This window comes from Thamnophis elegans, chromosome 1 (assembly GCF_009769535.1).
Source record: "Thamnophis elegans isolate rThaEle1 chromosome 1, rThaEle1.pri, whole genome shotgun sequence".
Lineage (NCBI taxonomy): Eukaryota > Metazoa > Chordata > Lepidosauria > Squamata > Colubridae > Thamnophis > Thamnophis elegans.
Window position 1 is genome coordinate 49,908,391 of NC_045541.1, and position 72,089 is coordinate 49,980,479.

At 36.6% G+C, this 72,089-nt stretch overlaps 2 protein-coding genes across 2 annotated transcripts in view; one reads left to right on the forward strand and one right to left on the reverse strand.

Moving 5' to 3' along the window:
* DDX18 (DEAD-box helicase 18) overlaps positions 1–7,315 on the forward strand; it is a 17,486-nt gene extending 10,171 nt beyond the window's left edge. Inside the window, exons 10-14 of the mRNA XM_032220485.1 lie at positions 2,173–2,325; positions 3,200–3,313; positions 4,406–4,462; positions 5,400–5,577; positions 6,488–7,315. Of these exons, the coding sequence (XP_032076376.1) occupies positions 2,173–2,325; positions 3,200–3,313; positions 4,406–4,462; positions 5,400–5,577; positions 6,488–6,633 (648 nt within the window). The 3' untranslated portion in view covers positions 6,634–7,315. The remainder of the gene's footprint in view (positions 1–2,172; positions 2,326–3,199; positions 3,314–4,405; positions 4,463–5,399; positions 5,578–6,487) is intronic.
* Positions 7,316–14,192: 6,877 nt separating this feature from the next.
* Positions 14,193–59,326, reverse strand: CCDC93 (coiled-coil domain containing 93). Its single transcript, XM_032220487.1, is given in 24 exon segments — positions 14,193–15,384; positions 16,038–16,150; positions 17,019–17,103; positions 21,115–21,152; positions 22,331–22,347; positions 22,350–22,412; positions 26,326–26,434; positions 26,721–26,792; positions 29,070–29,141; positions 30,713–30,794; positions 32,186–32,259; positions 39,620–39,682; positions 39,804–39,920; positions 40,546–40,632; positions 42,129–42,179; positions 42,273–42,365; positions 42,752–42,788; positions 46,325–46,425; positions 52,932–52,988; positions 54,345–54,443; positions 54,610–54,721; positions 55,617–55,711; positions 56,059–56,172; positions 59,169–59,326. Coding segments are annotated over 24 exon segments (1,830 nt in total). The 5' UTR covers positions 59,211–59,326; the 3' UTR covers positions 14,193–15,347.
* Between the last annotated feature and the right edge of the window lie 12,763 nt (positions 59,327–72,089).

The window sequence follows — 72,089 nt, forward strand, 5'->3', positions numbered from 1 at the left end:
TGTGTATGTTATACTAGTGTAATTCATTGGAAGTTTGCTAATAAGACCAACTTTCAATCGCATCGTTCCAGTCAAAATGCCAGAGATTACAGAATTTGACAGACATAAAATCATACTTTTACATCAGCAAGGTCACTCTCAGAGGGAAATCAACAAACAACTGGATATTCAAGATATGTGATATTCAAGATCGAAAAATAATTACAGATGTGGTCAGTAAAACTTTGCTACAACAACAAATCTAATGGTGTTTTAAGACTTTTGCATGCTATACTGTATATTAGAGTAATTCAGCATCTGGATTATAATCCAGAGCTTCTCATTTCTAAAATGCTTCTCTTACATTGGATTGGATTCAGAGTTTTCCACCCCACCAGGATACCTTTTATTTGCTAATTTCGTATATGATGCTTGGTGCTGTGTTTTCCCCATTTTCCAGAACAGATTTTCAGGCTACTGCATAGCTGAGGAGGGTAACTGAAATAAATATCTTCCATTGAATCAAAAGCCCCGTCTTCTGATGGAAGGGACTCTGTAGATATTCTCAGTCAGCCAGGTCATGGTTGTCTCAAAAGTGCTTTTTCAGGGGGCAACTGGGAGGGGGGGGGGTGTCTTTTTTTTTATCTTTTGAAGACGTTTCACTTCTCATCCAAGAAGCTTCTTCAGCTCTGGCAGGTCAGTGGGGAATGGAACGATTTGTATTCCAGTGTCCTGTCAGAGCTGAAGAAGCTTCTTGGATGAAAAGCAAAACTTCTTCAAAACAAAAACAAAATACAACAAAGTCCAGTTGCCTCCCGAAAAAGTTTCTTTGGGATGGAAGGGATTGTTTCAGTGGTGGGATTCAGCCAGTTCGCACGTATTTGGGAGAACCAGTTGGTAACTTTCTAAGAAGTTCAGAGAACCGATTGTTGGAAGAAATCTCCTTTTGTTTTTTTCCACTTTACAGGGGCTAATCCTGTAAGTAAGGTAGGAAGGAAACATTCTGGTGTTGTTTCTAGCCTAATCTTTATTGACCTGCTTACAGAAACTGCCTCTCCGGTTAACCCTTATTACATTGTAACAGCTAAGGCGAAGTGTCCATCGACCTGAGTGATCTTGAGTTGGCCACGCCCACCCAGTCACATGACCACCAAGCCCCACCTACCCAGATGGTCATTAGGGCAGAGAACCGGTTATTAAATTATTTGAATCCCACCACTGGACTGTTTCTTCTCCAGAAAACCTTTGTGACCTCCAGCCCTTTCGTTGTAGTAACTTTATAAGCACTTGAACCATCTGACGGTCAACTAATTTGCCAATTTTATTTCTGACCAGCTAAGTGTCAATGTTGACTGATTTGTGTTCTTAGATTTATGAGAGTTTTAGGGCATTATAAATCCAGAGGCTTTTCTTCTGCTCCTGTGTTGCAGTGAAGATCCACTTTTGTGCCTTAGTTGGGTGTCTCAAACTGTCTTTCAAGCTTGAATAATGCAGGCTGCTTTGAGGTTATTGCAAATAGCAAGTGGCCTTTATGAAGGTTGGGGTGCATAACAACAGTGTCAGATTCTCAGCAAGATTTCAGCAGCGGAGTCATAAATTAACCTTTAAATGCCATTTAGAGCATCTTTCTCTTAAAGCTGTCTTTAAAGTGCTTATCTGAAAAACAGGGTTCTGTCAGCAAGGTTGAAGTTGTTTGTTAGAATAGTGTTTGCTGTCAGCAAACTAGTTTAAGTGGCTCCAGTTGGTATATGACATTTGCTTCTACTGCACCATGTGTAGAAGAATGGAAACATCCATTGATTCCATACGTATTAGCATAAAAAGAAAAAAATTATTTTTGTTTGCACTTTTTTAGTTTCATAAATGAACTCTAAGCCATTTTTATTACCTCTGTGGAAGGAATTACAAATATGGTAAAAGAAAGACTGCTAATATACCTTAGAGGTGTGTAAAATGTGGTTTTGCCCTTTTCTCAGACAAGAGCTTGGACATTTTGGGTTGATTCCCCTCCCACTTTAAAACAAACCAAAGCACAAAATTACCACAACAGAACAATGGGAGTTTGTTGTCTTACTCAACCAGTAAATCTCATTAGCAACCTTTTCCTGTTGCCATTGGTTGGTATGGCAGTTTTAGGGTTTTTTTTTTTCAGTTGCTTACCACTTCCTTATCTTGCATGTCTTTTTTTCCTAGGGCAAACAGAAACAGACTAAACGCACAACCACATTTTTCCAGTTCTGCAATGCGGATTCTGGAATACTCTTATGCACAGATGTCGCTGCTCGCGGGCTGGACATTCCAGAGGTTGACTGGATAGTTCAATATGACCCACCAGATGACCCAAAGGTATTGCATATTCTCAAAAGCCATATACTTTAAATATGCATTAATGCAACTTTTACGTGTGATATTAAAATTGGAAATTAGAGTAGTCTGGGATAGTTTATTTTTAATTAATTCCAGCAAAGCTGAATTTAACATGTTCCTATTTTTATTTATTTTATTTATTACTTGCGTATCCCATTTGTATCTTGGACACACTGTTTTAGCTTTGTAAATGGCTTCAGTGTTGGTCCAAGGCAGTGGTGGGTTCTGAATCCCGTTGCAACCAGTACGCTGCAACGGGGCCAGGTGTCCACCACGTGCACATGCGTACCCACCACCCGCGACGCTCCAGCTGCTCGGTGGAGCGTCGCACAGGCTCCGTGTGCGAATGCCCCAATTGGCTCAAATAGAGGTAAGCAGAGCGGATGGGCCCTCTGGCGCATCATATCGGAACGGTACCTGGTGCTCCCAGCAGGCACCGGTACGCCCGTACTGGGGTGTACCGGTCATATCCCACCACTGCTCCAAGGATTGAGCCATTGCAGTTGGGTGCCTGGATAGTCAGCTATGTGGGTAAGTGGCACTGTCTTTAAGGAAAACAAGATAATGAACTCATATTAGTGATAGGTTCTAGGATGCTAGAGTGCCTTAGCCAACTCCTGAATTTAGCTATTGTTGAAACAAATGCTGCCAATCAAAAATAATACCATCAAAATGAGTCTGCTGATTTAAAACCTCCAGGCTGTTTGCTTTATTAGTATGCAATTTATAAAGTATATTAAATACAAATAGGGGACTTGATAAATTGGCATGATCTTCCGTGCTATGCTTTCATGATTATCAACATGAAACCAAAATGTTAGTTTATACTCTTATTACTTCCCACTAATAAAAGGAATATATTCATCGTGTTGGGAGAACAGCCCGTGGAATCAATGGAAGGGGACATGCCCTGCTCATTTTAAGGCCAGAAGAACTGGGATTCCTGCGTTACCTCAAGCAAGCCAGGGTAAGTTTCTATGGAGTACTGTAGCATTGTACTGGTAGCTGCAGGGATTAGTCTCCCCCCCCCCCTCCCCTACTAATATGAGTCTCTTCATGTTTAATATTTAATAATATAACTTCACTAGAAGTTCAAGGCAGCTGGAATAGCAGAACTGTGTAATATGGAATATAAAAGAATGGAGCAGTTTTAATCCAAATTACCTTAGAATAAGAAGTCGTACTAATTGGATGCTGTGGTTGTGAATTCAGGTTTCATATGGTTGCTAGTACCTAGGACAAAGAGGACTTGCTATCTATAACACCAAATGGCCATCTTCTGTCTTTTTTAAAACAGAACCCTCCCTCTATTCAGTACCCTAAATGGGACAATAGTACTGGGGAGGGAAATTAGTGCTTCACTTGTTGAGAATGAGCTGCAGACATTCATGTAAGCGTGTTTTCTCATTCTAAGACAGTTTGCAGGGACATTAAAATATGGGAATGGCACAGTGGTCCTGGAAGAATTGCCATAATTGTCCAGTGATGGATTGGATGTACAATCAAAAATGGCCACGGTTGCTAAAATAGCTGTCCTTAGTGGATGTTTAAAACTGAGTTTTTTTCTGAAACATTTTCTGGTAGAACTTGGTCGACCGTATAAAACATTTGCTATATAACTTCTTTATGGTACTCTAAATTGGCTAGAATAGGAGAATGAGAATTGCAGGGGGAGTGATCTTTGTACAAGCACAATATTGATCCAGTTTGGTTGTGCACTTTGTATTAAAACATGAAGTTTTTTGCAAATGTCTAATGCTTTACATATGAACCTATAAATCAGAGTGATTGGGTTCACACATAGAACATACCACATCACATTTATTTATTTTAAAATTGTTGTTGTTGTTGTTGTTAAATTTCCTGCCCGAAGGAAGCCATTAGATTTTCAATAGATTAGGAGTTTAAAAAATCTAGTTTAGCGACATGTATACATCCAGCCAATGTTTAGATGATCTAAGTTTAGATGTGGTAAAATGTATTATATTCTTAATATCTTGTGTAGATATTACATTCACTATATAGAATTTTTGTTGAGAACTTATCTTTATATTTTTAGGTGCCATTAAGTGAATTTGAATTTTCTTGGTCTAAAATTTCTGACATTCAATCTCAGGTAAATATAGACTATACTATGAATATTTTAAAAACATGCTTTTTTTCATTTGTATAGCTAATAAAATATTCAGAAGCAGTTCAATGATGCCAAAAACAACAAAATATTTGTAGTGGTTTTATTTTGCTATTCTTGTGAAATGTAATAGTACAGATCCAAACATCTGATTAAATCGGGCAGTATGAAATTTCTTGTTAAGAATGAATAAGAATTGACTTATTTTCTAAAATTGCCATCTGTGCAGCTTTGACACAAGATACCCAAATTATGTCCTCTGGTTGTAAGAACTGAGCCTTAAACATGAATGTATGTATAAGCATTTGGATTTGTGATTTTTTTTTTTTTTTTAGAACAATTCTCGGGGATGCAGATTGGTATAGGAGGGATAGATGGGAAAAAAATGAGAGCAAGGCCAATTCTAATTATATTTTTAAAAAGTCCACTTCTAAGATGTTGCATGTACTCATGGAGAAGAATCAAGTTGTGGCAATAAATTGTGATTGTTTTAGTAAGTGTGAAAGATTGAGATGAGAATGTTTAAATTCAAGGAACTAAAGTAAGTTGCTTTATAGTAAGATGGTTGCAATTATCTGTGATGGCTTAAGAGTGTTCTGCAGAATTTTAGGCAAGAATTTCTCCAGCCTCATTTTAGGCAAGAATTTCTCCAGCCTCATCTATCTGGAAGTTGCTCGCATGCAAATCAAGTACTTAATGGTTGAGGAGTGGTCTTTTCCTAACTATGATCTTGGTATAACAAAAATATTATTCTATATCCATAAAAACACAAGATATGTTTCGGTACCATGAATTTTAGAGTGGAGTGCAATGCAAACATGCATGTTTTTCTGTTTGGGTAAATGTTACCTTCGTATAAATTGTTCATGACTATGAAGTAAAAAATACAGTTCTTTATGCCTCTTTATTTATAAATTTTCAGCTGGAAAAATTGATTGAGAAGAACTACTTCCTCCACAAATCAGCCCAAGAAGCATACAAAGCCTATATAAGAGCTTATGATTCCCACTCTTTGAAGCAGATCTACAATGTCCATAACTTGGATTTGATCAAGGTTGCTTTGTCCTTTGGCTTTAAGGTCCCGCCATTTGTAGATCTCAGTATCCTTTCACTACAAGTTAAATTACTTTTCCTCCCTCGTTCTCTCTGTTTCCATTTTTTCCCCTCACTCAATAATGTGCTTGCTTGAGCGGGTTGGTAGCAATTGTTGATGTTAATAAATCATTTAAAAGTTAGTGAGGTACTAGTAAACTATAAGATTTTTTCCCTATCCCGGTTAGATGTGAGGAAAAACAAGCTTTAGATGCACACTTACTCATTTGTGTCATAAAGATAATATCATTTGTTGTGATGCTTCACTGCTGTTATTGTAGAGATCTTACATGTTAACTACTGTATTTTTGTACCTGTTGTGGGCAGGGGCTGCTTAGACATCTAATAACCTTTGATATAAGCTGACAGTCAATGATGGGAGCAAAAATCCAATGTATCTGGAAAGTTCCATAGTTAAGGAAAGCTGGTCTTGAATCAACTACTTCTTTGTCCTCTTTTGAACCACTAATGTGTTGCCAGCAAACTAATGTTGTGCTTAAGTGAAAGACTTGTGACTTGTGTTTGACAGGCCTGTCAAACTGGCGGCCTGTGGGCCAGATGCGTCACATGCAGGCCACACCCACCCTGGCTCCACAAAGGCAAAAAACACCAATGCATCATGATATGTCATGTGACACAATCAAGTTTGACACCCACGCTCTAGAAGTTCATTTCGACATTTAATGATGGTACCAAAATTAACTGAGCTGTCTGTAGGAAAACCAGTGGGAAAACTAAGACCAATACTAAGCAGCCAAGTCTATCTATAGGTAGGAATGAATTGCAAATTTATTGTAGAAATTAAGAGCACCTTCCACTTCTGGTGACATGTTTTTTAAACTCTTAGCTTTTATCCAGTGCACTTTTTTTTTTTTTTTTTTTTTTTTTGGAGCCTATGTTCCTTAACATACTCTTCAGATGTAAACAGTAGCCATGGAAAGAGACTGCAAAAAAGAGGCGGAGGAGGCGGCTTTGGCTACCAGAAGGCAAAGAATGTTCAGAAATCCAAAATCTTCAAGCATATTAACAAGAAAAAATCCGACAGCAGACAATTTTCCCGCTGAATTGCTTTATTCCGTGTTTACAGAAATGGCCGTATTATTTTTCAACCAATGTACAATCTTATTCATTTGGGGACAGAATTATATTTACAGATTGTATATACAGATTTCAAATTAAAGCTCAATATTTCAACATGATCTGGTCCATTCTAATCATCATCTTAATGTGGAAGAATCCTGTATGTTGTTTCCCCAGCTGTTCCATGAATAGTTGTACAATGGGATCTAATCCTGTACTCCAGATGATATAAGCTAATTCATAGCTTCTTTGCAGTGCAGGTACCAGTGTAATCAAAGCTTTCTGGTTGCCTAGAAATCTCCCAAAAGCAGATCTCATGATCACAGTGTATAGTATATTATTTGGTTCTTTTTACTTTTCTTCTATAAACTGTTTGAAATATTGGGCATATTCTGGAATTTGACTATAAACTATGTAGTGGTTTTTAAAAAATGATTTTTCTACTGTAAAGATTTTTATTGGGATGATCTTACTTCTAAGTCAAAGTTTGGCTACTAGGATTATACTTACACCTGAAACGTTTTGTCTTCTTAGATCTAGTGATGCCTTCAGAATGACGTTTTGTAAATAGTAAAGGAAGTTTGAAGCAGAAAGGACTATTATTTTGCAATTATATAAAAATCATACTTTGAAAGTCATAAAATAAATACATTGGGAAAGCTTGTACTTTGTGTGAGTTAAATGGTTACAATCAGAAAGATAGCAAATGTTGATTTAGCATCTGGGCTACGCATTCAAAGTTACCAGTTCTGATTTGTAAGTGCTTTCTTAAATCTCTCATACATGCTTCCACCTCTGTTGAAAATGCATTTATATCTTGCTTACATACCTGGCTTATTTGGAAGAATTTGCCTTTTGAAATTGCTGCCATAGCACAACACTGGAAAGCTGGCAGTCATGCTTAAAGGAAGAGCTGTTTATATGAGTTGCTGGGAATTTGGCACAATAGCAATTTAATATTATATTATTTAATAATATATTATTATGAGTAATATATAGTTAGATTCATAGACTAAGATTGTGTGACTAAAATGATTCAAAGATCTAAGAATTATTAAAATGGTGTTTTAAGAACAGAGGTAGTTTCAATCCAGGTTTTTGTCTTAATATTTCATTTTTTTTCCTATTTCCAATCCTCAATCCTAGCATCACCCAGAATAGCAAGGTCAATGAACCAGATTTTCTTCTTTCCAGTGACTGCTCTACAATTATGCCTATGTGTTTGGATCTTAAAAGTCCCATAAGATCTTAACCCACTCATTTTCCAAAATCTTCTCACCTTGATGGCCCAAGTAATTTTTACTACATTCAAATCCAAACCTCTGGCAATTTCCAATGAATAATTTTAGCCAAGCAGTCATATTACTGCTTATTGTCAGTTTGTGAAATTTTTATTACTCTTTAAGAACTATAGCAATAGCAGTTAGACTTATATACTGCTTCATAGAGCTTTCAGTCCTCTCTAAGCGGTTTACAGAGTCAGCATATTGCCCCCAACAATCCAGGTCCTCATTTACCCACCTCGGAAGGATGGAAGGCTGAGTCAACCTTGAGCCGGTGAGATTTGAACAGCAGAACTGCAGTCAGCTGAAGTAGCCTGCAGTGCTGCATTTAACCACTGCCCCACCTCGGCTCTATAAGAACTGCATGTAAAGCTTCACTATTTTCTATTTTAATAACGTGACTTCTCCTAGATCAGGGGTGTCAAACTTGTGGGCCTAATGCGTCACATGCTAACCATGCCCATTCCCGGTTTAGTGAAGGGAAAAAGTTGTGATGCTTCACGTGACAATAATGTGTCATTGCATGTTTTACACCCCTGTCCTAGATGCAACGTCCTGTTGACTCTTTTTTTCTCCCGCATCTGATTGTGTAGATGTAGTATGAAGGTGTGGGCAGGTGGTGAGTGTTTTCTTTCTTCCAAGAAAAAAAAAAATCTGGATTAATAATATGGATCTGCATCTTGAAAATGTGTAGACTTCGTATCTTCAATCCAGGGAATTCTGGGAGTTGAAGTCCACACTTCTTCAAATTGCCAAGGTTGAGAAATACTGATCTAATGTATACAAATGTGTACAAATAGAAGACTTGTCTTTTGTGCATTACTTTTGTCTTTATAGGAACCTATAAACAATGATAAACATTAACTGGAAAACTAAAGTTTCCTGGGCACTTTTCCTGTTATCAATCTTAAGGTTACTTAATAGACTATACTATTCCCACACTCAAGGCTTGTCTCATAAAGATGAAAGATGCTTTGAGCACTAACCCTGTGTTTCTTGAGGAATTGTCTCCATTCAGAGAACCTTGACAACAAAATTGGACTTTGTAAGCCAGTTAAAGCAGGTGATCAAAATAGGATCACGTGGAAATTTTTTAAAATAAGAATTGCCTTGCTGTGGTTTCCTAATAGTGATAAATCTGGTACAATCCAAGCCTATTCACTTGAAATGTCACATGCAGTCATTAAAAGCTGTTGCAATCAAGATGAAATGGTACAGATAGATGATATATCGACTGCATGGTGTGACGATTTCATAAATTAGATAACTCTAGTTTCATAATAGCAGCTGGACAAAACAACCACCAACTAGAGTTGTTCCACTATATAAGCTACCTTGCTTTTCAAATAAGTAAATTGCACAAGGAAAGAATTATGAAGATCAATTCTGAAATCTAAAATATATTTGGGGGGGGAGGGAAAGATAATTTTGGCACTCACCTACAAAAAGGGTCCGTTATTCGTTGTATTTAAGTACAATGACAATAAAGATTATACGTATATTTATTGTGTGGGAGATATCTTTCTCTATGTATGTGAATAAATCAGCCACATAAGTTACTTATAATGTGAAAAGCTGCTTTCTGAAGTGTTTCATATTTCAGCTTTTATTAAGTAGGGCATCTGAATGATCTGAATGTTTTCATCAAAGGCTGTAACAATAGCAAATTGTTTTGCTCATGAAACTTCTGCAGCCTGCTTTATTCCCAAGCTTCAGCTGTCAGTATTAACCAATACACTGGGAGAAAGAAAACTTCATTTTTTTTACACTTTTCCACAAGATAATGCTTCTACATTTGTAACAAGATGGTTTTAAATATTGCTCACCCATATCATTAAAGAGCTGAAAAACTACTATAAGATTGCTTTTACATAGAAGAATGCAAGCCTTTCCCTTGTAATTATTTTAGACATCGTCTTTCTATAATCTTATTTTCTACCACTAACCTCTGATACAGGCTTTACGCTCGCTCACTTGCTCGCTCACAAACACACATTTTGATGATAAACTCACACATTTTTTGTAGGAAAATTCTCATTTTTAACATTTCTGTACAGAGATGCTATCTCTATGCTTTCTGCCTTTATCTTAGCAAACATGGTTTCCAACGAAGCAGTGTTTGCTTTGTACTCTTCCACATTCAGATTATTCTAACTCAGAAACAAAAGAAATGATAAAAGGTTAAAGAGTTGATTGTACTGGTTGTCAAAGCACTCCGTTTCTTGGGACAAGATAGGAAATGTTTCTATCATAACTGCAGTCATCATGAAGAAAAAATGAACGTTTTAAAAAAAATCAATGCATAGTAATAGTTGCAAACTTAAATGTGAATTAGATTAGCCTCCATGTTTTTTACAATTTTGCTAAGTAAGAAGAAAATCCACATCTCTGAATTTTTGTTACAAGTTAAAGGGAAAGGTTCCCCTTGCAAATATGTGCTAGTCGTTCCCAACTCTAGGGGGCGGTGCTCATCTTTGTTTCAAAGCCAGCGCTGTCCAAAGATATGTCTGTGGTCATGTGGCCAGCATGACTCAATGCCAAAGGCGCACAGAATGCTGATACTTTCCACAAAGGTGGTTCCTATTTTTCTACTTGCATTTTATATGCTTTCAACTGCTAGTGTGGCAGAAGCTGGACAAGTAACGGGAGCTCACTCCATTACGTGGAGGTAAGGATTCCAAACCACAGAACTGCCAACATTTCTGATCAACAAGCTCAGCATCTCAGCCACTGAGCCACCGCACCCTCCCCCTTTTTTTGCATACTCCCATTTAAAGGGAAAATGCTTTCCTTTTTATATATATTATGTAAAATATAGAAATAATTTAGCTTAATCTAGCCTGTCTTCTTTTACTCCAAATTATAGCTTGCCCTTGAGAGAAGGGAAGGTTATTATTGCAGCATGATTAAATAAAAACAGTTTCCCTCACCCTCCCAAAAAAACATTGGAATAGTGTTTGACAAATTAAAAAAATGGATCTTAAGGTGTGAAGGAACTCCCTTACTCCTTAGGGAAAACCATCAATGGAGGAGGAAAGTTGACTTCCTCCACGATAGCAATTATTTCTGTCCCACTGTGCACCCTCTAAAGCTACTATACAAAACAGTTTGGTGGTAATGCCATCGTTCTGCATCTTACAGGCTCCACTAATTGTCTCACAGATATTAAAGACCATCTTATCAAACCATTGTTTTTCAAACAGCCAATTTGATGATTACTTCTAAATAAGTTGGTGTCCAAAGGGAAGGCTCACTAATGCAGTGTTGAACCTAGAGAGCCCACATATGTATTTTCAATAGGATACAGACAAACTCTTTAAAAAAAACCCAAGAACCACGAAGTGCTGAATATGGGCTTGAGGAGCACTCAGTCATCCTGAAGCTACAAAAGGAATTTTGGACTCATAATTGAATGCATTTGACAAGTATTAAGTTATTGGAAGTTGGCGAAACTTTTATTGAGGAGAGCATTCCAAAGGATATCCAATATTTTTCAGAGCTTTATCTTTGTTATTAAGAAGCTAAGCTATATTTCAATTAAAAAAAAAATTCATCTAAGCCTATTTGTTCACCAATAAAGTTAGGTTTGTTCATTCCATGTTATCCAAAAAGTAACAGAATTGTGAAAGCTTTGTCCTGAAAAAAAAAAAAACCAGTTCTGGATATCCTAGTCTGGTCATAATGACTAATCACATTGTCATTATGTACATTATGTATATGGGTGTGAAGATTATTTCCTAAAATATAATTATATAATTATTAATATATATAAATATATATATAAATATATAAAAATATAATTAACTAATAGAGCAGCAATTACCTATCCTGATCTTCAGTCTTTGCTTCAGGTATCCTGAATGGAATCTATTAGAATGGTATACAGGTGGTCCTCAAGTTATGAACACAATTGAACCCAAAATTTATGTCGCTAAGTGAAACATTGTTAAGTGAGTTTTACAACCTTTCTTGCCACCATTGTTAAGTGAATCACTGCAATTGTTAACTTAGTTGTTAAATGAATTTGGCTTCCCCATTGACTTTGCTGTCAGAAGGTTGCAAAAGCTAATCATGTGACCCTGGGACATTGTAGCCATCATACATATGAGTCAGTGGACAAACGTCTCAATTTTAATCCATGATGTGTGAAAAACGGACATATGTCACTTTTCAGTGATGTAATTTAGAACAGTCACTAAAATGAACCATTGTAAATCAAGGACTACCTGTAATTACGTGTAATCTACCTTCCTTTAAGCTATCAGAACAGAGATATAGATGACACATTATGTCATTTCCCCATGTATGGGTTTCATATGACTTCCACCACCACCTGGATCATGTTTATAGTAGAGGCTAGGACAATGATTGCTAACCTTTTTTGGATAGCATGCCAAAAGCGGGGGGAATTCAGGGAGGTCATGCGCGGGTGTGCCTACACCCATAATGCTATGTGCGCGATCCCCCCACATGCATGCGTGTGACCAGCACAACCACCCCGCTTTTGGTGTGCTTTTTTCGCCCTCCCCAGGCTCCAGAGGCTTTCTAGGAGCCTGGGTAGGGCAAAGACAGCCTTCCCTCACAAAGGCTTCAAGAGGCTTCCCTGAAGGCTCCGGAGGTCAAAAAACGGTCCCACGAGCAAACCAGAAGTGACTTCTGTTCGTTCCGGAACTTCTGGTTAGCCCGTAGGTCTGGTTTTTCGCGCTCCGGAGGCTTCAAGGAAGCCTCCAGAGGGTGAAAAACAGCCTTAAAAGAAAGCTGAAGTCAGCTGGCCAGTGCGCACATGCACATTAGAGCTGACAGAGCAACACCTCACATGCCCTAACAAATGGTTCTGTGTGCCACCTATGGCACGCGTGTCATAGATTTGCCATCACAGGGCTAGGAAAAAAGTAATGAGCATTTTTGGCAGTATTTATGCAACCTCACTTTCAAGTACAATGGTCCTTGACTTACGATCACAACTGAGCCCATCATTTCTGTTGTAAAGCGAGACATTTATTTAGTTTCGCCTTGTTTTATGACCTTGCTTGCCATAGCCGTTAAGTGAATCACTGCAGTTGATAAGTTAGTAACCCAGTTGTTAGAGAATCTGGCTTCCCCATGACTTGGCTCGTCAGAAGGTTTCAAAAGGTGATCACATGACCTTGGGACACAGCAACTATCGTAAGCATGAACCAGTTGCCAGAATCTGAATTTTGATCACATGACCATGGGGATGCTGCAACAGTCTTGAGTGTGAAAAACAGTCATGTCACTTTGTCAGTGCCGTTGTAACTTTGAATGGTCACTAAATGAACTGTTGAGGACTACCTGTACAAGCATCTTCAGATTTTACTGGGGAATTAAACTAAGCTTATAAGAGACAACTATTGTATGTATCCTAGGCAAAAAGCAGTTAAGACTATTACATGTTAGAGGGATTAAATATTTAAAAAGCAATAGTATGTCAATGCTTTATCTTTTTGGAAAAGATATTGGTTCGGCACCAGTAACTCGAGTCTTTAGCACAGTACAATGCATTTCATTTTCATTCACATCATTTTGAAAAGAAGTAAACCCATAAAAAGCTTGAATGCAGAAATAAATGATGAATGGTGGGCTTCACCACCACTCAGCATGGCTCCAAGAATGATTGCTGGAGGCAACTTTACAATGGGGAAATCTGTAAAGCAAACACCTTTGCTTTTTGCATTTGAAGAACTTTTCAGTAATAAACATGTATTACTACAGTACATAAACATGTATTGCTGTTTCAGCTATCACCATCTAGTGGGATGTCTGGATTTCTGAAGATAACTTGAATAACCAATAAATATATCTAAAAGAATCCACATTTAATAAGGGAATTGTAATTTACATTTACAGAGTTTTTTTGAAGAATATGAAGTACTTAAAGTTGTACTTATAATTGGTATTATTTCTGGTATTTCAGACCTTAGCTGAAAGCTTGGATTACAGACTTTACAGCTCACTTTTAAGTAACTGTTGTACTGACAAGTGATGCCTCAAAATCATTTTAGTTTGATACAGAAATTAGGCTTATAAAATGAGCTAATAGATTGTTCCCTGTTTTAATTTCCCAGCCACATCAACAGTGGCAACACATGGTGAACCTTGGATATTCTAAAAAATTTAAACAGGATCTCATCCATAGAATCCTGGAGCTAAGAAAAAACATCTCATGAAGATAACTGGAAAACTATTTCTCTGTCAAGACATAAAACATATGACATATTTCAATGAATCACTGAGTCAACTCAATTTGAATGAGACTTCATTTTTATTAGTTTTCTCACTGAAGAAGAATACAGATAATACGACTGGTGGTAGAATGTTTTGCCTATAGTACTGTAATGCAGTTTGAACTTTTTTTCCCCATTGCCCAGAATTCTTCCCAGTAGATGAGCAGTAATATACATTTGCTTAGTAAATAATACATTTTAAAATCTTAAGATCTTTGCCAGCTTTCAAAAGCAACTTCATGGGTATATGACTTTCCACAATGCTACAAGAAGCATTGCACAGAATTTAAGTCAGATGGGTTGAAACACAGGTGAATACGAAGACAGACAAAAGGAAACCAGACTTGGGGGTTGAATATGTGCCAAATCCTTCCTCCCTATTCCCGATCTTTTGACTTCCCTTCCCTATTGAAACAAGTTGATCAAAACAATTCCCATCTTCAAATAACTTGCATTGTCCAAAACCAGTTCCGCTATTATCGATGGACACTGTTTAAAACAAAATTCCAATGTTGAAAGGCAGATGACAATACAGGAATATTAAATCCTAATTGCACAGTGAGGATGTGTACATATGTGTGTGTCTGAAGGTGTTGCAAATGATTCCCTCACAGTAGGACCTCATCATTTCCCCAGTATAACACAAAAGTGCCCTCTACTTACTTATACGGCATTTTGGATTCAGGATATTTATTGCACATGTCAACTGAATGAAAGTTGAATGCTATAATTTGGGCTAAGTAAAATTGTTCTTGCTTGAGACTCACAGACTCAAAAAGGGACCAGACTACCACTTTATGAAGGAAACATATATGCATATATGGTAACAGAACTGCTTGGACTTTCATATTCCTTTTTTATCATTACGTTCCATGTGATTATGTCCAGGTTCAGTTTGCTCCTTATGCACACAAGAGGGCAAAACAGAGCACTGTAAATCCAAGTTCAATATGATGTTGGCCAAAGAAGGTAAAGGTTTTGTTTTACATATTACTGATTTATTCTCATGCTTCAAACATGATGTGCGTATTGCAACTGAAATTTTAACTAGTGCAAAGATAAAATCAGATTACATTTTTGAATAATGCTGAAAAATGTTTAAGAAATAATGAACCTGATGACAGCAAAACAAAAAATTTCTGCCTGAAGTTCTTCAGGGACCCCTTGCCTTCAGCTTCGACAAAAGCATTTCATTTTTACGGCATTCTGTTGATGCAAAAGAGACAAGTGGGTGCTTCAAAACTTAAAAGAGACATCTAGGATAAACAACAAGGCTAGTCCTGCCTGGCATTATGCTGTGGCCCACAGGTTGGGGACCTCCTGTTGATTAGGAACAAAACCACACAAAAGTCACTTGTTGAGATGTCTAGCTATAGAAATTAATCAATCAATCAAACAAATAATATTCTAAGTTCTGGTCTGTCATAATGCATGAACATAACAATCCCACATACTGCTTCAACTTTTAACTACCAAAATTAAATTCAGTGATTTCATAAGCTGCTTTATGTGACATTAGATGATAAAAGAATATATGGTGATTATCAAAAAACTTTGTTCAAAAGCAACCCTATTTTAAAACATTATCAAGCTATGATATGTAAACCAACATCAAAAGTAATTTCTGATCCTTCACGTAACATAATCATTGTGAATACCATTGAAACCGGGTTTCAGGAATGACCTGAACTCTCTGAATAAAGTTTGGTTGTGCATTGTCTATTATATAGCTGTCACATTTTGCTGATTGTTCTTTCCTTTCTAAACCCCGGTACAGTATCCGGAGTAGCAAGCTGCTCAGAAACTCTAGTAGAGAAAATATAAATTATACCAGTTCCATAACCACCACCCCTCTTTTACCTCTTTAAATTCTTTGACTGTTTGAAGTAAAGTCTCTGCTTCTCTAGCAGTTCCAAATATTCATCATTTAACTGGTCCCTTCTCATTTTGTTTTCTTGTTTTTTTCTCTCCAACTGTTGTAAGGAAAAAGAAAAAATACAAATAGACTATGCAACACCATTCAATACACAGTAACTACACCAATCTACCTACCTACCTATCAAAAGAAATAAAAACTTTCAGATTTTCTCCACCCTCCCTCCTCCCGAAAAAACTGCGTTCTACAGCATCTTAATCTGTAAATCTTTAAAAAGGGAAATCGGAAAACAGGCAGACCCTGAAAGATCATATAATAAAGTTCTATAAGCTCCTCAATACCCTAACTCTTTACCTGTGTTGTACCTTTCCTTGCTCCTTCTGCTTAAAAAATAGAACTTAGAAAAACTCTTGAGCCTCCACTTTCACAAACCATATTCATATAAAATCTAGATAAAAGAGACTTTACTCTTCTCTCACAGTTAGTTTCTGTCCTACCCGAATCCACAATGGATCAAATGAAGTTTAGCCAGAACAAGCACTGGCTGCTTTGAACTACAACAGTCAAAACTGATTAAGTAAAACTAAATGCTTTGCAATATCATCCAGTTTGCTAATTACAGTTCAAATAATATAAGATGCAGGCAGTATATTGAACAACTCTCTTATCTCATCCAAAAAAAACCCCTAACAATTCCTTTGCCAAGATGAATTGCCATACTTCAGTGTAAAGGTTTTGACCTATCCAGCCTCAGATACCCCAATCAAAGCAAAATTTTCAGTGGCTGAACAGCTCTTAACCCTTCAGTTGAAATGTGCTTCTCTGAAATGTTGTTGCAATTTTCTGCAGCACATTGAGCTATGCTCATAATTAGAGGAAGCAAAAGGATACCAGCAAGGAATTCTACTGACATTTGAAAAAGGAAACATGCACAAATATCAAATATCTAGAAAAGGCTATCTAACCTTCATTCGATTCTGTTTAATTCCTTCTACAATCGTGTCCATTTGTCGCAGGAATTGGTCTCGAGCACTAGGGGAAGCCATGGCTCTGAAAGGAAAAGAAAATGTTTTAGATGGCAGACACGAAGACTGAGAATGGAAAAGTGAAAAAAGGAGATTTTTTGCCCACTTTATTTTTTCTACAGCAATCTACAGTTAAAGGAGGATAGCATACTATATGTGTAGGTGTAGGTGTTCATTCTACTCTTTTTATGTAGTCTTATTTTCCTGCATTTGACATGTCCTGCAGTTTCTCCTCCAAAGTTTTCAGTAGTGTATTTGCCTTTGTTTGCTTCTAGGGCTGAGACTGAGTGACTGGCCCAAGATACTCAGCTCTGGCCTAAGGTGAGATTAGAATCGTGGTCTCCTGGTTTCTAGCTTGATTGCCTTAACCACTATACCAAACTGGTCTTTATATACTCAGTGGGATTATCATAAGCTTATGATAATAAACCACCCTATAATGAGAAGGAAGATGTAGACTTTACTTCATTAAAACATTATTTGGAAATTGTACCCTGCATCTATGAAAAGCAGAACTGAAAGTTTAAGGCTCTCAAACCTAAAGTCCATGGCCATATGTAACCTCATTGTAGCCGTCCAGAATGCTTTGTAGACCCTGAGATACCACCTAAGTGATACCTAAGCAAAAGCACTGAACTAGATATCCAAGATGCACAACAGGGTAAGGAGTGGTCTGGTTCCCATAACTTGCCACAGTCCCATCCAATGGCTTTTCCAGCCTAGGAGATTATGGTTAAGTGGTCTCGCCAAGTGATAACTTCAAAGCTGCTCACGGCAAATAGCTCCTGTTCTCAGACTCTGTGGCAGGTAATGCCTTAGGTAAAGACGAGGAGGAAATGAAGTTTGTCAGGAAGGAAAGATAGGAGATTAGGAGCTGCCATGAGGAGAGGTACGTTGAAGAGGAGGAGTCATAGGCAAGGGCTGGAAAAGGCAAAAAGCAAGCAAAGAATTCTCTGCCCAGCAAAGAGAAGGAACAGAAAAGAAACCAAGGGGACAAACTATAACTCCAATCAAGAAGAGACCAGAAAAAGAAAAAGGCAGGATTTGGGCAGCCTGATACTTTCCTACATTTCCTTCCTTCCTTCCTTCCTGCCTGCCTGCCTGCCTGCCTGCCTGCCTGCCTGCCTGCCTGCCTGCCATCATCCATCATCATCCATCCATCCATCCATCTTGACTTGAACACCTAGAAGTAAACAAAGTAATAGCCAAAAGCCAACATGGGTTTGTCAAAAAACAGATCATGCCAGACTAATCCTATTGCATTCTTTGACAATGTGACAAAATTAGTGGACCAGAAGAATGCCATCGATATAGTTTACTTGTACTTCAGTAAGGCATTTGATAAGGTAGACCATAGCCTACTACTAGATAAAGTAGAGTATGTGGGTTGGACAGCATCACCACCAGATGGATTCATAACTGGCTGACCAACAGCACTCAACGTGTAGTCCTCAATGGAACTGCATCTTCATGGAGGGAAGTATGCAGTGGAGTACCCCAAGGCTCTGTTTTAGCCCCTTTACTGCTCAACATCTTCATCAATAATTTGGAGGAGGGAATAAATGGGGAACTCATCAACTTTGCAGATGACACCAAGCTGGCAGGAATAGCCAACACTCCAGAAGACAGGCTTAAGATACAGAAGGATCTTGACAAACTTGAACATTGGGCAGTATCTAATAAAATGAAATTCAATGGTGAAAAGAGTAAGGTTCTACATTTAGGCAAGAAAAACGAAATGCACAGGTACAGTACAGGTAGTACCTTGCTCAACAGTAGTAACTGTGAGAGGGATCTTGGAGTCCTAGTGGACAACCATTTAAATATAAGCCAGCAGTGTGCAGCAGCTGCCAAAAAAGCCAACACAGTTCTAGGCTACATAAACAGAGGGATAGAATCAAGATCACGTGAAGTGTTAATACCACTTTATAATGCCTTGGTAAGCTCACACTTGGAATACTGCATTCAGTTTTGGTCTCTATGATGTAGAAAAGATTTGGAGACTCTAGAAAGAGTACAGAGAAGAGCAACAAAGATGATTAGGGGACTGGAGACTAAACATATGAAGAAAGGTTGCAGGAACTGGGTATTTCTAGTTTAATGAAAGAAGGACTAGGGGAGACATGATAGCAGTGTTCCAATATCTCAAGGGTTGCCACAAAGAAGAGGGAGTCAAACTATTCTCCAAGGCATCTGAGGGTAGAACAAGAAGCAATGGGTGGAAACTAATCAAGGAGAGAAGCAACTTAGAACTGAGGATAAATTTCCCAACAGTTAGAACAATTAATCAGTGGAACAGCTTGCCTCCAGAAGTTGTGAATGGCCTCAACACTGGAAGTCTTTAAGAAGATGTTGGATAGCTATTTGTCTGGAATGGTATAGGGTTCCTGCCTAGGCATGGGGTTGGACTAGAAGACCATCCAAGGTCTCTTCCAACTCTGCTATTGTATTGTATTGTATTGATTTCTGGCAACTGCCTGACGTTTTCTTGGCAATATTTTCAAAAGTCCTTTGCCTTTGCCTAGGGCTGAGAGAGGGGTCAACCAGATGGCAATTTTCTATTTCACAGAAAAGGAGGGATTTTGTTACTAAGCGAAGACTGAGTCGAACTGGGAGGCCACCAGGCAAGGGAGGCGTGAGTAAAAAGATGACAAACATGATCTCTGGGCAGAGAAGCAGAGTTAACACCCATTCCTGGATTGTCTACTCAGCACACTGGAGAAAAGGAGGGTTTTGTTGTTGTTGTTGTTAATTTAATAAAGGTATGATTAACAGCATGCTGTGATACTTTCATTCTCTTATTTTTCACTTGTCAAAGTCCTTTGTATCAATTTAGGAATAAGAGGAAAGCTTTAGTGTGGCAACCTTCCAGTTAATGGAAGCAGTTCTCATGTGGCACTCATTATGATTAAGTTTGAGACATACATACATCCTTTTAACAAGTGCTCCAAATCATGTTCAATGAGGATAAAGAGCTCTTGCTAAAACAAGACAATCTTGGCTGGCAAACACTCTCAGGAACCCCCCTGAAATATTTCTGTTTGCAACAAAAGTCTCTGTGTGTTTGCAAATACAACCACGACCAATTATGGTTTAGCTGAAAACATGCCTAGGGACTCGTTTCTTAAAGTGGTATAGCTGCAAACCAACCTTTATGGTTTCTTGGATGATGTACAAAACTGACACTGTTATTAGTTCCAGCCATGCTGCCTGAGGACAAACAATTTTTACTTATGTGCCCTAAGTAAATAAGTTTGATTGAGAAGAATATTGCTAAAGTACAACAATACATGAAAGTCAGTTGGAATAGTGTTTAAGGCACCAGGATAGAAACTGGGAGATTGCAAGTTGCCAGGAGTCAAGAACAAAAAACCAAATACTTAAGAGGACCATTTTCTATTTCTCCCTGAAACACAACAAATAGCATATTTATTGTTTATTTATTAGAGTTTTTCTTTACCTTGATTACTTTATAAATAACTCAAAATGGCAAACATACCTCATACTCCTCCCTCTATTTTCCCCATAAGAACAACCCTGTGAAGTAGGATGGGCTGAGAGTGTGACTGGTCCAAGGTCACCCAGCTGCCTTTATGTGCTTAAAAGGGAATTGAATGCACAGTTTCCTGGTTTCTAGGCCAGTACTAATTAGCCACTAGTTAGCCACTATACCAAACTGATTCTCTATACCAGGAATGTCAAACTCCTGGCCCATGGGCCAGATGTGCCATGTGCTGACCACGCTCACCCCCGTTTTAACGAAGGGGGGGAGTCAGAATATGCCACATGATGACAACGTGATGCTGCAAGTTTGACATCACTGCTCTACACTGTTTAAAAATTCAGAGAAAAAGTAGCAGGAGTATATATTTTGCACTAGCAACTATAGCTATTGGTAGAGTTTTATAATTCATGATACACTGTAATGTATATGTAAAGGCTTTAACAATGTTTCTTAAATTGAAATTGAACACAAGAAGTCATGAAACTATGCTTAGCACAAAGGAGCGGGAGGGAATGTGATCAGTCTACTTACTGCTGGAAGTTATCATGAACGGAATTAAGCAAATTAACCTGAAAAAGCCAAAATATAAGTTTTCCAAGTAAAAAGTTTTTTAAAGTCATTCAAGCAATAGACTTGTTAAAAAGCAATTTATATACAGTATGATTGTATATTATACAATAGAGTATTGATTACATGATTACTGGCACATGAACATGTACTTGCAATCATTGTGGTAAGAATATTTATCTATGAACCAGTTTGTGTTTACCTTGGTATATTAAATGCAAATACTATATGCTATCACATTTCCAGCACTATATAAAATGTGTGCTGGCAGGAAATTTAGATTACCGCAGTCTAAAATATCCAAATATTTATTGTATTTACAAATATACCACTGTTCAAGCAAGCACAGATATTTAAATAAACACAACATAAGCACAAATATGTGTTGCATTTGTGCTGATAATAAATAAAGAGAGACTAGTATAGATCTATTTCAAACTATTTAGCTGTTATCAGCTAGCCATACCCTTACTGGGATTTGAACCTGGGCTGTTTTTACATGTTAGGCAGTTGTATTAGCCACTAAGCCACAAGCTTTCCTCCCTTATCAGCTGTGCCAAAGAAATAAGTAAGTGTTATGTCAAAGCACTCAATATGCCCAAATATGGAGGGAGCATACTGCTTCCCTTTTGGCTTTCAATTCCACCCTAGGAGCCTTCTAGGCAGGAAACCATTTTTGTGTTACATTTATGCTGATAAATAAATAAGGAGACTAGTATATATCTATTTCAAGCTATTTAGCTCTCATCAGCTAACCATACCCTTATTGAGATTTGAACCTGGGCTGTTTTTACATGTTAGACAGTTGTTGAATTAAATAAAATTGTTGAATTTTCCCATAGAAAATGGCCAAATTACACTGTGGTGAATTGGTTGTGGTGAGTTGGCCACTGTGAGTTAACCACAGAAAGTGACTGTGGCAAATTCTCACATTCTGTGGACATCAGTCACTGCTGAACCTATCTTTATATCTACAACATTAACAATATTTTAAGGCAAAGGGTTGTTTGCTTTACAAATTCGAAGTGTACCCCAATATAATTTTTTAATAAGCAAGCATAAAGTGTATTTTAGTGCTAAATAAGCAGATGTAGGATTTGAAGCAGCTGAATTATTTCATGATATATCAAGCTCAAAAATAGGCTTTGTGTTTTCCCAAATTACTGCAAATTTTATTTACCTCTTTTTCCAAATACACTTTTTATCATCCAGTGTGTTGTAGAGGGTAAAAAACTGCTTTGTTTCTTTGTGCGTTGCTGATACTGCGGAAAAATCAAGAATTCAGAAAAACAAGTTAAAAATGTAGCAGACCACAACTGATTGTATATTATTTACCGTAGTTTAAAGGCCATCTTCCTACTCCAACAAATATTCAAAGATGCTGAAACAAAAATTAAAACACAAGGAAAATAATTTCAAAATACAGAATAAAATGAACAGTGAACTAGCTCCCAAATCATTAAGACTTAAATGTCTAGATCAGGGGTTCTTACTTTGACAATTTTAAGATAGGTGGTCTTCAAAATCCCAGAATTCCCAAGCCAGTATATACCTTTTAAGGATAGTCTCCTACAAGTAGTCCCTGGTTTACAACTGTGATTGAACCTGGCAATTATGGTTGTAAGACATGACAATCGTAAAGTGGTTTGAAAAAATCATGTCTGGCCAAATCCAGCTGTTGTTACGCCAATGCAGTGGTTGTTAACCAAACAATGAGAATATTAGGTGAATCCATTGTTCATTATGGCCTTTTCTTTCTGCTGGAAAGTGGAAGTAAATGCCAGACTTATTGCAAATCTCTATCATGTGATTGCAGGACACTGCAAAAAAAAAAAAAACCTTTTGAGGGGGTCTGCTGTAACTTTGAATGGTTGTTAAGCAAATGATCATAAGTTGAGGACTATCTATATTATAGTAGTTGAGATGTGATGTAGCAAGGCAAGGCATGCTATATCTAACTGTCTCAGAATATGTCACAATCCAGATATCTAGCACATTTGTTCAAAGGAAATCCTCACTAAGCTGCCATCAGTGAATCCAATGTTATCTCAATGTGTGTGCACAGATTTTTTTTTCAGTAGTCTAGTTCTTTTCCTTATGCCAAATGATGATTATCAGGATTGAAAGTTTGTATTTGCCTTTATAGTGGTTTGATCCATTATGCTAAAAGAATGTTTATGCATTCAGGATGTTTTCTTTTCACAGATCACTATTGCTCTCTTCATATTTTTATATACCATTAAAGTAGCACCCTTTCTATACTTAAATGCTCAGAAAGAGATCTAATAAAACCATTTCATTTAAGTGAGTAACTGTATGGGTTATGGATTTCAGCAGACATTCCTCTGGGTGCCTATGTTAAGAAGTGCATCCATTTTTGATGGAATTGTTCCTACATAGTTCTGTTTCCAAAACAGCGAATTACTAAATTGCATCCTTAATCTACACCAGGTGTCCCTAACCTGTGGCCCGTGGCCCACTACCGGGCTGTGGTTTATTTGCACATGAGTGGCAGGCAGTGCATTCGCAGCCCACTTGCAACCCCACTCACACAAATGAAACTGTATGTGCATGCACACATGCCTGCCCCTCACACAAAACCATCCCTTTCCCCCACCCCAATGCCACCAAACCTGAAAGGGAATGCTAGTCTACACCATGGATTCTGCAATTTCCCCAATCTTAAATAGCTCATTTGAAATTATTGCATTTAAACTTTACAGGCAGTTCATACTACAGTCATCAAATTACTAAACAAACCCGCTAGTAAAATCAAGTATTTTCAACCATCTAAAAATGTTAAAAAATACAATTATAATACCCCAATTTGGGACTAAGCATCAGACTACGACTGGAACTGTTTTCTGTTATGAAAACCACCCATGATCGATATAATGGAACCTCAAATACCTAGCCCTAATTTATTTTGGGTCAAGTGTCTTTTAAATTTTCAAGAGGTTATCAAAAGATAAGAAGTGACCAAGAGGTTGGCTGAATCTGTTTACTATGCATGCATATGGATGGATGGATGAGGATGGATGGATGGATGGATGGATGGATGGATGGATGGATGGATGGATGGATGGATGGATGGATGGATAGATAGATAGATAGATAGATAGATAGATAGATAGATAGATAGATAGATAGATAGATAGGAGAGGTGGGGGCTTGTTTGGCTCTGTTATTGTATTTTCTTTCTTTCTTTCTTGGAGTCTGTATTTTAACGTTGTGAATAAAATAAAATAAAAAGAAAGAAAAGACTAAGCTGGCAAGCAATCAGCCAGTCTAAAAACACCAGGCAATAGATCTTAACATAAAATCAACATTCTGTGAATTGTAGCTCACATAAATTATTGGAAGTGACAGAACTTCAGCTAGTAAAGGAAAAAGGGTTATTCTAAATGATTTGTAATGCTCGTTTAAGCATCTATCAGGCAGGCAAAAGGTAGAATTCTCCTAAATCATCCATTCACTACATTAAGCACAACCAAGAAAAAAAATATATCTGTTCTGGAAAGAAATAAGGCAGAATCTGACACAAAACACTCTACAGGCTATTAATGGTACTGGAGAGCCTGAAAAGGCATAATGGTAAAACTCATATATTATTCTGATGTGCCTGCTGATCCATCATATGCATGCATGGCTATGCACACACAAATGGACCAAACAGATCAATCTGCTCTATTATATTTTTACTGCCTCTTACTGCTTGATATGTGGTTCTATTTTACCACATTCTTTACTTCCGTGTCTATATGTATGTGTGTACACACACACACACAATGTTTAATTCACTGCCAGCTTTTGAGGAAAGCTGATGTATTTTTTAATTTAAAGTAGTTTTTAAGGATAAGTAATGACAAATGCCAAACTACAATTGCAGACTGGCAAAACATCAGGCTGGGAGTACCACACCAGTGATGGGAAGAACCCATTCAGTGCAGAGATAATGGCATTTTCTACCAGGATAACTTTAGTATTGGTCACATTCCATATACAGAGTAAATTCTGCTTTCACAAAGCATAACACACAGACATATACTGTCAATCTCATCTCCAAACCAAATATGCAACTTCCGTTTAAAAAAACCTGAGAGACACAAACTACATTCAATTTCAGAATACACTGGTCTACATGGAACATGAGCTAATGTCTAAAAAAGTTCCTAGACCTTATGGTTGTAAGCAAAGATCTGTAAATACCTACACTTCTGGAAGAAAAGAATCCAGAAAAGGATAAACAGTTGTGCTCCCCACTTAATTTCCCAGTTTTATAATTCATCTACTACCTGCAGCAAGAGATAGCTCTGTCAAATGCATCTGTTGGGAAGCAGATGCCATGTTTTAATGCTCTTAACATTAGTATTTATCCAAAGGACTTTTCAAATGTAAATAGACTTTAAACAACTTCAGAACTCTAAAAAAACCTAACCCGTCTGCCATTTATTACCCAACCTTTATAAATAGCGTTATAAATTAATTTTATTAATTTTTGGAGTTAATAGAAATAAGTGAACCTCCCAATAAAACAAACTTCTGGATGCGCAATCCTGCATTAATTTGGTTTTCTTGGCAGCGTTATAGACACTGCTTGGTTATTGTTTTCAATGGTTGGTTATTGTTTTTAACTTCCTAATCTTGTGGTACAGAGAACCAGTTGGTGGGCAGTAGAGATTTAAGGCCCCAAGGTGGAAACCAGGAGATTGAGAGTTCCAGTCCCGCTGGGTGACTTTGAACCGGTCACTCTCTCAGCACAAAAAGCAGGTAAGGCAGACTTCCAAATATATTGCCAAGAAAATTGCAGGGACTTCTCTCAGAAGGTAACTGACTCAAAAGTATTAATCACCACCATCTAGTCTACAGCTCTGGAATTCCGAGGAGGGAATCCCATCAAAATCCTAACAAAGGCCAAACATACATAGCTTCTGAGATCAGCCAAGGTTGATTTAGATGCTGCCATCTGCTGAAATACATGCTTATTATCTTTTACCTACCCACCCTCAAAGTCACAGAAGTATCAAATCTTCAACCTGCAGGCAATTTTTAAAGTACCCGAGAGGAGAGGCATAGGAAGTAACTATCCAAAGGAAACTAACAGAGCTACTATTAGCGAGGTGCGTTGTCATGCTCTATAAGTTCATGCTATTTAGCAGTGAGAGATACACATACCTTGACCATACAGTTCAATAAATCTCTTCTGGTACTGTGTCAACTCAGCTCTGCTGGGCACCTCATCAATCTTACGTTGCAAAATAGCTATTTCCCTATTTCGGCGGGCCTGAAGGGAATTAAAACAAAAAATAAAAACTAGGTAGCTTTTAAAAATGGAGCAACCTTCCAAAAGAACTTGATAACAGAATCGATTGTGCTACAGTGCAGTTACTTCCCTGGGACAAATCTTGTTGAAATAGCTTTTAAAAAAATAGTTACATGAAATGATGTTTACATTTGAAACATTCATTTAAGAAATTAACATTCATACATTAACCAGAAATTATGTTGAACATGATGGAAAAATGGGAAGAAATTTATTAAATTCATCCCCCCCCCCCCCGCTAACTTACCAGAAGAAGTCTGATCTTCTGCAGTTTCTCTTTCTCCATTTTGTATTGTTGGTCTATAATTTTAGTAGGTTCCTAATATTCAAGACATAAAAATATCCATATTCATGTGAGCTGAATTAAGATCTATTGAAACCAATGAGGAGCAGAACAGTGTACAACAATACAGGTAGTCCTCGACTTACAACAGCCCATTTAGGAATCATTCAAAGTTACAATGGTGCTGAAAAAAAATGGTTTATGACTGTTTTTCACATTTACAACCGTTGCAGCATCCCTATGGTTACATGATCAAAATTCAGATGCTTGGTTCATATTTATGATGATTGCAACATCCTGCGATCATGGGATCAGCTGACAAGCAAAGTCAATGGGATAGCCAGATTCACTTATCAACTTGTTACTGACAACTGTGGTGATTCACTTAACAACAGTGTCAAGAAAGATCGTAAAATAGTGCAAATCTCACTTAAATGTTTTACTTAACATAAATTTGGGCTCAATTCTAATCATAACTTGAGAACTACCGTATTCTTTGGAGTAAAAGACGCACCTTTCACCTCCCCCCCAAAAGAGCGTGGAAATGTTGGTGTGGCTTATACACCGAATGCAGCCATTTTTTGCCTCCCGAAGCCCCACCCCCGGATCCAATTTTTGTGAAAAACGGGCCAAAAACAGGGGCGTTTTTGCCTTCCTCCACATCCCCAGAAGCACTCTTCAGCAGGATTGGGAAAAGGGAAAAATGCCTCCATTTTGGTGAAAAACTGGCCATTTTTCACCAAAATGGGGGTGTTTTTCCCTTTCCCCACACCCCAGAAGCACTCTGCAGGCTTCAGCAGGGCTGGGGGAAGGGGAAAATGTCCCCGTTTTGGTGAAAAACAGCCCGCGTTTGCCTTCCCCCAGCTCTGCTGAAGCCTGCAGAGTGCTCCTGAGGGCCGGGGAGGACAAACACTTTTTTTTCTTACTTACCTTTGAAATCTTGGTGTTCCTTATACACCGGTGCATCTTATAATCCGAAAAATATGGTGCCTGTATTCATCATTTAGTTCTATACCAAATGAAATACCTCATTCCTGCTACTTGTCAGAAAGAGGTTACTGATTTCAGAAGAGGATACAAATGGTTAATGGTGTAAATTAAGGAGTAACTGAGAGTTAAAGGTAATGAGAGAAAGAAAAAATAACTTTTAACAGATTCTGGAGCTTCTTCTAACAAGCATCCACACATGATACAGTCCTAATTTATACCTAACCCTCCCTTTGCCCCCCAAAAAGTTAATATATTTTGATTTAAAAACTCTTGTTCAGGTTGGGGCATGTTTCCTACTTGACAGAAGCCAAAGTAGAAAACCAGATAGATATTAAAGGTCTAAGACCAAAGGAACAATGAAACTTGGTCAATGAAGCTCTTCCCCCTTTTAGAAACTCACCTGAAAGAGGTGAAAACTTTCCTGCCCCTGATTCATTAATCAGTTTGAATTTTCCAGGCTCTGTTGCTCTCTCCTGACCAATTTAGACCATCTAGTATCCTTTGATTAGCTCTCAGTGTTTCAGCTTCTTGGTATGTTTTCTCCCCATTCATAATAACATAGATTATCCATGAATGGACTGAAGTATTTCAGACTCTGCTTACTTTAAAAGAGACTCTCTTTCAGAATGACATCATTCATTCATTCGTTTTCTAAGCTATTATTTTTAATTTGCTAATGATCTTTATTTTTCTTGTAGATTTATATACGTTTCTTCATTTTTAATATTTCTGATTTTTTAAATACTTTAATGTTAAATGCATTTTAATATTAATGTCATTTTATAGCTTCAATAAATAATGTGGGATGACAATATGTATGAAATGTTGTGACCATTACATCACTACATAGCATTCATACAAAATTAATTTTTGATTTAATTTTATATACATTTTACAAACTTTTATTACCATTATAATTTCACAGAGACATATTTTGGTTCACATTAAATCACACGATCACTATCCATTTTTGTAAAAAAAAAATGCCTTCAATAAAGAAATATTAAAAAGAAAAGAGTTAAGTGTCATCTAAGCATTATCTACCATGTATTCAACTACCGGGTTTTGAATAAGAAACAGCTTTCTTATTCAATGGATGAGACAGGACAAACATTAAATCAAGAAGTGTATTAATCTGAAAGTGATTATAGGTAAACGTCATCATATAGATCTAGGACCTGCCAGCTAGAGATTGGCAAAAAACAAACAAACAAACCCATGTCAGTTTCTAACCAGAACTAGCAGATAATTGCAAGGGTTTTCTCAATTAAAGATAATTATCAAAGAAGCAAAGTATAGAAATTTCCAATACTTGCTGTTTACCCTTTCCTCTCCACTTTCAGCTGCTTCTGCTTTCAAATTTTCAATGTTTTGTTGGAGGCGTGCCATCTCTTCCTTAAACAATAATAAAAGTAGAAATAGTTCATCTCCAAACACAAGTACTCTTTATGAAAAAAGAAGCCAAGAACTGAATAATCAAGAACACATATTGTGTTCAAATTCAGTTAAGATACACATGGACTAGAGCAGGGATGTCAAGCTTGCATCATCATGGAGTCATCCTGTGATATATCGTGACATTTTTCCCTCCTTTGCTAAACGGGCGTGGGCGTGGCCATCGTGTGATGCATCTGCCCCACAGGACGCAAGTTTCACAGCCCTGGACTAGAGACAATGTTTTAATTTTATTTAAAAATTAATTTGTTATCTTAAATAACAATGATTTAATTTTATTTTAAGATAGAACTTCTTTTACAAACTTAATAGGATGCTCTACTGTTGACAGTTGCACACTTGGGGCGGGGGGGGGGGGGAGAGACGCAGATTTTTTTTCCTGAAATATTTCTTGCAGCGGAAAATAAAAGATGCACGCTGGCTTGAAAATGTTAGTATACCTATATTGATTAAAAATGCATCCACCATCAAGATTACAAGAAAAAATAGTTGAAAGATGTACCTGCAAAGCAACTTTCATTTAAAAAAAATCAAAGGAGATTATGAAGCCACAACATTTTAGGGCATTTAAATGAATTCGGGAAAAACAATTCTCTAGCAATCTATAACTGTTATCCTAAAAGGCATTAAGATACTGGATCTGAAAATTCATAGGACATTTCATTTCTCTTATTTTGAGTCCTACTTTTATCCTAATGCCTTTTCAGAATAAAATGCATGCCATCTGCACAGCAAAAAATTATGCCCCCAATTTCTCTTAATAAGGTGCTGTTTTAGCCTCTACGTAACATTAATAACTCATGAAAACCTTAATTGCAGCCTACAACTACAGACATAGTAATATAGGAAGCAACCTTACACCAGGTTAAATGAATGATCCATTCAGCATAGTAATGTAATTAGAAAATTCTCTTCGTTAAGAATTCTGGGAATTAGAAAGCATATATCTGCACAAGTCAATCCAACTAAGTTTACACTGACCAGATTTACCTGAAGTTGCCTGTACACGCAATTGGACAAAGACCACTAGAACACTAGCTATGTGACACTAATACTGATATTTAACTGACATTTAACTTGGCTAATCTAAATTAGCAAATGATAAGGCAAGACTATTCAGTTCAACTTCGCTATTTACCAAGCTCCACAATCAACTGTTAGATGGAAATAAGTCTCATCTAAAGAACACAGAGCCATCTTTTCAAATAAAAAGTCCACTCCTCATTATTTTAACTTTCTTAATTCCAGTGGCTTAATTTAGCTTTTTTTTTTTTTAAATCATGTTGCTTTTAGTATTGTGAAACAATCAGGATTCCAAAGCCTTTGCAAATTTATAGTCTCTCGTTCCTGCGTATCCTACCTATATAGCATGGTTTGATCACAGGTGGCCAATCATTTTCCTATACCATGCTGCAAAATCAACATATGTAACACATATCTTAAAAGAGCTTCTTATACAGCATTACACAAACAGCAACAGAAATATATCTAAATAACTTTCTTAAACTTACTCTACAATGTGCTTTAAATTCTTGTTCTTGACCTTTAAGATTCTCATTCATTGCCACCAGCGCTCGGAGTTTCTGTAATACACTAGGATAATAATGTGTAATGAATTAAACTTGAGGATTTAGAACATCTCTTCCAAGCAAGTGTAAGCAGTGGTTGAAGAAAAAATGTGTTCCCCAATTATCTGAAGCACTCTAGCTCAGGGGTGTCAATCTTGCATTGTCACATTGTCATCACATGACGTATCACGACTTTTTTTCCCCTTTGCTAAAACAGGGGCATGGCCAGCGTGTGGTGCAGCTGGCCACGAGTTTGACACCCCTGCTCTAGCCAATGCCACAGAATAAAAGTTGGAAAATAGGCTTAATAAAACAAAACTTTGTGAAAATCAACCATCTAAATTACTACCAGCAGTTACATTTCACCCTACATAAAATATTTCTAAAACGTTAATTTTGGAAGAAAAAAAAAAGAATAGGAACTTCAGTTGAACGTACTGCATTTCTGTCTGAACTTTACCTATTAGACTTCTTTTATAAATACAATAGATTCAAACTGAAGTTCCTAAAAAGAATATGCTTAACATTTCTGTTCAAGCAAGTAAAACTGAAATGCACTTGCATTGTGTTGATTGTATGGTATTCTTTCAAAAATTATTGTATACTGTAAAAATAGGGATTAAAAGTTTCAGTGAGAACATTTGTAAAATATTTTGGTCTATAATTTGTTTTGATGTAGACTATATTGCCAAAAGTATTTGCTCACCTGCCTTTACTCGCATATGAACTTACTGTAAGTGACATCCCATTCCTAATCCATAGGGTTCAACATGACGTTGTTATTCACAAATTCTACTTCTTAAATATATATATATATAAAGAGCCCTTTTGAAAAAGAATTTTTAAACTCATTTACACTCTAGCAAAACGAATGCCCTAACTCTTGGTAAATTAGAATTAAACTGTAACCCATTTAATTCCAGGGAGAAAAACAAGTATGTGATTTAAAGCAATAACACTTTAAAAATAAATTAGTCCGCAGTATTTTGTATCCAGCCACTGCCAAACTTTCTGATTCTTTCTAAATGCCAATGCTTGCTGCATGTATGAGTAAGAATGAGTAAATGTTACTTAATGTAAGATTCTATTTGCTATCAAATATAAGAAGCACAGTGGTCACATGGTTAGGACATTGGGTAGATTAGCAAGCTCACATTTGAGACCCAAATGCTCCCATGGAGCAGAGTTGAGCTCCCATCTCTCGCTCCAACTCCTGCTGGAGCTGGAGCAAAGGCCCCACAATTGGGCATCCCCCAGACAACAGTGATATCACCAGCTAATCCTTTTAACTAAGAAGAATTTTGGTGCTTCTGACATAAATGCTGTGCTATGAAATATTTGTGGGGGGCAAAATAAACAATAAAGTACACCAGTATGAAAGGAATAAAGCAAAAGGGGAATAGATGTAGCACGTACTTTGCATCTGCTTGGGATTCCACCACTTCCAAAGTTGCCAACTCCTTATCTAATTTTTCACTATATGATTTAACCTATGAAATCAGAATTTATAACAGATGGTGTAAACATTTTGTGGATCAAAAGATGGTTAAAAGAAATAAATCTAATCAGCAAGAAACACCCTCTAAGATTTTATCTGTCTCTGTTATGAACTCTTGGCAACATCTGGCAATGTTTTCATTGTATAACAAGCATGATTTCTAAAAGCATAATTGTTTTCCCTCAATAAACAGTGGTAGTAGATCACATGACTAAACGTATTACACATTCAGCATAATTTTTTTGTCTGAGCACAATTGCTACATTCTTTGAAATTTAGAAAACAGGACACATGAAGCAGATATAACACTTATTTCTGCAGAAATCTAAGAATGGTGAAGTATGCTGATTTCACTAATCTATTCAATATTTCCAGTGGTGACTGAATCCTTTGAACATCTGATTCAGTTTCTCAGACTAAGATATCCTACATCAAATAAAATATAACTTGAATTCATCTCGATTTGTTTTGTCCATAATTAGGCATACATGTACCCAATTAACAATCGGGACAACACTCGATTTCTTTTTCCACAGTCGTTCAACTTCAATTTGCAAGTCCTGGTACTTTGTAATTTTTTTCTTGCTGCTTATCTTCAATTCGCGCATCACCAGGTACAGCAATGTCAATGAACCATATTTTTTTCTTTTCAACTATTGTTATGTCAGGTGTGTTGTAGGCCAAGTGCCTGTCAGTCTGAATTCTGAAATCCCACAAGATCTTGACTTTTTCATTCTCTAGAACCTTCTCAACCTGATGTTCCCAGTGGTTTTTGCTGTACTCAAATGTAAACCTCTGGCACATTATTATTATTATTATTGTTGTTGTTGTTGTACAATTGTATCACAGCGGCCAGTTGTTTCGCCGGATTTGGCATTGGTTACTAGTCGGGCCCCACCCAGGGGCCTAGGACGTCGTAACGTATTTTCTTAATATGCGTGCAGATCCAAGCAGTGCGGCTTTTTGCATTTGACTGATGGTGATTTTGTCAATTTTTAACTGTTTTAAATGTAATTCCAGTGCTTTTGGAATAGCACCCAGTGTGCCAATTACCACTGGAATTACCACTGCTGGTTTGTGCCATAGTCGTTGAATTTCGATTTTTAAGTCCTGATATCTTGCGATTTTTTCATGTTCCTTCTCGGCGACCCTGCTATCACCTGGTATTGCGATGTCTATGATTGTGACCTTATTTTTCTCAACCAGTGTGATGTCTGGTGTATTATGCGCCAGTATTTTGTCGGTTTGTATACGGAAATCCCACAAGATCTTGACCATCTGATTTTCGGTGACTTTTTCAGGCTGATGTTCCCACCAGTTGTTGCTGTTTTAAAATTATAATTTTGCACAAATTCCAATGGATCATTTGTGCTACTGAATTGTGCCGCAATTTATAATCAGTCTGCGCGATTTTTTTACAGCAGCTGAGTATGTGATCAACAGTTTCATCAGCTTCTTTGCAAAGTCTGCATTTGGCATCATCAGAGGATTTTTCGATTTTGGCCTTAATGGCATTTGTGCGGATAGCTTGTTCTTGCGCAGCCAGGATTAGTGACTCTGTTTCTTTCTTTAATGTACCTGTTTTTAACCATAACCAAGTTTGTTCACTGTCCACTTTATCTTTTATTTTTTCCAGAAATTGACCATGCAGTGCTTTGTTCTGCCAACTCTCCATTCTTGATTTTATCACATCTTTTCTGTATTCTTGTTTTGTCTGTTGGGCCTTCAGTAGATTTTTGTTCTTTACTTCGATTAATAGATGTTCTTGAGTGTCTTTTAAATAATCAGCCAGTGCATGTTTTTCTTCTTCAACTGTTTGCTTCACTTGTAATAATCCTCTGCCACCTGATTTTCGGGGCAGATATAGTCTATCAGTATCACCACGTGGATGTAAACTGTAGTGCATTGTCATTAGTTTCCTGGTTTTTCGGTCCAAAAGGTCCAAATCAGCTTGTGTCCAGTTAACTATGCCAGCTGTGTATCTTATAACTGGTATTGCCCAGGTATTTATGGCCTTGATTGTATTTCCACCATTCAATTTAGATTTCAAAATTTTCCTAACTCTGTTGGTGTACTCTCGCCTGACAATAGTTTTTACTTCTCCATGCTTGATGTTATCCAACTGCAGAATGCCTAAGTATTTGTAGGCTTCATTTTCTTTGCATTTAATTAGTTGGCCATTGGGCATTTCAATTCCCTCAGATGCAGTGATTTTGCCCCTTTTTATGGATACAGTGGCGCATTTTTCCATGCCAAACTGCATTGAAATATCGGTGCTGAATACTCGGACTGTATTTGTCAATGATTGGATTTCTATTTCTGACTTTCCATAGAGTTTCAAATCATCCATATATAGTAAATGCGAATTTTTTTCAGCTTTTTTGGCTGTTTGGTAGCCTAATTTCATTTTTTTTAAGATTACTGATAGTGGGATCATTGTGATGATGAAGAGAAGAGGTGAAAGTGAATCACCCTGGAAAATTCCTCGCTTGATATTAACCATTCCGTAGCTCTCATTCCCTACTGCCAACTCAGTTCTCCATTGTTTCATTGCCTTTTCAGTAAAGGATGTAATATTTTTGCTAATGCCAGTTGTTTCTAAGCATTTTATGATCCAACTATGTGGCAGTGAATCAAATGCCTTTTTGTAATCAATCCAGACCATATTCAAGTTCGTTTTTCTGTTCTTACAATTTTCTAATATCATTTTATCAATTAGAAGCTGATCTTTCGTGCCCCTGCTCCTTCTTTTGTTGCCTTTTTGCTCTACTGGCAAGATGTTGTTTGTTTCCAAATAATCCATCATGTTATCTGCAATAATGCCTGTGAGTAATTTGAAGGTTGTTGGTAAGCATGTTATTGGTCTATAGTTTTCAGGTGTTGTTCCTTTAGTTGGATCTTTCTGAATCAAGTATGTTTTTCCAGTTGTCAACCATTCATCAATTTGGCCCTTTTGTAAAATTTCATTATTATTATTATTATTATTATTATTATTATTATTATTATTATTATTATTATTATTATACAATTGTATCACAGCGGCCAGTTGTTTCACCGGATTTGGCATTGGTTACTAGTCGGGCCCCACCCAGGGGCCTAGGACGTCGTAACGTATTTTCTTAATATGCGTGCAGATCCAAGCAGTGCGGCTTTTTGCATTTGACTGATGGTGATTTTGTCAATTTTTAACTGTTTTAAATGTAATTCCAGTGCTTTTGGAATAGCACCCAGTGTGCCAATTACCACTGGAATTACCACTGCTGGTTTGTGCCATAGTCGTTGAATTTCGATTTTTAAGTCCTGGTATCTTGCGATTTTTTCATGTTCCTTCTCGGCGACCCTGCTATCACCTGGTATTGCGATGTCTATGATTGTGACCTTATTTTTCTCCACCAGTGTGATGTCTCGTGTATTATGCGCCAGTATTTTGTCGGTTTGTATACGGAAATCCCACAAGATCTTGACCATCTGATTTTCGGTGACTTTTTCAGGCTGATGTTCCCACCAGTTTGTTGCTGTTTTAATATTATAATTTTTGCACAAATTCCAATGGATCATTTGTGCTACTGAATTGTGCCACAATTTATAATCAGTCTGCGCGATTTTTTTACAGCAGCTGAGTATGTGATCAACAGTTTCATCAGCTTCTTTGCAAAGTCTGCATTTGGCATCATCAGAGGATTTTTCGATTTTGGCCTTAATGGCATTTGTGCGGATAGCTTGTTCTTGCGCAGCCAGGATTAGTGACTCTGTTTCTTTCTTTAATGTACCTGTTGTTAACCATAACCAAGTTTGTTCACTGTCCACTTTATCTTTTATTTTTTCCAGAAATTGGCCATGCAGTGCTTTGTTCTGCCAACTCTCCATTCTTGATTTTATCACATCTTTTCTGTATTCTTGTTTCGTCTGTTGGGCCTTCAGTAGATTTTTGATTATTATTATTGTTGTTGTTGTACAATTGTATCACAGCGGCCAGTTGTTTCGCCGGATTTGGCATTGGTTACTAGTCGGGCCCCACCCAGGGGCCTAGGACGTCGTAACGTATTTTCGTAATATGCGTGCAGATCCAAGCAGTGCGGCTTTTTGCATTTGACTGATGGTGATTTTGTCAATTTTTAACTGTTTTAAATGTAATTCCAGTGCTTTTGGAATAGCACCCAGTGTGCCAATTACCACTGGAATTACCACTGCTGGTTTGTGCCATAGTCGTTGAATTTCGATTTTTAAGTCCTGGTATCTTGCGATTTTTTCATGTTCCTTCTCGGCGACCCTGCTATCACCTGGTATTGCGATGTCTATGATTGTGACCTTATTTTTCTCAACCAGTGTGATGTCTGGTGTATTATGCGCCAGTATTTTGTCGGTTTGTATACGGAAATCCCACAAGATCTTGACCATCTGATTTTCGGTGACTTTTTCAGGCTGATGTTCCCACCAGTTTGTTGCTGTTTTAATATTATAATTTTTGCACAAATTCCAATGGATCATTTGTGCTACTGAATTGTGCCGCAATTTATAATCAGTCTGCGCGATTTTTTTACAGCAGCTGAGTATGTGATCAACAGTTTCATCAGCTTCTTTGCAAAGTCTGCATTTGGCATCATCAGAGGATTTTTCGATTTTGGCCTTAATGGCATTTGTGCGGATAGCTTGTTCTTGCGCAGCCAGGATTAGTGACTCTGTTTCTTTCTTTAATGTACCTGTTTTTAACCATAACCAAGTTTGTTCACTGTCCACTTTATCTTTTATTTTTTCCAGAAATTGACCATGCAGTGCTTTGTTCTGCCAACTCTCCATTCTTGATTTTATCACATCTTTTCTGTATTCTTGTTTTGTCTGTTGGGCCTTCAGTAGATTTTTGTTCTTTACTTCGATTAATAGATGTTCTTGACTTTCTTTTAAATAATCAGCCAATCCATGTTTTTCTTCTTCAACTGTTTGCTTCACTTGTAATAATCCTCTGCCACCTGATTTTCGGGGCAGGTACAGTCTATCAGTATCACCACGTGGATGTAAACTGTAGTGCATTGTCATTAGTTTCCTGGTTTTTTCGGTCCAAAAGGTCCAAATCAGCTTGTGTCCAGTTAACTATACCAGCTGTGTATCTTATAACTGGTATTGCCCAGGTATTTATGGCCTTGATTGTATTTCCACCATTCAATTTAGATTTTAAAATTTTCCTAACTCTGTTGGTGTACTCTCGCCTGACAATAGTTTTTACTTCTCCATGCTTGATGTTATCCAATTGCAGAATGCCTAAGTATTTGTAGGCTTCATTTTCATTGCATTTAATTAATTGGCCATTGGGCATTTCAATTCCCTCACATGCAGTGATTTTGCCCCTTTTTATGGATACAGTGGCGCATTTTTCCATGCCAAACTGCATTGAAATATCGGTGCTGAATATTCGGACTGTGTTTGTCAATGATTGGATTTCTATTTCTGACTTTCCATAGAGTTTCAAATCATCCATATATAGTAAATGTGAAATTTTTCAGCTTCTTTGGCTGTTTGGTAGCCTAATTTCATTTTTTTAAAGATTACTGATAGTGGGATCATTGCGATGATGAAGAGAAGAGGTGAAAGTGAATCACCCTGGAAAATTCCTCGCTTGATATTAACCATTCCGTAGATCTCATTCCCTACTGCCAACTCAGTTCTCCATTGTTTCATCGCCTTTTCAGTAAAGGATGTAATATTTTTGCTAATGCCAGTTGTTTCTAAGCATTTTATGATCCAACTATGTGGCAGTGAGTCAAATGCCTTTTTGTAATCAATCCAGACCATATTCAAGTTCGTTTTTCTGTTCTTACAATTTTCTAATATCATTTTATCAATTAGAAGCTGATCTTTTGTGCCCCTGCTCCTTCTTTTGTTGCCTTTTTGCTCTACTGGCAAGATGTTGTTTGTTTCCAAATAATCCATCATGTTATCTGCAATAATGCCTGTGAGTAATTTGAAGGTTATTGGCAAGCATGTTATTGGTCTGTAGTTTTCAGGTGTTGCTCCTTTAGTTGCATCTTTCTGAATCAAGTATGTTTTTCCAGTTGTCAACCATTGATCAATTTGGCCCTTTTGTAAAATTTCATTCAGTTGCCTGGCCAATATTGCATGTAAACTGGTCAGATATTTGAGCCAGAAACCATGTAATTGGTCCTTTCCAGGTGATGTCCAATTCTTTACCTTTTTAACTCGATTTTTGACCATCTCAGTTGTTATTTCTAATACTTGCATTTGTTTGTTGCCAATGCTTTTCTCAAAGTCATGTATCCACTTTGCTTCCTTGTTGTAGTCCTTTGCATTTTCCCACAATTCTTTCCAGAATTCAACTGTGGCCTGTTTTTCTGGTTTTTCACTTTTGGTGTCACCATTCACATTAAGACTTTGATAAAAACGCCGTTGGTCTGATCGAAATTGCTGATTTTGTTTATATTGGATGATTCGTGCCTCATATCTTTCAATTTTTCTAGCTGTTGCTGTTATCTGCTGTTTTACAATCTCTACAGCTTCATTGATGTTTCTTGTATCCAATCTATATCTCCTGATTAGCCAATCTATGATTATTATTATTATTATTATTATTATTATTATTATTATTTGTGACACAGTCAGCCAGATGTTTAGATTTGAATTGGCATTTTTATTACCTTCCATGTATCTGGGACAGGAAGATGTTTCATCATTTCATTGTATTATTATTATTATTGTACAATTGTATCACAGCGGCCAGTTGTTTCGCCGGATTTGGCATTGGTTACTAGTCGGGCCCCATCCAGGGGCCTAGGACGTCGTAACGTATTTTCGTAATATGCGTGCAGATCCAAGCAGTGCAGCTTTTTGCATTTGACTGATGGTGATTTTGTCAATTTTTAACTGTTTTAAATGTAATTCCAGTGCTTTTGGAATAGCACCCAGTGTGCCAATTACCACTGGAATTACCACTGCTGGTTTGTGCCATTCGAGTGGTAATTGGCACACTGGGTTATTATTATTATTATTATTATTATTATTATTATTATTATTATTATTATTAAAAATGTGTTCATCAAGACTGTAAAACCAACAATCTTGGTGGGGAATAATTGCCAACAATTCTTTTGTCGCAAATAACAATTGCATTTTATGGAAGCAATGCAATACATCTGGATAACTGACAGAGTTACCCCATGGAAAGGTTTCAGCATTTCACTAAAAAGCAACAATGAAACCTATCCTACTTCAAGTGCCTCTTGCTCCTGTGAATTACTGGTGTGTATGCACACCATTTTAAATAGCTCCATTTGTTTTCTGCAATTTCTAAGTAGGCCTGAGAAAAGACAGCAGGAAGAAGGGATGGAGGAAAAAAAGTTTACCTCATTTAGCGTCTTTTTAGCCTCATCACATCCTGCCTGTAGAGCAGCACATTTAGTCTTCAACTATTTATCAGAGAAGAAAAAAACAGCAAAAAGAAATTAACTGATCACAAATTTGATAAGTTTTTAAGTTGTGTATCTGAATGATTCATGAAAGATAGGGAAGAAGCTTGTCAAAACATACCTCATCCAAGTGTTTGGTTTTCTGTAAAATCTGTTTGTTTAAGGACGCCACCTTCCTTTTATGCTGCTGGGCAGCTCCAAGTCTCTCTGGGCGTTCTTCGGAAGAAAGTTCTGATTGCTGGATGTGGGGTAGGATGGGACGAGGAGGGATGTAAAAAAAGAACAGAGAAGAAAGTTGTCACTTAAGGTTTTTCCAGCTTCTGAAGTACAGTTTTTTGGCTGCAGTTTATGCACAGGTCTCTACAAAAGGGCAGATGTATACTGTTTGATATGGTCACCTTCTTAATCAACATGCGTTGCAATATTTAATAATAGTAACTACAATCCTTATGTTGATCAAGTCTAGTTTCTCAAGATAGTTACAGAAAGACTGAGCTATGAACATATGTGTTCTTTCTTAAGACTTAAGTCCTATAGAAAACAAGAAAATGAGCATGGATAGGAATTGGGACCAAGGCATGTGGTCCAATTTCTTTAGAATTTTAATGCATTACTTTTGGTATTACTGCTTCATTCTGTATTATTTCCAACTCAACTAAATGTTGGCAATAAATTATATATTTGGTTTTGAGACTTTCCCTTTGTGTGGTGGTATACTTTTCTGCAAATAAAATTCAAAATTAGCACTGGCTCACCCCATAATGGGTAGAAGTTTTTTTTTTAAAAAAAAAAAGTTGACATATAGGAAGTTGAAAACAAAACAGCCTTAGATCAAAGTTTGTTTAAAAATGAGAATTTCCTACCTTTTCAGCATATTCTGATACAATCTGCTTGATTTCATCAGACTGAAGTCCAACTATCTGGCCTACGGTGCTTGCAGTCAATCTGCCCTGAAAGCATAGCTCAAGTTGGTTTAAGGCATAGAAATGCATACCTCCATGAAGATCAGGGATACAATGAAAACTGTTTCAAGGAACTTAATGGTTTCCACCGATGCTCCAGTTCCATTGTGTTTTTTCCTTTTTCCTTCCCATCCCACTTTTTCCTTTTAGAATCATGTCTGTTTGGTTGCAAGGTTATCCCATAGGCAGTGACTCTCTCTCTCTCTCTCCAATTCATAACTGGGTACAGGTAGTTCTCAACTTACGATCACAGTTGAACCCAAAATTTATGTTGCTAAGTGAGAAATATATTAAGTGAGTTTTACTCCGCTTTGCAACCTTTTTGCCACATTTATTAAGTGAATCAATTGTTAAATTAAATTCACTTAGCACTTAATACGATTGTTAAGTGAATCTGGTTTCCCCACTGACTTTGCTTGTTAGAATGTTGCAAAAAGGGATGACATGACCTAGGGACACTGCAACGGTCATAAATATGAGTAATTTACTAAGCATCCAAATTTTGATCCCATGGCCATAGATATGTTAAAACTGTCATAAATGTGAAAAAATAGTCATAAGTCACTTTTTTCAGTGCCGTTGTAACTTTAAATGGTCATTAAGTGAACTGTTGTAACTCGAGGTCTACCTGTATTTGGTATTTACTTAAGGAGTTCTTAAGAATGGCCTTCCTAAGAATGGCGTTTAGACTTCCCTAAGGCTTTGAAGATCCAGCTTTTCTCTCAAATGCTAGGAGAAGCATATTACAACAAATTTGGTACCAGGTTTTTATTGTTTCTAATGTTTTAATCGGTTGAGTTTTATAATTTTAATATGATTTTATACTGTATATTTTACTTTTGGATTGGGAGCTGCCCAGAATTGATTGAAAGATGGGTAGCTATATAAACGTTTTAAATAAATGGACTTTTTGGCAAAAGAGCAAATAAAAATAGCAATAATATGAAACCCTTGAAAGACTGAGAGGATTTCTGGGTAAAATACAATCTTTTTTCTACTCCTTTAAATTGAACACCACCATGTCTTTACAAGCTGCACAAACAGTTGATAGTGGAAAAAACCTTTAATGGGGAATATTTTTCCTTGAGCCTCCTACTTTTTTCCTTGTTTCAATTTATACTGTAGTTTAATGGCTCAGGTTGTCCCACCCAGTTAATTCTACTTCAAGAGTTGCAATCAAATTGTATATAGTGGAAAGCCGCAGTATTCAAAATTTATGCTATTTATGAACTAATGCTATCGAACTGGCTTATTAGATGCAAAAGGCAACTGAAAAATGGTACATGCATACTATTTTTTTCTAAAAGGTTACAGTTCTTTGCTTAATTTCAGCTCATAGTTAGAACATTTAAATAAGAAATTTGATAAAACATCCATTTTCAAAAATATTTGCACTTGTGTCTCCCTCTTAAACTGCCAAATGCAATTAAATAATAAGCATTAAAAGCAAATAAATAACTTCTTTCTTAAGACTCTAAATTTACCTTTTCTGTCCCCATTGCAGCCATCTCAGTCATCAATGTTTTGATGCGAAGCTGATTTAAAAAAAAAAGAGGGGGCAGCATCAGAAAGTTAGCTTCTGAATAAGATCCCAAGGATTTTAGTCAAGAAATATCAATTATGGGTACCTCTTCAGCAGCTTGAAAGTCATCCTCAGTATAAGCATCATTTTTTCCTGATGATGCAAGCCCAGCTGGCAGTACAACTTTCTTGTCTTCAGGCTATTACAAAGGAAAGGATGTTTGTATGATTAAAATTAAAAATGGATGGAATCACAAGACAAAACTCACAAGACAAAAAAAGCCATCAACATACAGCCTAAATTCATTAAAGAAATAATGCTGAATCCAAACAAGCACAGTTTGGTTCACACATGATTCTAAATTCATGGTTTGCTGAGTCAAACACAGGATGGGTTTAAACATTTAAAGACATAATTCTGTCAGACAACCATCAGTTAGCATAGAAAATTTATTCAAACCTATACATAAGAATCTAGTCAACTAAAGTTTAACACTAAACTGGTGCCAGATAAGTTACAATAAAATTCAGGAGTCTAGTTGAGGGGCTGTGTACAGTGTGTTTATCAAGAAAGAAACAATCTTACCTTCTCAATTTTTCCTTGCTTGCTGAACCCATACCTCCTGTAATACGTAAACAGAGAGAACAAAAAGATTTTGCAGCTTCCTTTTAGTTTAATAAAAGACGCCACTTTGCCCATGCATAAGGCACTCTCCACACAAAAAATAGAAGTGGCAGCTCTGGGTTAGTTGTGAGTTCAAAATAATATGGTGAACAAGCATCTTATCTATAATAATTGAACTTTCACCAACACTCCATAACAGTGCAGCAACAAGCCATGGGGCAATTCCCTATACTGTAAAATGTATGAACAGTGAGGGATTACTTCTTGGCCTCCAATCCTTTCAAAGACTAAAGGAGGTGATTGATATGGCTTCATTGTAATAAGCAAGTCCTTTTCAATCCTTTCAGACAGTCTGGGAGAACTTTAACCTTCAATCTTCCTATAAGCAATCTGAATTTACTACTCTTTAATTGATCTTGTTATTTTTCAGTGGTTTTCAATGGTTTGGGAAGGGAGGGATTTGCCTTCAGAGGCCTCCAACTCTCCTCCCCAACCTTAATTTCAATAAAAAGAGAAATCAGCCATACTCAAAAAAATGTTGCCATTAAAATTCAGCAGCTCAATCCTGGATGCTGAGAAGGGTACCTGAACCCAAGACTGCCTAAACTAATATAACAGCTGGGGCTCCAATGGGGGAGTATCACGCTGGAGGTGGTTGATAGATTAATAACAGATGCCACCTCCCTCTCCTGCTCAGTCTATTCCCTCCATCCCCATCCTTCACTTATAGCTGATAATTTGTATTTTTATGGTATTCTATTCTTATTGCAGACATGTTTTTGTATAGTTTCATTCTTTTTTTAACACTATAAACCACCCAAACCCACCTTGTGTTTAAGATGGACAGCCAACAAATTTAATAATTAAATTAAAAAAACCAGTACACTGTCCCAATGACTAATAAATAAATAAAATAAATAAATAGTTGCTCACAGTTTTGCTACTCTAGTGCTGCTTGTTGCTGGAACATCTAATAAAAGTCCATCTTCCTTCCAAGAGCTCTGCAAAGCTAGACTCTCCCTAATGTGGTACATTTTCTTTGCACATGCCCTCTCTGGTGAACTTCTTGTTTGAACATTTCTTTCAGCTGCAGCTCTACCTCACCTTTCCCTATGAGCAGTCAAAGCTTGTTAGGAATTCTGTTCCATTCTATAGAAATTCTATTTTGTTCTACAGAAATTACAGCAGATTATTAAATAGCCGTACAGCTTGGTAACTGAGGATGGTTACATAGCCATACAGATCAAAATAAAGGGTACAGTGTACAGTCACCGTGGGCCTTGCTGCTTAATGGTTTTAACTTCTCAACTGTCACACAAAACTCTCCTCAGAACAAACAGAACCATGGATTATAAACATAAATGCAAACTAAACATTGCCATGTACTGTCTGAATGATTCTGTAATTTTTGCAATACAAAATACATTCTAATATGTATTCCAACAAAGCTATAAAACACAGCAGGTGAGAGAGGCCACAGGTTGGGGATGGAACATAGGCTTAGCATGCAAAGGTCCAGTCCCTGACATCTTTCCTTTGCATGGAAAAAGCTTGAGGCTAAACTCTGGATGGAAAATAACAGAATCCTTATTGTTTAAGAGATCATTTAAGATTACAATCCTCAATTACGACCATAATGGATCCTGCCTATTATGGTTGTAAGTCGTAATAGTCATAAAACAGGTTGGACATGTGATCGACCTGATTCTAGGACTTTTTTTTTGTAGTGATTGTTAAGGGAATGCAGTGATTGTAAGTATGAAGCTATTGTTAGCTATGAGTGCAGTTTTGTTAAAAACTGCAAGTGAAGCAAAACCACCAGAAAACATGGACATGTGATCTTGGGATGCTACAAACGGCCATAAATATGGCTGAGTCTCTGAAGTGTAATCATGTGACTGTGGGGGGGGGATGGGCTAGTATCTGGCATTTAGGCTTAGCAATCCAATCCGCCATGTTTTATTAATCATTAATATTGCGTAAAACACAAGCCAAGATTAAGGATATCACACCAAATGTGGATCTGGAACAAAGATGAATATCTGTATATTCTGATTTGTTTGGAATATATATTTTGGCATGGAAGAAATAATGAGAGTGAAATAAATTATAAATCATTGTGATAGCTAAAGAATGAAATCAGACTACTTTGGCTTTGTGATAATGCACCATCTAATATGTAATATAGCTGGGGTTAAGGAAAAGTTAATTTTCATTTAATACCTCTCTCCCCCACCCTCTCAAAAAAGAAATGTTTTACCCTGAACATTTAAATAACAAAGAATGTTCATCAAATACCACTACTGAATAATAAAAATGCAGCCATATTAATGAGAACAATGCAAACTCAATTAGAACAAAACACACAAAGGAAAATACTCACAAGAAATACTCAGTGAAACTAAGAGGAGGGAAAATATAGCAAAGACTGCAGTGGAAAAGCCATAATTGGTAAAATTAGCCACTGTTTCTCAATGAGTATGTAAAAAAAAATTAAATCTGACACAACAATTAGTCCCCGAACTGTGGAATATTCTCCCCCTCCTGGAGGTGAGGCAGGCTCTCATTCTATCGGCCTTCTGAAAAAGAGTTAAATCAGGGGTGGGTTGCTGCCAGTTTTACTACCGGTTTGCAACCCATGCTATAGGTGTGTGCGCAGTTAAATATAAATTGTTCTTCGCGCATGCGCAAAGCAATTTACAGTTAACTGCGCACACGCAGTCACTAAAAACCAAAATGGCGGAGGCCCAGCGGTGGTGAGGGAACCGGTTTGGGGGCATGGCAGGCATGGGTCGCTGCCAGTTCTGCGACCCAGGCCTGAATTCCACTACCGGTTAGCTGAACCGGGAGCAGCCCACCTCTGAGTTAAACCATGGTTCCATAGCCTCCACGGGGAGCTCAGAGAAGTGTGCGACTATGGGGCTGACTAGTGAATCTTCTTTGCCATTTAACTGATTTTTAATTCTGTTTTAACATTCTTGGCACTTTCTAAAGTTTTTAACCTTTATATACTTTTTATATTTCATAGTAGTTGTATACTAGATGTTACCTAGTTTGGTTTCATTATCAATCTAGATAATATCATCTGTGCTAATAAAGAGTGGGGGGTGGGGGTGGTTCTCATTTTATTTATTAGTGGCTTGCACTAACAGTGTTGGTGGGAATTATCTTGGTGATTCACTGATTGGGCTGTTAATATTCTCTTATATTAGAATGGTCATAAGCTGAGGAGTACCTGTATTTCACAGGAATCTACTTCAGTACAGTTGTCACTACACTGCAACAGTTCTAAGAGCTTATAAAATCTCAGGATGTATTTTAGAGGACATATTTCATGCAAAATACAAGCTAGGCATTGTAGGGTCACTATCCTCTCATGTAAACTAATCCTCAAAACATCTAACCGCTATGAAGATATCAGTATTGTATAGTAAGCTATCTTAATGATTTTGTCATAAAGAAACTCTTAGTAAGTTTCCATGAAGCCATCAATTTTTCTGGAAAGTAGCTTAAGGGACCGCACTCTTAACTTACCTGCCATATTCCAGAAGGGTAGCATGAACTTTGGAATCCTCATCTAGTAATTTATCTGCTTCCACTCGTCTTTGATACTTCCTCCGTGGCTTGTACACGTCCTGGAATACAGTAAATACCCATCACACTATTCAGAATTATGCAAAGTATTGAAATAGAGTAAAACATAGTAAGCCAGAGAAATTAAGTTCCAAGGATGCCTTTTTTTCCCCAAGATGCAACTGGACTTTCTGGTTTTTCTTTGAAGATGTTTCATTTCTCATCCAAGGAGTTTCTTCAGCTCTCTGAAGCTTCTTGGAAGAGAAGCAAACCATCTTCAAAGAAAAACCAGAAAGTCCAGTTGCTTCTTGAAAAAAGCACCTTTCGGATAACCATGACCTGGATGACTGAGAATCTCCATAGACAAAGAAATTAAGGTACGAAGTAAGAAAAGTAAATAGAGCTAAATTTAAGTAATTTACAACACTAATATCATTTGCTGTACTTCTCCATTCTAGTCATTTTCATAAGCATCCTTGTTTTCACGTTTGTATGTGTGTGGAGAGTAAGACAGCCAGGAGGGGAGAGGAATCCTTTATGGGACTGCAGGAACAGAGCTGATATCTTTAAGATATACTGAGGGAAAATCATTCCTTGGGTTGCTGGAACACAGTTAAAATCCTGAAGATTTTAGCTCTGTTCCTGCAGGCAAGTGACGGATTTCTGTGTAACACAAGGAAATTCTTTGTTGGAGCCCTACGAATCCTTCATTATGTGGCAAGAATGGAACTATGATCCTGAAGATCTTAACTCCGTTTCTCCAGCCCAATGAAGCATTTCTTCTCAAGTGGACAGATAAAGAAGGGAAATCCTTCCTCAGCCTGGAAATGTCAGCCTTGGCTGGAGGAAAGAAACTTAGCTCCATGAAACAACTCTCCATCACTAAAAACATTGTTTCTTTTTTATGGCTCACTATAGCTAATTCCCAAAATTAATGAACAGATTTTGATGAGATTCCTTAATCATTATATACATAGAAACAGGTTTTAAAATTGGTTGAATATTTTTCAGTGTTATAGAATTGGCTAGCCTCAGTTAATTTCTGATCACTCAAATGTGTTCGGTTATGCCATCTTTTGAACAGGCTGTCCAGTTTTTTTAAACAAACAAACAAACAATAAGGACACACACAGTTGCAAACTTAAAAAACAATAAAGACACACATAGGTGCAAACTTTCTAACTTTAAAATCTGTAATATCCTTGAAAATAATAAAAGAAAAGGAATACATTCCATAATTAAATAGGACTTAATTTTGAATCACTGAAGATAATTGATCATTAATTTTCTCTAGTCTTGAATAATTATGCTTAATTACCAGAGGCTTAATTATGGCTGCTTTAGCTAGCTATATAAGGATAATTTTAGCATAATTAAGATGGAGAAAAATGAAAAACATGCATTTCATCTATAATAAGCTATTAAAAGCTATAAAACAAGGCAATGTACTTAAATTTAAGGTAAAACAAGTGAATTGAAAAAAGAATGACCAATGTATGACCCTATGAATAATCCACTTAGATTCAGATAGTAGTGATCACCTTAACTAGTTTATTTCTGGTCCTAGGAAATAGACAAGATACTTTTGATTATTACTTTTTTGACAATAATATATAACAGAAACAGATTTTATATGTGACATTTTAATACATGAATAAGCAAACTTCACCTTACCTCCTCTATCTATATGAGTTTGCTAAATCAAACAGAACTGTCAAGAAAATTAATTAGTCTTCCTTGAATTGAGGTAAATTTCTAGAGATTACATGAATGTTATATCATTTTCCTGGCAAACATACTATCATTTTTTGTGCACAGATTTGATACTTTAAATTATTTTAAGAAGGGAAGCATTCTAACTACATAAGTATATTTCATATTTAAATTCTGACTAAAGTCTAGTGGTTGGACCACATATAGACCACTTTTATTAAACATTTATTTGGGATTTCAGTATCTTTTAGCTGCTATTTCTTTCACTGGATATAAAACTGCCGTAAAAATGTGATTAGTTATCATTAGTTTGAAATAATTAATTGGCAATCATAAAAATCCCAGTGAATGGGCGGTCCAATAGGACCTAAACCATCCCAAAGAGACGGTTAACAGGAAGAATATGTCTTGCTGAGCTCAGGGATATCGCAAAATCCCTGAAAGAAGCAAGAGAAATTCTTCAAGCCAGCGACAAAAAATCCAGCCAAGGCTGACAAAGTCGGGGAAGCTCCAAAACGGAAGGATAAGGAAAGGGAAAGTGGTTCCAGCTGGTGAGGAACTTTTACTGTTTTAAAAAGAGACTGCCTATAAAAACTTAAAATTAATCTAAATTGGAGAATAGAAGAAACAAGTGGCAGAATTAAATTTGGAATGGTTTTGGACAGTGGTTATCTTACTTTTTAAATGCTATCTTCATGGATGGAATTTATGCAAGCCTTTTGAAACAGATGAATTAAGTTTTCTTCTATTTTTTTTCTTGTTCTCTGTAACCTGTGGACTAAAGTTTTCCTCTTTCATTGCTGTAGGTATTTTTCTAATTCATTTAAAGATTGGACTCTTTTTTTCTAACTTGAAATACAAAAAAGATACAAAAGGAAATTATATTTTCAACAGTATTACTGCTGCTCGGAGGCTGGGAGGATTTGTTGATTGAAGTTTGTGTATTGAAAATGGAACACTTTTTTTTTCTCCACCGATTGTTTTGACTTGGCAATACAAGGTTTTACTGCTTGGCTACAGAGAGTGATAAGAAGGGAAGCACACAGATGTCCCTTTGAAGTATATTTCTAATCAGAGAAAAGTGAAAACAACATTCTTTGTGAAACTATGCTTTAATTTTATTAACATTCCAAGTTAGAGCAGCTGTATTTGTTACAATGGCACAATTTCAAAAGAAAATAGAAGTCTCAAGTTTGTAAAAGATACTTTCAGAAATACAGAAATTATCAAATATACATGAAAGAATAGAGAAAAAACTGGAATACTTAGAGCACATAACAATAAAATATGATGAAGAAATTCAGGATGTCTATCAAATGCAAAATGGGGTGCTTGAAACTCAAAAAATCAAAGTGGAAAATGAATATAAAGAGATCAAACCTGCTGATTGGTTTGTCTCTGAAAATGGAAAGAATGGAATACTGAAAGAGGAATTAAATGGAGAGGAAATATATTCCAGAGGGCAAGATACAGAAGAAGAAAAAACTAAAGAATCTATGGACTTAAAGAGAGAAAATCTATTAGCAAAAACATTGATAACACTGCTGATAATCAAAGATAAGATGAATAAGGAAACAGAAAGAGGGCATCGAGATTATATGATATATCTTATAAGCAAGGAGTTGCTAAGAGAAGTCTATACAAAGCTGACCAAGAAGATGATTAGAGGACTGGCACCACAAATGGCAGAAGATATGAGACTGTTTTGCTATTGGAAAGATACAGGTTGATAGATGGAAGAATTTAATTTAAAACTAGTTAAACTTAGTGAAATTTATTGATAATAGATATAGCTTAAATAAATAACTGATAATGTTACTAATGTATACTATGTGTACTGTTATGATGAGTATAATTGGATATGAATATTGAATGACACCCACGTAAGGAAGATTAGCAATCCCTTTGGATTATACATAAACAAAAATAATAATAATAATAATAATAATAACAACAACAACAAGAACTAAGTTATATACAATTAAAGTTTTGATTATTAGGCGGAAAATGTTATGATACAGGATATAGTCAAATAAAGGAGGGATAAGAATAACAATGTATATATAGATATCAGTGGTGGGTTTCAAAAAAATTTTGAACAGACTCTGTGGGTGTGGCTTCCTTTGTGGGAGTGGCTTGCCGGCCAGGTGACCTGGTGGGAGTGGCTTGCCGGCCATGTGTTCTCTCTCTCTCTCTCTCTCTTTCCTTCCTTTTGTCTCTCTGTCCCTTTTTTCTTTTTTTCTTTCATCTCTCACTTTTTATTTCTTTTTTTCTTTCTTTCTTCCTTTCTTTCTCTTTCTCTCTCTGTGTGAGTCTGTGTGTGTGTGTGTGTGTCTCTTTGCCTCTCTCTCCCTCCCTCCCTCTCTCTGTGTCTCTCTATGTGATTCTCTCTCTGTGTCTGTCTGTCTCTCTCTGTGTATCTCTCTCCTCCCTCCCTCTGTGTCTGTGTCTCTCTAATTCCCTCTATCTCTCTGTGCCTGTCTGTCTGTCTGTCTGTCTCTATCACACACACACACACACACACACACACACAGATACAGAAACAGACACACACAGAGATACTGTGGTCACCTTGTTGAGTGTTCCAATCACATTTGAAACACTCAACAACTGGCCTGTATTCATGGTTTTTTGCAGCATTTTGCAGACATGGGGGCAAAATATATGGTTAAAAGTATCTGGCAGCAGCGTTCTTCCCTGGGGGGCTCTGCAGAACATCCCAAGACCAATGGCTCTGGGTTGAGGGACGGAATCTTCGCCGCGGGCTAGTAAAGCTTTGTCCACCAGAGGCAGCAGGACCAAAGCCCCTCTCCCAATTGGCCCTTCCTCCCTCTGAGGGCGAGGGACCCGGCTGCCCCGCAGCCTCTGGCTTCCTTCCGAGAATCTCCTCTCTCCGGGGCTGCAATTGTGCAGGCTGTGCGTGCATGCTTATGTTTTCCATGGGGGTGACGGATGGGCTCCGGAATTGCTCCATGCCTTGGAAAACATAGGCGCGTGTGGGCAGCGGGGCAGCTGGGACAAGGGAGTGCAACCCGCACGGCTTGTTCAAAGAGCAAAAGAAAGGGACAGGAGAGGAGTTCAGCTGTTTGAAAAGCCCCGCTTGGAACTCCTCTCCTGTTCCTTCTTTTGCTGTTTCTACATGCAGACCAGGTCGCGCTGCCTTGTCAGCAAGGGCGCTTTGCAGCGACAGGGGTCAGGAGCGGTACCGGTGTTCCCAGAAGATAATTACTTCCGGGTTAACCGACCAACCGGTGCGCACGAACCGGGGCGATCCGGGAAGAACCCACCCCTGATAGATATGGGTATAACATAAGGAAACTGGATGTAAACTTTAAACAGTGATTTGGAAAGGAGGATTAAAAAATTTTGTTATTAAATATTATGGATGTTTAGCTAGAATAGGACATAAGGATTTAATGTTAGTGGAGGATTTTAGAAATAGTAATTGAAAGGCCAGTATGTGGTTATGTATTAAATTTTGGTATATTTTATGATGGACGCTTAAACAATTATAGTCAAATGAAAATGGAGAGATGATGATGGTGACATGTATAAATATTTGAGTTAAAATTCTTAAGTTAATATGAATTATGTTTGTTTACTGTGGAAGAGATGCATGAAAGTCTTTTTGTAACCAACTGATAGACTTTTTATATATCATGTAAAGAAGGATGTTGTATTTGTTTTAAAATTAAAAATGTAAAAAAAATTATTTAAAATTTTTTAAAAATCCCAGTGAATGAGGGAAAAAGGAATAGAAACACGCAAAAAAGATTAAAAAGCAAATTAAAGTGGATTTTCAAAACATGTCCCTCATTGCATCCCATTCTTGTTTAGTGCTACATTTTTTACAAATGAAGAAAACAAAAGAAGTGCCTTTCTGAAGAAAACTACTTTAGAATTGCAATGTCTGAATTCTATTTGATATTATACCCTTTGTTTATATTATACTCTGACAAAGGCATTTTACTTTCTCTTAGCTACAGTGACATATATGATCATTGTTTCTACAACTTGGCTTCTCTCCTTCATTGACTCTGCCAGAGAAAGTCATGTTAAGAGCTTTTTACCCCTCCCTCTCTTTGATGTTTTGATCAATGTTGGCAGATACACAAGTGGGTAAATCTGTTTTAAACCACAGTACATCAGATGAAATACAATGTAAGCCATACAAATTATGCATCTTTAAATTTCTTTGTACGTGATATTGGAAACTGACACATCATTTCCTACAAGGACAAAAGAAAAACCCAAATGTATTGCTTATATTCAAAACATACACTGTAATTTCAATATACTACGAATCTATATGCCACAGAAAATTAATCCAGCATTAACCTAGTAGCTATCTGAAAAATAAAAAAGAGAACTCTCTTTTATTTCTACTGTCTCTAAGAACTTTCACTATAAAAAAGAGGAATAAATTTGCAATATAAAATTAACAGCTATATGCTATAAAATACATGAACAGCCGAAGTTGGCCAGTTTTCTGCTAGGACTCTTGCATCCCATCCTGTGTCATGCTAAACCACAATGAACCATGATGATTCATAATACACAAATCCAGGCAAGTTCAATGTAATTGCTAATGACATATAAACTTCTTTTTATAATATTCTTTGCAAGTTAGAACCAATTCGTAGCAGAACATAAAATTAATAAGAAATACAATGGGTATTATTACTGTAGTTACAGTATAATTCATCTGAAAAGGTTTCCTAACTGAAAAAAAGCAAATATTTTATATATGGGGTCTAGTTGAAAAAAATAAGGTAAAATAAAATAAAAAATATGGCAAATCAAACATTCATTTTGAAAAATCTTTGAATTAAAGTGCATTGCATTTTACACTTACACTGATCTCATTAACAGTTTTTATAGCTTTTTCTTTTCTTTGCATGAATTCATCATCCTACAAGGCAAGTGAGATAAGTTTAAACAATAGCAACAAACTTTTGGTTTCTACGCGGATAGCAAAGATAGCAAACCTTATTGTATAAATAACTGTGATGCTCAAATACTCAAAAATGGAAGCTATGTCATTCTGTCTCTTTCACATTGAGAATATAATTCCACAAGTACTTATCTGGATCATTAAACTCATCAGGACTTACTTCTAAATATCCACAGATACAACAGTGCCTTTTATGCTTACATCCTAATACTACAATATACTGTAATATAGTTTTAGAAAATATACTTGTCTAATCAAAAGCAAAGGCTTTGACATTAGTTATCGCATTGGAGCCAGAAAAAGATGCTTACCAGCTTTTAAATAGAACCAATTAACACAGGAAGATATACTTGTTCTAGTACTGAATGTTTTAACAGCATCTCAAACTCTTAATGACAGTTCTTAAAAACATCTAAAGCACCTTGTTCCAGCAAAAAATACAATGTGAATCTTGAAAACTAATCATGACAATTCAACATTTGAATTCAAACTGTTCTGATATACTGTATGTCTCATTTCAGGTTTTAAAAAGTTATTGTTTCTGATTTAGCTATTATAAAATTAAAATGGTCTGCTTTGATTATCTTTAAAAAAAAGTATTTGGGCTATGAAACAGTATTTTGAGATAAAGTATTTCCAAAAGTATTAAGATAGTATGCTTTGAATAGAAAACAAAAGTTTCAAAATCTTTTATACAACTGTTTCAAATCAAAAGCCGGATGTGTCAAATACAAAACAGCTCAAATTCAAAATATTTTGCACATGCCTATTTTTTTAATCATAAAAAGCTGACAATTATATTTTCCTTCCATAAATGAATTGGAGATAACTTGAACATATTCAGGGTTTTCTAACAAAGAAAAACTGAACATGATGTTCTTAAGAACAGATAAACCTACCATGTAGAACTGTACAGTAGTATGTCACAGTAGCATGTTGAATGGGGCATTAAACATCGAATCCTAATGTCACTACAGAAATTAAACTTGTAATAAAAAATAGTTATATGTCTATCAGTGCTGGACAAGCACATTGCTTTAAAATGCTGTTGATAACAATTTTCAAGATGATTTTAGAAATGCTCCAAATGGCTAACAATACAACCGGATATTTAACATTAAAGAGGGAATACTGACATTTGTTTTTCTCCAGTATCAGCTCCTGATATTTGATACATCAGTTTCTGTCCTTAAACTCTATGAGCTGAAACAGCTCTGCAAACTTTGCTTCAATCCTGTACAATTTAAAGATGCTGAAGAGGATCACTCTTGATGCCAGTTCTCAAATCAAAGAAGATAGCAATCAAATGTTTACCTCTGGTAAACTGTGTATCTTTTGAAACTGAGATATGGAATATGACCGGATGTAATCTCCCATTTCTTCCCGGGTTTCTATTGCACGTTTTACAAGCCACTAAGAGCAACAAAGAAAAAGAAAGAAAAAGTTGTGGGAAGGGAAAAAAATAAGATCTGGATATGTTACATCTATAAAAAAGATAATTGAGAAAATGAGCCTCTTCTTTTAATCAGCAGAGCTATTTTTCCAACAGCACCATCTTTATATACCAATAAGCATGTACCTGTATAACAGGAAAGATGTGAATGAAATCCAATCCCTGTATTTGATGTGGCTCCAAGCGGTGAGGGCATTTCATTCTAGGTAAAACTGATACAATTTTCTCTGTTAAGGCACTGAAAAAAGACAAATAGGAGACAATTTAGAAATGTACAAATATATATACAGAACATCCTGAAAGGGCCCCTTGTGGATACAATTGAATGGCCAAAAAACAACACATCCCATTAATTTGTTTAGAAATCTCACCTAATACAAAGACCCTTAATTTTCATGTAAGCAGTATAGGATTGCAATCTAAATGGCTGGAGTGATTAAAAAAACGTTGCGCACAAGAACTCAACAATATTAAGACAGGTCTGCCAATTTCTATGACAAATAATTTGACTCATAGCCTCTTATTTTTTGGAAGAAAAAACTCTGAGACAAACTTTTAAATGTTTAAAACTATTATGTCACCTTTAAGTTGCCTCTTGCTAAGAAAACATCGAGATACATACAGTAAACAGATTGGGTTTTTTTTCATAAAGTGATTCTCATAACAGAGTGTAAGAGCCATGGAGGTGCAGTGGTTAGAATGTGGCATTGCAGACTAATTCTATTGACAGATTGCCAGCAATTTGGCAGTTTGAGTCTCACCAGCTCAAGGTTGACTCAGTCTTCCATCATTCCGAAGTCAGTAAAATGAGGACCCATATGCTGACTATGTAGACTGCTGTAAAGCACTGTGAAGTGGCATATAAATATAAGTGCTACTGCTATTGCAGTAATAGTACCTCATTCCCACTTGCTTGGATCAATGAAAAGAGCATGTGATTATTTTGGCATTACCTAAAAATTGATTTGAGAATAATGCATAGAACAAAGTGTCTATCTTACTTTCAGAGCTACTATAAAACAATTCAAGATAATCAGAAATTATTGCACAACTTTCCTAGATAAACAAATTTTGTGCTGAAAGGGTCATGCATGCCAATAAATTAGTTTCCAAGTGTTTCCCTACCAACTTACATTTTTTGACCAATTGTTGAGTTTTCCTGAAATAACAAGTCAACATCAATGTCAAAGTTGCATGTTGTGATACACCAAGTCATGCCACCAACCACCTAAAAACAGGATAAACATATTCATTAAAGTGAAAAATCCAATTGATGCCATATATCACATAAAAATGTAATTCACTTTAACTTAGTAATGAGATTTTAATTTATTAGCAGTTCCAGAATTTATTGTTGAATGCAAGATGTTTCTTTTCAACTTATACTAGCCATATTTATTTTATTTTACTAAGAAACATTAAGAGAATCAAGAAAACAAAACGGTTGTTTGTATAATCTGTACTTCAGTTGAATTGGTGGTTAAAATCAGCAAAATGATGAAAAACTATTAAATCTGTTTAGAGCATGCAGCCTGCACACAGTATTATAGTAATGATATATGAATATAATCTTACCTTATCAAAAGGAGACAGGCCTTTAATTCTTGCCCTGAAGTATCCAGCAGCAACTAAGAGTTCTAAAATTTCACTTAACTTGATATTTTGTTCTTCATCCTCTCGAGTTTCAACCTAAAAAGAAAATTAGGTGTGTATCTATATTAATAAAAGTTATCAAGATGGAGTGGGATGATGAATATAAATATAATCAGTAAATATTATTTCCCGATGCATGTTATATTTATGTCATAATATATGTTCTACAAATTACCTCAAGATACAAATCAACATTACCATAACCACTTCTGAACACTCGAAAAAGTGTCCAAGATTGGTTCTTCATTTCAAAGGATGGTCCTGTACCTTCCTCAGCAATGATTATAAAATGTGAGAAATCCCTGGGTGTATAAAATTACACTTTAAAAAATTGCTATCATATTGCCAAATTATTACTTTTATGTGACTATTCATTTTAATACTACCATACTACTGTCAGATTTCTTTGGATGAAAATAATTATGTTTTTATTAAATTAATATATTGTCTTTTCACCCGAAATAATGCTTAAGAGAGGGGGTTTTATCCTATTGCAAAATACTTTGTGGAAAAAACATACTTAAGTTTAGCTTATTTATTTTATTCAATTTGATGCTACCTGACTCCAAACAACCCTTTTATACAATTCTGTGGATTTATCTAGATCTCTTCAAAAATGCTGCTAAAGCTTAAAGTATGCTACAATCTCAAAGACAGTGATACAATTCAAGTATATAGTCAGTTATGGTTAACAGTACATGTGGAATATCAAAAATTGTGAATAAAGAGCATTTTTATTGTGCTATATGCTACTAATTCAATAGAAATAACTGCTATGGTTTTGCATTTGTACCAGTGGTGGGTTTCTACCAGTTTGGATAGGTTCGGACAAACCAATAGTAGCTTGGCGGTGTTGGTCGCTAGAACCAGCAGTGACCCAGGCCTCCCACATCCCCAAACTGGTTCTCCCGGTGGCGCCATCTTCTTTTTGTTTTTTGTGCATGTGCAGAAGCATTTTTATAGTACTGCACATGCACGCACAACACACATCAAGCACGTGAAGGAAGCACACAGCAAGTGCATAGTGCATCCCTGAGCAAACCGGCAGTAGTGGCTGCTGGAGCCCACCACTGATTTGTACCAATCCCAATTACATTTCACAACACAGGAATGTAAGTGAAGACAACAAACTTCAAATTTAAAATCATGGGTATCTGCAAACGCACCATAAAAGTAAACCTCTAAATCTCAGTAATCATTGTAAAAAGGGATCACTGATTATAGATCCAGCACCTGGACTACTGCACTGCAGCCTCTCTACATTCACAGCTCAATGCCCAATGGCAGTCTCAGGCCATTCTCTTGGAACCAAGGCAGCTTGTTTGTGAGAATGGATCAGTGGCTGAAAACTACTTCATCAAAACTCACAAAACCCAGTACAAATAGCAGGAGAACTAACATTTCGCTAACTAAATTTCAAAACTCTTACCAAGTGTGGGTCTACATAACTATAATAATTATTTTATAAGCAACTCCAAAAGAAATGTGCAATTAGGAAATGCAGTGATGAATATCTAAGACTGTGCTTTTCTAGTCGCACAAAAATCAGATTTTTTGATAAACAACTTTCTTGACCCCAGCAAGCTCCTATTAAAACCTGTTGCGGTTATGTAATGAGTGCCATTATACAACATTCAAAAAAATATTAGTTTTAGAAATTTTGGGGTACAATTCTTAAAGATGCCTTTAAAAATGGGAAGATATAGAAAGGTATGTATACCTGCAACCATAACAACTCTCTAGTTCATAATAAAAAGTGAACTTCCATGAATTTGGGAATGAAGACATAGGGAAGTGGGGGATTCCTGCAAACACTTAAATGCTTATTTAATAATCCAGAAAGGGATCATCTGCAGAGCTCAATATGTTTTTCCCTTGTTCTTAGGAAGGATGGAAAATCTGTTGTTTTGAGAACCATTGGCTCAATGGTGTTCCTATTGTCATGACAGCCCTCAAAATGACAGCCCTCTGCTGCAAAATGGGATTACCTTTAAATTTATAGGAAGCTATTTTGTGAGCTGAATTATGCTCTTCTTTACAACACATTATTTTTGGCTATTATGTTCTATATATGGTAGACTTCCTTTAATAGACATTATCAAGCTACTGTAGAAGGACAAACTGATTATTTCATGTAATGGAGACTACAAAAACAGAAACACCAGTGAAAACTGTCTCTCTGAATACCTTATGCCACCTGACTTGAAATTTTGGGCTTAAGACAATTTAAAACTATGCCGCCTTCGGTCTGACCTAAGCACAGCACATAAAATTATCCGCTACAATGTCCTACCTGTCAATGACTATTTCAGCTTCAACCACAACAATACACAAGCACACAATAGGTACAAACTTAAGGTAAACCGCTCGAAACTCGATTGAATACGACTTCAGCAACAGAGTGGTCAACACCTGGAATGCACTACCTGATTCTGTGGTTTCTTCCCCAAACCCCCAAAACTTTAACCTTAAACTGTCTCCTGTGGACCTCACCCCCATTCCTAAGAGGTCTGTAAGGGGCGTGCATAAGCGCACCAACATGCCTACCATCCCTGTCCTAATGTTCCCTTTTATTCTTATCCATTTCATGTATTCAAAATCATGTTTATACTTATATATGTTATCTAATACATGCTTGAAAAAATAAATAAAATAAATAAAAGTAAATAAAATAAATACATTTAATGAAGCACGTTAGGGATCGGCAGGAAAATGAGGCAGAAATACATGTAGTTCTTGATTTACGACCACAACTGAACCTAACATTTCTATTGCTAAGCAAGACCGTTGTTAAACCTAAGAGACGCAACACTTCACGCAGGACATAATGCTTAAAAGGTAACACTTCACAGACTCCCATATCCTCAGCTGTACAGAGAACATTAAAAAAAAAGCTCGGAAAGAAACTGTTTTTTCCCTTCTTTTGGAAAGAAAGCGACTCATTCTCGAATCGTTTTTCCTCCTCCTCCTCCACGGGACGTGCATACAAGGTTCGCTCGGGGACCCAACAATCCCACGACTCTTTCCTTTACCTCCTGTGCAGGCTGATGTTCCTGCCCCTTAAGGGTACCCATGTCCGCGCCTTCTCTTCAGCTGCTGGTGCTGCTTCTGCAGCACCGCTTCCTTCTCTTCTGTCACATCCGCTCACGCCGGACTAAAGACTCGCCCACTTAAGTGGGGAAAGCTTGGGTGGCGCTCCTTCTTCTTCCGCGTAATCCTACACTCCCCTCTTCTTCCCTTGGTTTGGACCGCACTCCTCACCCAAAGCGCGCAGATCTAGCGCGGACCGTACCACTCTGTTTAAAAAGAAAGGGGGAGGCGAGAACGGGAGGCGCTCAAGTTGCTCTTTGGCGCGCAGAATGTTGGCTGGCGAGTTGATGATTGAAGGAATGCGCCAAGGCCGAAATCAGATTTTGGTAAAGAAATGCCTGGCCCTTATTCCCGTCTGATTCCTTCTGTTTCTTATTCATTATGGAAATTAGTGAAAACACCCCACATTTGGAAAGATAGTCGTCTGCTGTAAACATGCCGTCGAGATGAGATGACTTCTAATAACTGCGGTTGTTACAACTGACAACAGCAATGAGAAAAAAGTGACTTATGACCGTTTTTCACACTTACGACCATTGCAGAATCTCCATGGTCATATGACCAAAATTCAGGCATTTATGATAGCTGAAGTCTCCCAGGGTTATTTGATTCCCTTTTGCGAACTCTTGACAAGCAAAGGCAATGAGGAAGCCAGATTCACTTAACCATGTTACCAACTTAACACCTGCACTGATTCACTTAACAACTGTGGTGAATAAAGTTGTAAAATGGGGCAAAACTCAACAAATGTCTCATTTAACAATATAAATTTTGGGTTCAATTGTAGTCGTAAATTGAGGAGTACTTGTATTGACCAAATTATCCCAAATTAGCTTTTGAGGTGAGCCTGTTAGGGTGCCGTCATCTGACTGAACTTGATCAATGGAGAGATCTGCTTTTAGCAGAGTGAATTACCAAATGGCAAAACAATCTACTAATTTATAGTCGTGCTTTGACAAGAGCTTGCTTAGCCATCTTTTGCCTATATTTAGTAAGAATGTATTTATTTCTTTAAATTTATTTATTTTAATCAATTGATATGACTTCACATCTCACAAATGCAATTCTGGATGGCTGACAAACATAAAAAATACAATATAAATTAATTTTATGTAATATATTTAACTAATTATAATGAAAAGTGGCTGCTGAGGACACCTACAACGGGCATAATTATTCTGAATAATTTATGTAAAAGTTTTAAAAAATAATTTTCCTGTGAAAACTGCCAGGTCTTCAACACTTTCCAAAAGATGAGCAGAGGAGCCAACTTAATCTCAGGTGATGTGGTGTTCCAGATGGCAGTTGAAACCTATGGACAAGCACCCAGAGCATGTTCTTCCCAGCTTAATGATATGAATAGAAACAATGGAAACAAGATGATTCCCTCATATACCCTATCCCGAGCCATGTACAGGTTTATAGATAATAACCAACTTGGTTAGTACCTTGATTTGCACCGATAAGCAAATTGAAAACAGTGCAACTAGCATAAGAAAAGTGTAATACGAGAATAGCAAGGCATACCCACAATAGCCCGCATTGCTTCATTCTTGAACAACTGAAATTTCTAAATGTTCTTCAAGGGCTGTAGAACATATTACAGTATCCACTCAGGAGGTGACCAAAGCTTGCATGATTGTTCCTCTTGATCTAAGAAGTGAGAGAATCTGTGCCCAATGCAAAGTTGTTTAAAGACACCACTCCCCAAGACCCATCTGCCACTTACTCTTTGGAGTCAAAGAGGACCCCATATTGTCCACTGGTAGTGTCTGCAATACTGCAACACCATCCAGAACTAAGGATGGGAAATAACCAGATCCAGGGAGCCCTTACGTCCAAAAGCTAGTATTGAGCTGAAGCCTGATCATTACCATTGAGACCCCCCACCACAGCCTTTAGGTACTGAGGCAGAATCTCCATCCAATCATTGGATAGAGGTGGAGTGTAGAGATGGAGATATTTAACAGAGTATCATCAGTACATTGATGACACCACAACCCAAGTAGTTGAATGATCTTACCTGGCAATTTCATATAGAAGTAGGGAGAAGGTCAATCCCTGAGTCACCCTATAAGAATGGCCATAGGGCAGGCCTATCCCACCATTAATACCTACTGGAACCAACCCTGGAGGAAGACGAACTAGCATGGCGTGTCCTAATCATAGGCAAAGATATTGAAGGCTAATGGAAATAAAAAACATCAAGGAAGGACAAACTACTCTCATCCTACTCCCTCCAAAGATTATCCACAGGTTTAACTGATGCCATTTCAGACTCATAGCCTGGCCTGAAACTCTATTGGAAGGAGTCTATATTTCATCCAGTGCCTTCTGAAACTACACAACAATCATATTCTTAACAACAATTTCTACAAAAATCTGAAGGCAGGGCAGAAAGTGTCCAAAACAGTTGGATCTTGGGATGGCCTCTTAAGAATGAGCAGACCACTGTCTTCTTAAGATATGTTTCAATAATGCATTCACCATTGTTCAGACTCAATCACATGGCTCCTGGGTAGTCTTTGTAGTCAGAAAGGACATGGATCTAACTCTGAGGTAGCTGAACCTACAGCCAAGGACCCCATCTATTATCTCAAAGCTAACATCATTTAATTCAACCCAGATAATGGAGCTAAAACGCACTTCAGTCAACTCCAAAGGTCATGCACTAAGGCCTGATTCCAAATCTGAGAGGCTTTATTCATAAGAAGCTGAGTGTATTCCTCAATAGTAAGTGGAGCTCAAGCCCTAGCTTCCCCAGAAGAGAGTGGGCCACTCAAAATAGAGACACTATTGTTATGGTCTGTTGGACATGTTAAACACTCTACCACACTGGGACACACGCTAGAATTTATCACTCATAGCACTGAATGACCAGCAGCGGAATCATAGATGTCATATGATACGTATGATATACTAAGTGAAACTTAAGTAAAGCACATTATAACTTATTGTGTCACGTAACCCCATTTTTCAGTTGATCTGGAAAATTGGGCTATACTATGCATATTTATTTGGCAATAAATTCTACTGATCACTTGGGAACATATTGGTTTGTAAAAACATACAAGATACACATTTAGTATGTATTGTAAAAACATACAAGGTACACATTTACAAGAGCACATATATCTCATAGTGGATGTTATGGAGCAGCCTCCCCATGGAGATCAGTCTGACTGCCTCTTTGCTGGCCTTTGAGCAGCTCTTGAAAACTGAAATGGTTTCAGCTGTTCTCTGATGTGAATGTTGCCATCTTAACTTTTTTTAAAAAAAAATACCGGTAATCATATATTGAATAGTTCCTGCCTCTAAATTGTTTTAATAGCAGTTTTTTTTTTTTTTTTTACCACGGATGTTTTAAATTGCATCCTTTCCATGTAAGCTGCTGGGTGTCTTTTTTGACCTCCATATGGAAATATGTTAAATAAATAAACAGTATTTCTCAGTTCTAAAGAAAATCCAATCAGAATGCCCCTTGATATTCTGTGCCACTCTGCCAACTTACTTCTTTTAGAAACCTACTTCAGCAGCAGCTGAATGCCATTTCAGCACAGCTAAGATTTATATTCACATATGCTCATTTTACGAGATTATTTCTAACTACATAGGTAACAGAATTCAGCTCAGTATCTGAAAATCAAGTCATGTTTTTGCTGCTTCCCAGCTCAACATCTGTTATCAGCAGCACCTGTAATTCTGATTTGAAAATTGTTGGAGGATGGCAATTTCCTTATTGCTGCATGGGAAAAGTGTGATAAAATATCTCAGTCTACAATGCTGCTGAATTATGTGCCTTTCTGTAATAATAATTATTTGTTAGAAAGCCAAACAGGTTGCAGCAGCTGCTGTGCCAGCCCCACTGAGTATCTTTTATCTGCCAGTAGGTGATACTCGACATTTCAATGCAAAACAGACTCGCCAAACAAAGCAGATAATAAATGTAGAATTTGCTCGTACATGGTTTTACCTCTGAGGGTTGGAACCTCAGCTATTAAAATTATGAGATAACAGCAAGATCAGCTATTTTGATCTCAAAATGAGTATTTGTTAACATTAATGCAAATGCTGACTTCTAGCACTACAGTACTTATCACACTGCAAGTAGTCCTGATTCAAAGAGATCTAATATAAGTTGAAGTTATTGTCAAACTGTCTTGTTGCAAATATGGTTGCTGTCAGCTGTAAGATAATTATTTTGGTGATTATTATTCCTTATTTTCTCTTTTAATAGAAAAGTGCACATGCAAAACATCCATGGCATGCCACAGATGTGCATGTACAATTGGCTGTGTTCAATAGAAATAAATTGGAATAAGATTATGAATGTTCATAGGATGCATAAATTATTTTGTATTTGGCGATGGTTCTTTGATTCACTATTTCATTAATAAAGTAGTAATTGACAAATGTGCTTTAACTAATCTTCATTAGGCCTTTTTTATTTTGGTTTGTTTTGGCTGTTAAACAAATGACACTATAATAAATTGAAATACAATGAAATATTGCAAGAGGTTATGTCTGCATAGACATTGAAGGAATGTTAAAAGAAAGTACATTGTTTGTTTCATACACGGAGCTCTTATTTAAGAGAAGAACTAATCATATTCTGAAATATAATAATTTATATCAGATATGAAAGAACTTTTCATAAGCATTTTTCAGAACAATATTCCTTGTTTTCAACTTTACAGTATGCACTTTATGCATTTGTACAATTGTTTGCTCTGATTTTTGCCACAATTATGATTGTTTAGCTTAACATTAAATGTCAAAAATTGCTCTGTGTTTGCATTTTATATGAAATAAATAATTATGCAGAAAAGATAAAATGTGTTTAATTTTCTATGAAAATTATCTACTTGTAGATGCAGATAAGAATATGTTTTCACTACTGCTGACTAACTTAATCAAAATATAGGGCATCATTATTCATATTATAATTTACATTAAAGAAATGCTTATCTTGATCTTAACAGAAAGCACCATTTGTTATAGTGGTGAAATAGAAAGACGTAATATGTTCCTTTGTACAATGCATTTGATATTTCCCATGTTTACCAAGCAAATCATACTGTATTCTGGATTATTTCACATTTAGCATAGTTTCAAAGGTCAGTGAGAAATCATTAGAAGAGTTTTACAGCTGGAGGGAACTCCCAGTTGCAAAGTGGAAAAATCATTTAAGTTAAATCTAACTTCTGGGTTTTGATGATTTTCTTTTTTTGTATCTTCAAGTCATTGGTGACTTCTGATAATTGCTAGGACAAGACTTTGCAGATTTCTTAGCAAGATTTTGGAAGGGTTGAGAGAGAGTGATAGACCCAAAATCACCCATCTGGCTTTGGGTTCACAGCAGAACTAGAATTTATGGCTTTCTGATTTCTACCTTGTTGCCTTAACCATTACATTATGTTAGGTCTCTTCTGCTTAGGAGTTCTGATTAGAAAGTGTAGGGTGTATGCTGAGGCCTATACTTACGAACATGTATTTAGCATAATTTGATTAAACTTTCATTGTTATGGTATGTCTATAAAACATTCTCTTTCTGGAGGAATTCAACACTGTAATAAATTGTTGGTGTCAGACAAGAAAGATCTTGCTACTAGTTAAGTATAACATGGACAATTCTATGGATTAAATGAGTGAGTAGAGTCAAAAAATAGCAAAATTCTAGTTAAATGGAAGAAAACAGAACACACATTGAACTGTATAAAGAACTGTGGCTAGAGTGATAGTTCAGGGGTGTCAAACTCATGTCGTCACATGGTGTTTGGGACTTTTCCCTTCACTAAACCGGGCATTGGTATGGCCAGTGCGTGACGCATCTGGCCCGCGAGCCTGGAGTTTGACAGCCCTGTAGTAGCTGGATTCACTCATCATATAAAATCATGACTTCCAGTTGATGTTGCAGTAAGAATGGCTGGAAAATAGTGAAGCCATGTTCTGTGAAATGCAGCCGGCAACTGCTTGCTGGGAGACCCTACAGGGTTAAGCGTCCCTGGAGGGGAGGTGAAGAAAGGAGAGGCACTTTGTTGATTGTGAGGAAACAGCAATTTCCTAACGGATCCAAAGAAAGCTCTCCTGAATGGCAGCAGGGATGACAGCCATTTTTGGTCAGTCATAAGCTGAGATAACCAGGACACTATAATCTTGTGCTGGAGAGATGTGTGGACAGAACAGTGAAACTGGGTGAGAAAATTTCCAACTGTTATCTTAGAAACTTACCTAAGTTAAAAGTTCCCAAAAATGATATCCATATGTTAAAAAGTGGCGACTGGATTTATGGAGAAATATTAAAGACTAAAAACTAAAGAGGAAGATTTAAGATTCAGAAGGAAAAGAAAAAAACCTAAAGAATGATTTAAAACATAGAAAGCCTGGAAACAATGTGAAAAGTGACTATTGGAAGAAATTGTTTTTCTAAATTCTATTTCTAACTGCCCTGACTGGATGACAATCAGCTGTTTCTCATTTTTACATTCTGTGGAAAGCTGGAATTGGGAGCAGGGAGCCATCTACTGGAGGAAGATGATTTCTGCAACATTTAAAATTCAAAAGAAAGTGGTGAGAGAAGTAAACAACATCTGGAAAGCTACAGTACTTGCTCTTGATTTTATCTTAGTAGGTGATTTGGATGCTGGGAAATATTTGCTGAGCTTTTTGAAGATTCAGAAGGCAAATTAAATTAAATGCTAAAACTCTATTGGAACTGTACACTGAAAAGCGGATTTGAAAGACTTGAAGGAACAAAAGAAGAAAAGATAAATAAAGAGTTTAAAACCTGAACAATCGGGAGGGTGTAAATTGAAAACAATAAAAACTGAAAAGCACAAACTAATAAAAAATCTAGAGACTTGGAAGAATAATTTTGGGATTGACCAAATCTTATTAATAAGTGATTTTTTTCTGGGGTTTTCAGATATTGGGATATTGTGACATTAGAGGTATATTAACTTGTTACAAAAATAAGCCCTTCCCAAAAATATTGCAACACAGCAGCAGCCATGAGGTGACCACGCTCACCCTGCACCTCAAAAATAATAAGACCTCCCTGAAAATAAGGTCAAGAGCTTATTTTGGGGCTCAAAAGAAAATAACACCCAGTCTTATTTTTAGGAAAACACGGTAAATAAGTTAAAAATAGATAAAAATAATGAAAAGATAGCAATAATAAATACTAAAAATCCAATAGACAATACCCCAAGAGCTTATAAAAGAATAGAGAAGAAAAAAAGGAAGATCTTTCAAAAAATGAAAGGGTCATGGATGGATATTCAAAAAATGAAGCAGAAGGAGATAAAGGGTAAGAGAGGGAACAATTAGTCTGTGTAAAAAATGCTAGAAAGAGATATAGGACTCCAAGAGAGAAACAAAAGAATCACTACAAAATCAATAAATGATGAAATTCTAAAACGGATGAGAGATGATGGATAGAGATAAAATATTTTGCAATATAGTAACAATAGAAATAAGTAGAAAGTTTAAACTGGGAAAATTGTGTGTGCGTGTGTGTGTGTGTATGTATGTGTGTGTCTATATATATGTATATGTATATGTATGTATATGTGTATGTGTATGTGTATATGCATATGCATATGCATATGCATATGCATATGTATACACATACATACAATGGAATTTATTATAAATACAGATACATTAAGATTAGGCGGTAGAAGACTAGTATTAGGTATATCTAAAGGCATTATGATCAACAGGATGTAAAAATATATTGGAAAATATAGTTTTCAAGGACTATAAATTCAGGGGACTTAGAGATATAATCTTAAATTTTATTGACAACTGGTTTTATTGGTATTTATAAAAAGTTGATATATTGAAAATGTGGTGGAACACTGAGTAATAAATTGGAAAAATTGTGTAATATCGATCGATATATAAAAATATATTATAATTATAATGAGCACATCAATGCTAGAAGTTGTATACGTAATTATATTGTAATTGTACTGTGAGCACTGTGTGAAAAATATGTCAACTCAGTCATTACACTGTCCACAAAAAAGTTGATTGTTAAAAAAAACTGTAAATAAAACATGTACCAAAAAAATCATAATATGGTTGGTTTTGTTCCATTGTGGTCTATAGCTGGCTTATGGCATAAATTGCATAATGTTTGTTCAGCAGTCAATGGTTAAAACAAACCCAGACTCCATTTTCTTTCAATTACCTAATTACTACCATAGAAATATTTTGGGCTAAGTTGAAGAAAAGCAGTCCTTGTCTGACAGATTGACTACAGTGGCATTCTTTAAATACATGTCTTTACTGAGAGAAAAGGAAAATATTGGTTAGATACTGTAGTTTCACAGATCCTTAGTTTTACTGGGACCTATGGCAAGAGAAGAAGAATAAGCGGAAAAGGTCATGTCACTAAAATTGGCACTTTTTAAAAAACTGACTTGCTCATAAATCTTTATTTTTGCAGGTCGTAATAGTCCAAATGATAAAATCATTATTTTATTGCCATGGTTGTGAAAAAGGTTCTTTTGCTGTAAAATAATTATGGTTCAGAATACTGTTAAAAACCCCAGCACAACCAATATAATAAGGTAAGAACTTTAATCATTTTAAAGTACTTTCCTTCTTTTTTGAGAATACTATTTTTTCCTTTTCTGATTATTTATTTTCACAATAGAAAGTTAAAATTACTTCTTCACCCTCTACTTTTGCCTTGGTTTTTTTGTTCAATAATTTACAGGCATTTTCTCTGAAGTCGCAACAGATGGCGCTGAAGTTAAGCAGATGAGTGAGCCTTTACCACTCCAACCTCTTTGGCATCAGCCTACTTGCAGAAGGAAAATCTCCTCTGGGTGCATATTAATAACACTTGTCCTTTAATTTGAAAGCCAAATTTTCCAGTATCTAAACTGATCACACAACTTAAATTAAGAATTTTTTTTCCTTGCTTGATTTTACATTGTTTAAACACCTATTGCTTGAGATGTAACTATTATTTACTGATCCTAAATACAGAATGGGCTATTTGCAGGCAAGTACAATCTCTTTTCCAATTACACACATAGAAAAAGTATATTAAATATTAGCTCTGGAATGCCTTGAGACACCTCCCCCCCCCATCTCTTACATAGGCTTGGATATTCCTATCCAGTTGGGTGCTGATCTGCCAGATCAGACTACCTGTGCACCCTAGTTTTACTCTTTCATCAATCTCTTTTCTTTGAGATGTTCTTAAACAGGGCATAATGGAAAAAGCTGTCCTTTTTACATCCACCATGTTTTGAAGTGTTGAGTTCTCCTTTTAGTTATGATGTCCTCCTGAATTTATCTGATTCTATTTGAAAGCCATCAAAGCAAGAGGCAATTACTACATCTGGTTACAATGATCCTCTGCCATGCCTCAAAACACAAAGGCACATAAATTCTCTTTTTTTACATCGAACTTAAATTCCTTTTTCTGCTATTACCGCCAGCATATATGGAACTCCTGCACTTGCTGCCCAGAAAACTCCTCCCAATTGACCAAAGATAACAGGAATTGAAGCAGCTGGGATGTGTGTATGGCTGAGATCAGAGCTAATTTAGTTTTGAGGGGTCCTTGGTCATTTTCTTGCAGATATTTCATTATTCAAACTAGATAACATCAGCAGCACTGCTGATGTTACCAAGTTTGGCTAATGAAACGTCTGCAAGAAAACAACCAAGCTCAGAGAGCACTAAGAATTCCTCATTTCAACCCTGAACTACAAATATTCTCCTTTATTGGTAATTTACTTTTAGAACATCATCAGGTTGAGTTACATATGTGATAGATGGATAAAATTTGAATATCAAATTTTGATACCTCCCTCATGTAAGCATCTGCATTTTCCCAGTCTGGGGATGATGAGCACAACACAAAGAGCCGCCTGCTTTTTCCTTTATTTATCCTTTCTGCTAGTGTTTTCTCTTCTTTGATGATCAATGTGCATTGTTAGTTCCCGTGAAGATTACCCAGGATTTGCTGAAACCTTTTTCCTACTTTTGGCGTTGCTGCTGTTTTCACAACGAAAAGGTTTAGAAGCATTTAGGAACCTGAAGTATTTGCTGCATTATTTTAATTTATTTAAAGAGCCCTGATCTACAAAGATATGAAGCCCACAAAGTATTATATGGCTTGCCAGCATGAAGTGAAGCAGCCTTCTACACATACAGCAATGTGTATCTCCTCCTAAAACTATTGATTGGAGTTTCCTTCGGAACTGTGTAATATATATGGGTCATGAAGGGATACTAGAGATGTAAGCTGAGACAGGGTTTTCTCCCAACCCCTGCATGAGGGAGAAAAACTGTTTCTGCAGCACAGACATTTAAAAAAAATCCATCTTAAACTATATATAGCAAAGAAGAATGACTTGTAATAAGTAGTAGAAGAGTGGACTGAAAAAGTAGGGTTGCATGAACAACTAAAAAGTGGGGGATCATGTTACTTCAACAGCCACCAGCCCAGTGGTGGGTTCCGGATCCCGTTGCAACCGGTACGGTGCAAAGGGGCCGCACGTCCACCACATGCACACATGCAGTATGTGCATAGCATGCACATGCGTACTTACTGCCCGCAATGTTCCACGATGGCTCCGCAATGCTCCAGCTGCTTGGCGGAGCATCGCGCAGGCGCCATATGCTCTGTGCATGTGCGTGAAAGCCCCGATCGGCTCAAATACAAGTAAGATGTGTGGGCGGGCGGGTGAGCCCTCTGGAGCATTGTACCAGAACTGTACCTGATGCTCCCACCAGGGACCGGTACGCCTATACTGGGGCATACCAGTCGTATCCCACCACTGCACCAGCCCCAAAATATACTTTCAAACCCGGTTGAGAGAGTAGCATTTTTGCAGTCCACATTTGGACTCTCCTATACCTGTGTGACAAATGCACTAACATTAGTATAAGCCAATGCCATAAAAAAGAGGAATATACCAAATATCAGAACATGTTCAACCTTCAATCATTGGTTGGGAATGGCCCAACAAGTATATTTAACCGGGTATTTATTTCTTTGGGAAATCTCTATGCCATAAAATCTATTCCCCTGAATGTTTCATAAAATAAGTTAGAACAGCAATCATAAAAGGAGCACTACTGTTAAGTCAATAAAACCCACTTAGGCTCAGCAATTAACTAAAACACGTAACAATTAGGGAGGTACAAACAGTTTGCACAAGGATGGCTGGCTAAATGTTGCCTGATTCTCTTATAATTTGTTGAAGGGTTCAGAAGCGAAAGCTGCTGGATTCATTCCATCAGTACAAATATAACCAACGTAAAGTTGTGCAATATTTTTCACAATTGGCTCAAGGTGTCAGATAACAAACAATACTGTCAGCTTACCATACAAAGCAAATATTTTAGGAAATTCTGCAAATCAAAGAATATTCTACCAAATATAATTTCATAGATGTCTATGAATAGCACAGAGAGAGTTTGGCTTTGTAGTAGATTTAACAGTGTTTAACCTCTTAATCATTTATCAGTTATTAAGTGATTATAGTTTTTAGACCCAGGTGTTTTTTTGTGTTACACAGATAGTCCTAGACTTACAACCTTTTGTTTAGTGGCTATTTGAAGTTACAATGGCACTGAAAAATGTGACTTATGGCCTTTTTTCACACTTACAACCATTACAGCATCCCCATGGGCACGTAATCAAAATCTGGATACTTGTAACTGGCTCATATTTATGATGGTTGCAAAAATCTCAGGGTCATGTGATCACCTTTTGTGAATTTCTAACAAGCAAAGTCAATGGGGAGGCCAGGTTCACTTTACAACTGTGTTTCTGACTTAATAATTACAGTGATTCAATTAACTGTGGCAAGAAAGGTAAAATGGGGCAAAACTCACTTAACAACAGTGTTGCTTAGCAACAAATGTTGGGCTCAATTTTGATCGTAAATTGAAAATTACCTATACTTAATTTTCTAAAATTTGTGCTGTTAGTATATGCTGATTAAAAACTGAAAGAAAGATATTGTATGAGTTTTACATGAGTTTTCAACAATCAGGGTATAAGTCAGAGACCAAAATCAGCCATGGGGTTGCCAATTGTCCCCTCCCTCATATTTTAGTTTAATTTTAAATGCTAACTTGGGAGTTGGCTTGATTTTAGTCCACATTAAATAGAGCATCGTAAAATATGTCCTAGAAATATGATATGTATCATTTCAGATGAACTTAATTGTCATCCATATATTGGCTGGATTTACACACTATGTTAAACCATAAATACTGCTTTACAATCCAATATGCTAAGCCAAAAAACCAAAAAGAAAAATCACATTATTGCTTAGTGCAATGTATGAACCTAATCTCACTGTTACTAATTACAGTATGGCTGGTACATGAGCCTTAAAAAGAAATTACATCCTTTCTCTTTTCTATCTGCAATGCATTTAATCAATGATGCACAGTTATACCAGAGATATTTACCAGATATTCTAGAAATGTATTTTCTAAAGAATAGGATTAGGGGTTTCTAACTGAGCCCAACATGCTTTGATCAGGCTCTCAGGAATGTAGCAGGAAGAATAGCATATTTTATAGTAATTGTTCCTCATTATGCACTTCTAATCATTTCTGACATGAATGGAAGCCATTCAGTAGGGTAGTACACTGCTCTAACTAGAATTAAAGCTTCAGCATTAGTTCATGATTTTATTATCTCTCTTACAAATATGCCAAATTATATATTTTCTTTTCAGATACTTTATTGGTCTATCTGGATATTTTTTTAAAAAATGCGTTTTTGGGCCTAGTAGACACAATTTAAATTTCGAGAGTCTCCTGGGTACTATCACAAAATGATCACAAAATGGCTGCCAGCTAAGCTTGTTTAT